The sequence below is a fragment of the Coregonus clupeaformis genome, chromosome 37 (assembly GCF_020615455.1).
Source record: "Coregonus clupeaformis isolate EN_2021a chromosome 37, ASM2061545v1, whole genome shotgun sequence".
NCBI classification, from domain to species: domain Eukaryota; kingdom Metazoa; phylum Chordata; class Actinopteri; order Salmoniformes; family Salmonidae; genus Coregonus; species Coregonus clupeaformis.
The window spans coordinates 8,582,580-8,643,527 of record NC_059228.1 but is presented as its reverse complement, the minus strand read 5'-3'; the positions used below and the strand labels follow the sequence as shown (position 1 = coordinate 8,643,527).

At 42.1% G+C, this 60,948-nt stretch overlaps 2 protein-coding genes and 1 long non-coding RNA gene across 4 annotated transcripts; 2 read left to right on the top strand and 1 right to left on the bottom strand.

Moving 5' to 3' along the window:
• Positions 1 to 420: 420 nt before the first annotated feature.
• Positions 421 to 42,962, top strand: LOC121553291 (kinase non-catalytic C-lobe domain-containing protein 1). The gene is made up of 30 exons (XM_045211464.1): positions 421 to 441; positions 534 to 732; positions 4,535 to 4,593; positions 8,810 to 8,956; positions 10,706 to 10,823; positions 10,929 to 11,710; positions 11,969 to 12,083; positions 12,345 to 12,416; positions 12,652 to 12,713; positions 12,875 to 13,033; positions 13,484 to 13,561; positions 13,698 to 13,785; positions 13,911 to 14,103; positions 14,291 to 15,105; positions 15,414 to 15,552; positions 20,746 to 21,017; positions 26,298 to 26,656; positions 28,882 to 28,975; positions 29,076 to 29,173; positions 30,720 to 30,919; positions 31,585 to 31,701; positions 35,028 to 35,175; positions 35,690 to 35,860; positions 37,848 to 38,063; positions 38,328 to 38,410; positions 38,639 to 38,792; positions 39,045 to 39,167; positions 39,630 to 39,689; positions 40,962 to 41,119; positions 42,428 to 42,962. The coding sequence occupies exons 1-30, from the start codon at positions 421 to 423 to the stop codon at positions 42,657 to 42,659; spliced, it is 5,532 nt and encodes a 1,843-aa protein (XP_045067399.1). The 3' UTR covers positions 42,660 to 42,962.
• Positions 42,963 to 42,965: 3 nt separating this feature from the next.
• LOC121553388 (homeobox protein vent1-like) lies at positions 42,966 to 49,568 on the top strand. 2 transcript variants are annotated; one of them, XM_041866457.2, is made up of 4 exons: positions 42,966 to 45,958; positions 46,481 to 46,789; positions 46,872 to 47,104; positions 47,391 to 49,568. In XM_041866457.2, the coding sequence occupies exons 2-4, from the start codon at positions 46,519 to 46,521 to the stop codon at positions 47,649 to 47,651; spliced, it is 765 nt and encodes a 254-aa protein (XP_041722391.2). In that variant the 5' UTR covers positions 42,966 to 45,958; positions 46,481 to 46,518; the 3' UTR covers positions 47,652 to 49,568. The 2 variants fall into 2 exon arrangements, with proteins under 2 accessions (XP_041722391.2, XP_045067459.1); XM_045211524.1 differs by lacking the exon at positions 42,966 to 45,958 and having other exon boundaries at positions 46,284 to 46,789.
• A 4,794-nt stretch (positions 49,569 to 54,362) lies between these two features.
• Positions 54,363 to 55,542, bottom strand: LOC121553575. Its single transcript, XR_005997546.2, has 2 exons — positions 55,220 to 55,542; positions 54,363 to 54,882 (listed from the first exon to the last, which is right to left on the bottom strand). It is a non-coding gene; the product is annotated as an uncharacterized LOC121553575 (long non-coding RNA).
• Between the last annotated feature and the right edge of the window lie 5,406 nt (positions 55,543 to 60,948).

The following is a 60,948-nucleotide window of genomic DNA, read 5'->3' as shown; positions in this document are numbered from 1 at the left end:
CAGATGTTTTACAGAGAAAAGAATAATGGAACGTTATTGAGGATGGGACGTCCTAGTGATGAGCTCATCGTTCCACTCAGAAAGACAACTTGACTCCAATTCTGAAAAACTATGACAACAACTGAATGCCCATGTCCCATGAGACTAGGCTATTGTGAAAAGACAGTGGTCTGTTACACTGTCCAGTCACATGCACATAATGGAAATGCAGAGTATTGGACACCACATCACAATGGAGTCTCTTTATCTCAGTGGCATCAAATACTTTATTTTGTGCTCATGTGCCAAGCCAACAAAAGATCCTGTCTTCTTCACACACTGAAAATGTCAAACATGCCATGAGATGTTTTCTATTTATGGATGCAATTAGGCTTCTTCATAACACGAAATGTGCCCACTTGGCTTTCCACTGTTTGCAGCATGACATACAAGGATGTGGGTGTAAGTGGGTGTATTGCTGCATGACACTTACTGTATTAATTTTGCGTGTGCATGCTTGTTACTGCTGTGTGTGTATGTGTGTGTGCCCACAGGAGAACGTGTCCCTGGCAGATATCCTGTCGTTGCGGGACATCTGTCTGACGGAGCAGGAGGTGTGGGCGGTGTGTGTGGAGTGTGTCCTGGCTCTGCAGAGTATCGCCCCATCGCCCCTGTTCCACACCTTGTGCATCACGCCCGACACCCTGGCCTTCAACGCCCATGGCAATGTGTGCTTTATGGAGCAGCTCAGTGGTGAGTCAACACAGTTCAACACAGCCCAACACAACCCTCCATAGCTCAACACAGCCCAACACAGCCCAACACAGTCCAACACAGCCCAACATGGCCCTCTCTACCTCACAGACGATGAAGTCTCCCTGTCTATTCAGGGTCACATTCATTAGGGCACACACAAACTTTTAAAATGATTTGCAACGGGAAACTAAAATCAGTGTGTCCTATTGGACAAGTCCAGGTAGTCCCTCCCTGTTTCAGTTAATGTTCTACCATTTGGTGCCTAATGAACACGACCCAGGTCTATCAGTTATTCAGTGGATTATCTGGTGTTTCGTCCCATACAGTACATCTGTTAGTCAGTGGTGTCTGCTATTGTAAAAGGCTGAAGCAGCACTCTCTCCACTGATCAATCTGTCTGATCTGATCCACCATGGTATCCTGAGGTCATAGATCAATATGTCCTTCCTATGGGAAGTCAAAGGATCATGAAGATCAGGGCCTGTATTCAGGTCCCCCCTTCTATTTATTATGATTTAAAAGTTCAAACTGATCCTAGATCAGTACTCATACTCTGAAATGCTTTATGAATAGGGGCCCAGACTCTCCTCCCCATGAAAAGTTTGTTTCCATATTCTCTTTTGGTCAGCAGTATACGTCTCAAACTAGAAAGTTACACCTGTTCCCAAAAGTATTGAAATGTAAAATAGCTGCATTTGCAAAAGAGGGCTGTCTCTTAATTAAAAAATGCTGAGCCTTTGTGTGATTACATCTGTGTGATGTGATTTTGCAGTCGTCTGCAGTGCCTGGTCTCATTTGGACGGAGAGGGTTGGTGAAACTGAGTCACATCTTTCATGTTCAGGATGTGCTCAGTCCCCTCCTGTACTCTCTGTTCACCCATGACTGCATGGCCAGGCACGACTCCAACACCATCATTAAGTTTGCCGACGACACAACAGTGGTAGGCCTGATCACCGACAACGATGAGGTCAGAGATCTGGCCGTGTGGTGCCAGGACAACAACCTCTCCCTCAACGTGACCAAGACAAAGGAGATGATTGTGGAGTACAGGAAAAAAAAGAGGACTGAGCATGCCCCCATTCTCATCGACGGGGCTGTAGTGGAACAGGTTGAGAGCTTCAAGTTCCTTGGTGTCCACATCACCAACGAACTATCATGGTCCAAACACACCAAGACAGTCGTGAAGAGGGCACGACAAAGCCTATTCCCCCTCAGGAGACTAAAAAGATTTGGCATGGGTCCTCAGATCCTCAAAAAATTCTACAGCTGCACCATCGAGAGCATCCTGACTGGTTGCATCACCGCCTGGTATGGCAACTGCTTGGCCTCCGACCGCAAGGCACTACAGAGGGTAGTGCGTACGGCCCAGTACATCACTGGGGCAAAGCTTCCTGCCATCCAGGACCTCTATACCAGGCGGTGTCAGAGGAAGGCCCTCAAAATTGTCAAAGACTCCAGCCACCCTAGTCATAGACTGTTCTCTCTGCTACCGCACGACAAGCGGTACCGGAGTGCCAAGTCTAGGTCCAAAAGACTTCTCAACAGCTTCTACCCCCAAGCCATAAGACTCCTGAACAGCTAATCATGGCTACCCAGACTATTTGCACTGCCCCCCCACCCCATCCTTTTACGCTGCTGCTACTCTGTTAAGTATTTATGCATAGTCACTTTAACTCTACCCACATGTACATATTACCTCAACTACCTCAACTAGCCGGTGCACCCGCACATTGACTCTGCAACGGTACCCCCCTGTATATATAGCCTCCCTACTGTCACTTTATTTTACTTCTGCTCTTTTTTTTCTCAACACTTTTTTTGTTGTTGTTTTATTTTTACTTTTTTTGTTTAAAATAAATGCACTGTTGGTTAAGGGCTGTAAGTAAGCATTTCACTGTAATGTCTGCACCTGTTGTATTCGGCGCATGTGACCAATAAAATTTGATTTGATTTGATACTCTGCCGCTTTCTCACTATGGCTTGTCCCTCAGACATTGTGATAAATCCTCTCCGCTAACAGACTAGCTTCTTCTCCTCTCAGCGAACCGCAATCATCTGTCTTTTACCAAACAGGGTTACGTCACCGCCTGTCACACTCAGCCCCGTTGTCCGTTCCACACAAACGTACACAGGCACGTAAACACACACACACGCGTAAGCATGGACGCACAGACATACATGCGCACCAGATGCTCACACACACACACGCACAAACCCATGCACACACATAACCATTCAGGGATAGCCTCGCATTTTCCCCATGGCAACATCAGTAATTGATAAGCATTGATGAGCTCAACAGTGTCCACATTGCCAAGGGGATTGTTGCCCTGGTAACAGATATTCTGGCAGTCAGCTGCCTATCAGTGCCTTTGACTCACCCTGGATTCACATTAGAATATATTGCTGATCACTAATTGGGTTGATTTGTTTTAGCCACAATGAAATACTAACCAGCACTTACATGCCAATACTACTTTTCTCCCCTGCATTGATTAGGTTTAATTGAGCTTAGGACCTTTTTCTTGAATACTGATGCATGTGTGAGATCATCACGTGTCCCCTCAGGAATTGAGCCTACAGAGTGACCTTAAGTGACCAGTTAATGACCAGCATGCAGCAGTGTATAAGTCATGGCGCAGTATCCATTCATTGGTAGAAAATAGCATTACACTTTTATGACACCTCGACCACATTGTAATAAATGTTCATATAAGCACTCTCCAGTCTCATCTGGGAGAATATGGGAGCCTTAATTTAGGTCGTTTTTCTCAATCATAGTGTTAGGGAGCACATTCCTTCACTCATTGAGTTCACTGCAGTCTCCTTCCTATGTGTTTGCCCCTCCTGTCATATCATAGAGCCAGCTTACCTTTGATCTGGCCGTAGCCTTTTACTGTTGAACCTCCTGAAATAGCCGAATATTCTGTATTCAGAATGAGCGAATTTGCAATTGCCCTTTTTCAATTAAACATTTTGTATAACCAAATAAACCCAAACCTCTTATTAACAACACTTTATACAGGTATTTCCCTGTTTACCGATGGATTTCTCATTTTGCAGTATTACAATCCACTTACAATACCTATCGTTCCTTTCTCTTACCACCTCCGTTTCTCAGTCTTTCGACCTCTCCTCTCTTCTCTCCCTCTGTGTTTTTGTCTCTACCCAATAGTACTCACTTCTCCTTGACCGTTCGTTCTGACCCTCTGGAGTGTCTGGCCTCCTCCTGTCTTGGAGCCCGTCAAAACTCCAGTAGTCAGAGACAGCCCCAAATCTAGACCTGACCTACTTAACTGTGGTTAGAGGAGGCTGAGGGCGGGCGGCTTTATCCCTGCTTCCACCCCAGCACAAACACTGGCCTACTTAAGACTGAAGATGCTCCGCATCGCAACACCAAGGCTCTGTTCAGGAGATAGCTGCAGTCTCATTTGTCTGGGATTGTCTCTGAGCTAATTAATGATATACAGTATGAGTGGGTAGTTTCATTGGCTTAGCACCCCATATTGTCAATTAGGACTGATACCAACACTACATGTAATCAAACATTTATTACACATTTTTATTAACAAGTTGGATTGTTGTGTGCTTATTCTGCTGGACTGAATGATGTATATGACTGGTTACAAGTGGTTTCATTGGCTTAGCACCTGGTCTTATAATTGGCCACATATTGTCAATTAAGATGGAATAATGTGATCAAATGTTGTGTGGAAAAATAGGCCTACCAACACCACATATAATAACACATTTATTATACATGTTAACTAGATGTACTTTTGTATGCTTGTCTTGCAGATGACCCTGAGGGCTCGTTTATACCTCCAGAGTTTGACAAGACTGGCAGTACATTTGAGGTAAGTGGATCCTTTCACTACAAATGGCTACTTCACAGTATGTATTGCCACTCACTGTAGCAGATGTTACAATACATTCTTGAAATGAAGGGTTGAGAACAAGAAAGAAAACAACAGTTTTGAGGTGCCTTTCGTTTTTCCAGGCCTTTTTCTAATATTTTCTTATATATTCAAGTAAGTGGAATTTGGCATTCAGAAAAAGACTTGCACTCTGAAATATGTCCGCTAGAAAGGAAGTGATAAGATTGCTTCTCAAGACATTCTCTTCCGTTTATTGTTTTTACTGGACTTAATAAAATACACAATACGGCAACAACCTTTCACTGTTGAAGTTCGTTTGAAGAACACTGTCCCTACACATTAGTCCACCATACTTAATTTACTAGAAATCAATATTACATAAACGCTATTTCAAAACAAACATGATGGAAATCAAAGGAATCTAAATTAGCTTTATGTATAGCAGCAAATACAGAGGATAACAATACGTCTCACTAAGTAAGTATTTCACTCTCTCTCATTACATCTCTCTTTCTGTCTGATTCACTTATTTTCCCTCCCTCCACCACTCTCTCGTCTTTTGTTCACTTATTCTCTATCAGATCTCCCTCTCTCTAATTTCTTCCTCTGCGTTGTGTAACCCCATGAATTGATTTCCTGTCTTGACCACATTTATCAGTTGCTCAATTTCAGGTTTAATGTGTGTGTCTATGTTTGTCTAATGTAACTAGTCTTCCAATGTACATAAGTGCTCCAAGTGGAGCGACTGGGGCCATAGAAATACAATTGATTCTAGTAATTCTATTTCTATGGCTGGGACCTGCTTGTGCACACAACGGGAACTCGACATGACCTTTCAGCAGCTGGTGGATTTAACATGTTCTGGCTCTTTACATGTTTATGTGTTATGTCTCACACATTGAGATCTGTATCTTCCACCTTTCCCATATCCACCACATAAGTATGGGTTGCATTCCTTTTAATTGTTTGCAATACGTATCTTGTCCGAGATTTGACCTAAAAAACACCTGGTTCCGATTCATTCAAGAGCCAACATGTCAACCATAATTGCAACGGAGAGCACAATTCCCCCAAGTAAAGCACAAGAGAAGACTGTCAAATATCTGCAAGTTACAATGATAGTTCACTGGGGTAAAAGTGTCTGACTTTTCAGCTATCAGTCTCTTGAGGCTTACAAAGAGACAGGCTCTCATGAAATTCCCACTTATGCGCTGTAATTTCATCTCCACTGACTCCTGGTATTGTAGCCAATGATCCAATGAGATCCAAGGCAAATATGGAGAGATCATTATGCGTTTGTTGGATGAGGCCCCAGAATGCATTGCCTGCCATGCATAATGGCTCGATTACAACGAACAGGCAGAACTTAACGCACTCGTGCATGTTACCGCTGGATTTCTTAAAACACTACTAACGGGAGATTACACGCACCTGCGGGCTAAACTTTGCTTGGTTGCAACAACAAAACCAATAAGGATAAACCAGCAGATCAGTTGATCTCTCGTTGTTACCGTGTCAAGCAATTATGATACCAGACAGCTGGTCTAGATTCTCTAATCCCGCTCCCAATTAAATATTGACCTATCAGGAGCATCGAAAACCATAAGGCTGATGAATGTAAAGAATATAGAAGTAGTAGGCCTGTATTTCATTCAAACGTTTCACTTTAAATGGCAAAATAATAAATGCCATTTGAATTAACTTTAGTTTAAGTTTAATTTATTTAAACCAAAGAAAACAAGTGATAAACAACAATAAAGATGAAAACAAATAATTTTCAAAAAACGGTGTGCATGTGTGGTTGGAAGCCCAAGGGCTTATATGAAAACCACACCACAAAAAAATTACCAACAATAATACATAAGTACAAAAATAAAGGTTTGTTAAAACAGATAACAAAACCTACTAATTATAAATGTATAAATGAATACTAATTACAAATGAATTGATCAGTAATCACGAAAAAAAATGAACAGTATTTGTTTTGTTTAAATGTGTGCGTTCATGTGAGTGTGTGAGAGTTAGGCTATATGGAGGAGATTACTGAGTAGTTTGGTTCATCAGGCTGACCCCCAGTCTTCGCTTGAAGTTATTGAGCGATGATGATGTTTTGGCAATGTGAAGATAAGAATTCCAGAGTATGGTACCTCTTTATCTGATAGAGAATTTACTATGTGAGGTGCGGCAGTGGGGAGGGTGAAGGTTATCACAGTGTCTTGTGCTATATAGATAGATTTCAGAATTAACCTGGAAGAATCCATTGAAATGTAAACTGTCTGGGAGGTATGAGTATTTGTAGATATAAGTGCATAATTGGCGTACATTAATGTCGTAAATAGACACGATATTGAGTTTCTTAAACAAAGGTGCAGATGGAGCCAGGTAATTAGAGGAGGTGGCTAGGATTGCAAATGTATTTTGTATGATGAGTCATTTGTGTAGGTAGGAGGCATATGTACTGGCCTAGACAATATTACAGTAAATGAGATATGGGTAAATTAAGCTATAGTATAGAGTTAGGAAGCAAGCCTGATGAACCAAACCACTTATCGGTCTTATGATACTAACAGATTTCATCACTTTGCTGCAGACAAATTGAATATGATCTGTCCAGGATAACTTTTCATCAATTAGAACTCCAAGGAATCTAATGGATGTGACTTGTTCCATTTCATTCCCACTAATTGAGATTCTGGCTCTTTTTTTTTTCTTTTTTTTTTTTTCTTATTGTTAATAGTGAATAGAATAAAGTTAGATTTTTTTACATTTAAAGATTATTTGTTTATCTGGAACCATTCAGAAAATTTGACCATGCCTGAGTTGACTTCATTAATTAGTGAATCCACATTTTTGTGGGATAAAATCTAATTGGTATCATCAGCAAAGAGAATGGGAAGTATGGTAGAAGATGCAGCAGCAAGGTCATTGATATAGATTAGGAATAACAAAGGACCAATTATCAAACCCTGTGGCACGCCACAGGATATCTTGGCCCTGGTAGAGGCAAAGCCGTTTGCATAAACAAATTGTTCTCTATCATAAACATAACTATATAACCAATTATATGTATAATCATGAATAATAATGCAATTTAGAAAGTAATATTTCAGCCATGTCAAACGATTTGGATAAATCTAAAAAGGTGCCTAGAGCGTATTCATTGTTGTCAAGTGCTGTAAAGATTTTATCCACCAGTTGCAAAAGAGCCATGTCTGTGGAGTCGTTTTTACGAAAAACGTATTGGTGCTCATATGGAAAACAGGGTTGATTTAAATGTTTCAACATTCTGTTATAAACCATTTTTGGGGGATTATAGGAAAACATGGTAGTTCAGATATTGGGCGATAATATGTAAAAGATCTTGGATCCATAGATTTATAGAGGGGGATAACTTTCAATTTTCAAGTCTTTAGGAACAATACCAGTTTGCATATATTTATCTATTTGACAATTACCACAGTAGATATGCCGTGGTAAATTAGGAAATACTTTAATACTGTAAGGAATGATTGTCAAATAGATAAATCGCCATTAGTCTGCCCATAAAGTAGGAATAAGTTGTTCCCTTGATAATACCAACCAGAAGGTGAAATAGTCTTGAAAAATGTTGGCTGTAATCAAGACTAAAAGATAACCTCAACATCCACGTTAGGGAGTGGTAATGTTGGTTGCAATTGAGATCAGCTGTGCGGGTTATTTTAGTGCGTATTGATTGTTTAACGAGAGATCAGCTGGCGATATTCTAGTGGCTTTCGATGGTTGCTATTGGCCTAATGGATCTGAAGGGGCTCATATTAGGGAGGAACATGGCCCTGGCCTTGGCCTGGCCTACTGCAGCTTTATTGACTTCATAAAGGCCTGATGAATTACTTCCTCAACCAAAAGCATGCCAACTAGGCCTAGTTTCCAGCAAGACCCCACAGAGATGCCCAAAGGACTTGTGCTGCATATACTAATAAATTGAGGTTGTCATGGGACAGTAGTGATTTATGGCTTCTTTTTTAGTACATGAGCTGCTGACATTAGATAAATGACACATATTTGAGGTTTTAATTCCCATATGGTTTAAGGTGAACATGTCCAGGCAGTGTAAACGTGTCTAAGCAGTCTTATTGTTTTTTATATGATAAACAATTGTAGTGTGGTGGATGTTATGGGTCAGTTTGAGGTCAATGACGCTCTGTATCTCCTCCAGGGACATGTGTACTCTCTGGGCTCCACCCTCTCTGCCGCATTGGACTTTGTCATTGAGCCAGAGCTGGAGGCAGAGCTGGGGGAGGAGATTCAGAGACTGCTGGAGCAGATGCAGGAGGAGGGGCCAGAGGACAGACCACTCCCCCAGGTAATATCACCATCATGGATGAACTTTAATGGAGTGCTGTCTTTACGCTCTTATTATACAAATTAAGTGGCTGCGATTCCGAATTCTCTGCAAGCCTCTTCCCAATAGCAAAAGTCCAAAGCTTCTGTGCATGTGCGGAATTCGCTACTTTACGCACAGTCTCTGATCTACTCGTTTGGCTGCCCAGAGAACAGGCTACCAACAGGCTACCAACAGGCTACTCTGGCGAATTTCAGTGATGAATGGAGAATGGTGCTCATTTAATAAAGTTAGATCAAAGCTCAATCAATGTCTGTAAGATCACAAAATGATAGTATTCTACATAACATAAGTATTCAAACCCATTGACTTATTCCACATGGTGTTGTGTTACAGCCTGAATTTAAAATGGATTACAATTATTATTTTTCTCACCCATCTACACACTATACCCCGTAATGACAAAGTGGAAAAATGTTTTCAGAAATGTTTGCAAATGTATTGAAAATGAAATACAGGTATCTCATTTACATAAGGATTCACACCCCTGAGTCAATACTTTGTAGAAGCACCTTTGGCAAAATGATACAAGAGACATGACATACTGATATGCAACTGTAATGGATGTGCACAGACAGTGAACATGAGCAGCTCCGTGTGGAGGAGCAATGACAGTGCAATGCAGATAGGTAGTGGTGGGAAGTTCGGCTATTTTTACTGACTCTGATCTTTTCGACTCGTTCAGTGAAAAGAACATATCTTTCGACTAATTTTGTTCATTTGAGTCAGTAATGCCCAGAGCACGCAGGACCCCCTACCGGTGAACGATGAACTGAAAACTCAAAAGATGATTCTACAAGCCTGCCGTTCACATCTCGTTCACCATAGTGGGCTTATTGGAGCTGTCATTTGTGACTGCTTTAAACAATGTACATTTGCTGATTGCTAGGCATACAAATACGATTATTTCTTGATACATTTGAAACAAGGTCTAGTTGTGGACGCAACCGGACTAGATTGTGAACGACTCTTGGCAGAATGCATTGCTTGACTGCTGTGAGGGTGATAAGCACAATATCATTTGTGAACTGCAGTCCCCCCAAACGATTCGTTCTCAAGTTCGAGTTTGTTGAGCAGAGGTGGTGTATGTTTTGGTTCTATAAAGCTGTGTCCATCATAACATTCAATAATCAATTAATTGAATTCATTCTTGCACTATGCGATCCATTATTAGTTCTAAACATGTATTTTTCTTCTCTATGTTGCCTGCTGCATGATCTATTGTCCTGCGCGCATATATGACAGACAGTTATTGGTCGGAGCAGAGCACGTCTCTAGATCCTCTGAGCAGGAGGAGAGTGAATCAATCCTGCAGTAGGACTTATTGGGGCCAGCAGGTCAAACGAACGACTAAAATCACTAGTCATGCATGAAACCAGAATTCTGCCCAGGGGATAAAACTCAAATATGAAGTTTACACCAGTTACAGGATGTATTTTCTTTTTTACAGGATGTATTTTCTTTTTTACAGGATGTATTTTCTTTTTTACAGGATGTATTTTCTTTTGTCCTCAACAATTAGTCATCAACAATGAAATGGCAAAAACGTATTAAACCCCCTAAAGTGCATAGTTTATATTTATATTAATATCATCTGAACGGTACATGTTAGAAACGTACCGTTTCGATATAAACCTAAACTTACCATTGCGTCATAAAGTATGTACTTTATGTCTATGTTAGCTGATATATTATGTATCTTCCCCTCAGGACATCCTCTCCCTTGCAGAGGAAAAGCTAGTAGATACCTCTTCCACAGCCCTGTGCCGGAAACTCTCTTCTATAGGAAGAAGAGTTCTGTCAATCGAATCCGTCGCAACATTTCAAGGTTAGCCTTTAGACATGAGATATGTCTGTGGATATCGATGTAAACATACATTTCTATTGTAGTCCACTGTGGCCATAACCATACTACCTGTGTATCCATCCACAGATGGGTGGGATGGCTCTTGGGAGGCTCGATGGCAGCAGCCCAAACCCAACTGGCAGCTCCACAAGAGCATCAGCTCTGAGGACAGTAGCTCCAAAGACCAGGGCATTGTCTCAGACACCACGGCAGAGAACCCAGACCTAAACGACCCCAACGGCCTTCACCGGCATCACATATGTGGAGCCTGGGACTCCACCCTTTGGGCTGACGGTATGGGGGATGTGGAAGAGAATGGATGTGTCAGAGAGGAGGACATGTTTGGTTCTCAGCTGGATAGCAGATCTCAGAACAGTTCTCCTGTACACCGGAGGGCTCAGGAGAGGGCTGGGAGGGTGAGGGGGGTTCTGAATCGTTCCTGCTCCATCCCAGACTCCAATAATCCCCCTGCACTCCCCCCCGCGCCGCACGGGGATATCAGTGTCAATGTATCGGACCTCACAGAGATAGGAGCTGAGGAATGCATGGGGCACGGGTCTGTTTGGAGCAAGAGAGGGGACAGAGAGAAGGCCCCTTATGAGTGCAATGACTCCGAGCAATGGGACTCAGTGAGAGACAGTGAGACATTAGAAGGGGAAAGAGATTCTCCCCTGCCCATATGTGGTGGTGAAACAGATTCAGACAGTCAAAGTGGAACACGAGATGATCCCTCTTTGTCCCGCCCAGCTCAAGACCCGGACGTGTCGGTCGACTCTGCTTGCAACATGACTTCAACCTCAAACCTTTACACTCCCAATAATCACATGACTAAAAGCATGCTGTGCCTCAATGAAGAATCTCAGGATGAGGTGAGTTCAAGGCTTAGTTTCATATACTGTACACTGTATGTAGATTTACATGCCTTTGTTTCAGGAAAGTTCTTGTTCACAACTCTTCGGAACGGTTTCCCAGACCCAGATTAAGCCTATTCCTGAACTAAAAAGCACTTTCGGTGGTGATTTTTCATTGAGCATGGTATTTTGTCCAGGACTGGCTTAATCTGGGACCGTTAAACTGGCCAAGAGGGAAATAAATGTTAACAGTGCTTTTTATTGATTGTGACCTAGTGGATCTCTCTGAGGGATCTACTCACACGAAGTGGGCAGAGACTGTCTGTGAATGAGCTATGGGCCCTGTGTCATACCTGCCTCTCCACACTGCAGACCTACATAGACTACCCAGGTTGGACTCCTCACTTCTTCAGTTAACCAACCACTGATTCTCTGTGTAAACCAATTACATTATTTACTAAGCAGTAAGCATCCAATCCCTCACCTTGTCTGGTCTCTGTAAACCACTTTGCTGTTGATGAAATTATAATGGGAAAACGTCACTATGGCAGTGCCAATAAATCATTTTAAACGTTGTTTAGTTTGACATACATGTTATGTAATGTATTAACCTCTTACTCTTCTTTCATATTCTTTATTTCCTTCCTGAAAGCATACCTATGCCTGGATACAATGTATGTGGGTTGTGAGGGAGAAGTTCTCTTCTTGAAACCTAAAAACACAGGTATGGCTCTTTTTGCTTATAGGGTACACGGTAGTCAGCAATTGTCTCTGGTTGGAATGATAAAGTTACTTCAGCACTTTCCATTTATTATTTGTCTCTCTTTATTTATTTACAACTGTTGTGACTTCAAATATTCAAAAGTTATCTTGAGAAAAGTGTCTTGAGTAAAGTGTCTGAAGGAACATTCATTGAAATGTTGTCACATTCAATAATTCAACGTGAATTTTCCTCGTAGGATCCTGCGATGCATTTTATCTGGCGCCTGAATTCCAGGATCATGGAATCGTAACTGAAAAGGTTTGCCTCAACTTCTGACATTCATCTTTTAAAATAAAACATTTTTCTCCATCAAGTAGATGCTTTTGATTACTGATTAAGTGGGTGTCGTCTGTCTGTCTGTCTGTCCATCTGTATGTCTATCTCTCTGTCCATCCGCCCGTCCTTCTGTCTGTTTTTAGGCCTGCGTTTATGGGGTGGCTGCCATCCTATGGGCCACGGCCAAGTTCAACCTGTCAGCCAATCAGAAGCTGGCTATGCCCAGGAAGTTGAAGATGCTGCTGCTGGAGATGGCCAAGAGGACGCCCATCGAGAGACCTTCCATTGTCGTAGCTAAAAAGGTAGTCAGAGTTTCAGCTCTCAACCACTTGATTGAAAGCACATTCATCTATTCTTCTTTTGATCAATGTGTTAGTAACATTAATTACATATGTAACATAATTTAGCATTTTTAATAGCCGGCAATCGTGACACAATATTATATTTTGTTCACCTTTTAATTTATAAAAGTGATTGTAATTAAACTAGTAACAATCCAATTATCTCAATTTGAAAGCAAAGTATCTGTAGGACTCCCAGGAAAGCAGTGGCAATTGTTACTAAGTGGACTATCCTGGTTAATTAAATTAAGGGAATGAATGAATGAGCAAAGTTTCTTTACTGTAAAGTGTGTTGCGATTTTATATACACTTTAAATTAAGTTTGATTTGATGAACAAATTCATTAATGAAGGATCTTAGGTGCTAAGGTATACGATTTTAATGTATTTTATTATGTTTCTGCTGTTACAGAGCTGTCGGGATTATCTATCACGCCAAGGAACGAATGCAGAGACAGTGTGGACGAAGCTGATCAACAGAGTCCACCCGGTATCACTCCACTGTACCACTGTAGCTACTGTTTGGCAGGGGTAGTGAGAAACATACTGCCCCTCAGAGTGAAAGGGAGGACACATTGCTATTCCATTATTGTCTGTCGAGGATAACTCCCTCCCTTACCTTTCAGCCACTCACAAAGGACATTGATGCAGAGGTTCAGAATGGATTGGACAGTAGAGTAAGCTCAAGTCAGGAATCAACACGTATCAAGAGTGGTAGGATTAATTCATCTTTTCAGACATTATGTTCATGCGATTTCGTTGACCTTGCATCTACATACAGATTTGTGATCATCAAATGGTATTGATGTTGTAACTGAGATTGTTGTAACTGTGTGTAGGGTTTGTGCCCATGGCCACTGAGAGCCGATTGGCTCCTGTACCTGGCCCTGTTCCCCATAGCTATCCAATTAGCAGAGCACCCCAGCTTCCAGAGGCCTTCACCTCCCCTGCCACACACTTCACCCCCATCGTCCTGACCAGGGAGGGGGACACTAAGGAAGAAACTCCCCTGCCTGCTTCAGACATTGAGGGGTAAGCAGCATGCCTCCTTTCTATGGAGATGAGAGCTACCAGTCAAGGAATTATTTCACACACTGTTGATGTCTTTGCAAGGTGGAGCTTACCATAGTTGCTTTATTGATTATTGCAAAGATGTCATTGAATTTTAGCGCTGATTTCAAGAATGCATTTTTAATTTTCACATAATTTTGGGTTCCAGGACTATAAGTGAAGTCACAAGAGGCAGTGAAATCCAGCCTGTGCAAGAGGCCAAGGACCGAGAAACCCTCTCACACCTTAAGGACCCACCCCTACCTCAGTCAGATAGAGACCTACAGGACGACGGACAGGACAGCCCTGTCAATCAAAGGAGCGTGGTCACACATAACTTTTCCTCCACTGCCTATAGTGGCAGGACATTGGTCAACTCTCCACCTCCCACCTCCCCCGAACTCACCAACCAGAGGACTCCCGTTTCAGACCACACACTCCCTCCTCCGACCACCCAATTGACTTCATCTTTCTCTTGCCAATCATCATCCTGCTCTCATCTGACTGGTGGTGGTGTTTTCAACAACTTCCTCTTGCGTCAGGACCCTCTAACAGGGCACTTAACCCTGGTGCCAGTGCAGATAACAGTCCCTGAGTCCATCCATGGTCTGGAGCTCAATCTGCCCCTGACCTCAAGCTCCAGCTACCTCCAGGGTCAGCCCACACATCCAGGGGGCCCTAGAGACCATCTGACCCCTGGCCAGGGAGTTGAACCTCTTTTGGATTGCCTTAATGGCAGCACCTGCAGCAGACCCTCAGACCCCACAGCGTCCATGCCTCATCCCCACAATGGAGAAGGAGGTCCAAGGACAGGAGACGGTGAGGGTGAACACCTATCAGAGTCCCATGGACGTCCTCAGGGAGACTCCCCTCCTCCCCCATCCCCTCTGATGAACCCTTCCCTACAGGAGGTTATTGGCCTGCTCAGGGCAGAGTTTGCCTTTGATGGCTATCTGGAGAATGGTGTAGAGGATCTAGCAATGGGTAAATAACATGGAGATTAATATTCATTCTCATGTAGCCTATGGCCCCAGATCGGTTTAGACTGTTTTGACAACCGCTACGGTTCTTGTCACACCAGTTGGTAAGACCGCACAAACAGATATGGCACCAGGCTAGTAGCCCGCTATCCCTGTTTTCCCCCCCAGTGAATTTGGTTAGGTTAATTGCTTTGTAGAGAGATACTAGAGTTGTGTCATTGAAGAGTATGATCACTGGTGTGAACTTGTATGACAAGCTTTCTTTCTAAAAACCTGTAATTGATGTACTGTCTCATGTTTATGTGTTTAAAGGGGAGTATGTCCTGTCTCTGAAGGACCTACAGTACCAGACATTCTGCAATGTTGTGAAAGAGAAGTTCTGTGACCTTTACTGGGATGAGGACTTATTGGGAGTGCTACATTGTGTGGTCAACTACAGCCAATTCTCTCTGTGAGTATGTCAATGATTGCCTGTTTCATTGTTGATCCAAACACAGGTCTTCTCTCAATAACAGAAGCCTAACAGAAGAGAAATTATACAAGTGAAAAAGGAGTCAAACTTTCATTTATATAGATGGAAAGCAAACACTGATCCTGTTATTTTGGACAACACTTTATCTCTAGTAACACTTTAAAGGGCGCTGAACTTCCTGATTTGGCCTCATTTTTTAAAATGTATTAACAAATGCAAGTGGCCATGACTGAAGCCAAAAGAGAGTTGTCTTGGGGGTGTGGTTTGATGTGGGTATTTTTTGGTGGTGTCTTTACCATTCAATCACAACAAACAAGGGCAGTAGTGAGTAGTGACAACGAGGTAAGCTAAGCTAACTTTGCTACTGAGAGAAGTTTTGAAGTTGAGGACTTCTCCCCTCCTGACTGACTCGCCAAGCCTGTGCTGACCTTGTGTTAAGCCAAGCTGACTGCAGCTAGCTTTTTCTCTGTCAAATCACAGTTATGCCAAGATAGCAAGAGCCAGTGTGTGGAATGTGTTTCATTAGACACTCGTTTTACAACACCTTGCTATGGAAGTAGCTTGCGACTTAGTTTCAAAGTTTAGTCACGTCATGTAAAGACATGGTACAGTGGAAACTATATCAACTGCGAGTTGAATGCCCGGTCTTCAGTCAGCTCAGCTGTCCTATAACACAACAATATTCTATAACTGGCTAGTTTTGTCTCTCCTTATGTCCGCTGTTAGATCTTTCCCGGGGGACAAATCCCAGAATTACTCATATCCCTACAGGTGTAGGCTACATGTGGATATTGCACAAACAAACATCGCCCAGCTTGAGTGTAGATACATTTATCAACTAAAAATGAATGCGTTTGTTTGACAAAACATTTTCTGCTGTAAATATCATATTGATGTTCTTATAAAGACATTATGCCGACACTTTACCTAGCAAATGAAAATACAGTGTGTGTAGAGTTCATCTTCAGCTGTATAACCAGAACTAGAATGGCATAGGTATTCTTGGCCAAATCTAAGGATATGTCTGTCTAATCACACACTGACATGCACAGCTCTCTGGGTGAGGTTCTGTCTTCAAGTCTCCAGTGGGTGATGAAGTCCCTTCCATCTATGTCATGTATTATAGGTTATGGACAGGTGGAGTCAGGTGGCAGGAGGGGTGGAGTGCATGACACTCCATCCTGGATATGAAAGAGTTTGCCTCAACCCATGGGTCCAGCAGGAAGAGTTCAATAACTACAGGCAGATGTGAGATTCAGAAGGATGGCACCGATGGCATTACTCACCCGGGCCCAGGAGTAGGCTAGTCCATTGACATAGTGGAAGGTGGCACCTCCTTACAACATAAAGACACATAAAAACACACAAATCACAGATTACATTATCAATGGTGGTTATGATAGGTGAATTCCAAGTGATTGTATTTGGAGCTTTGGCGAGATCAAATGTGACCAACCTGATTCAAGTGTCCTCCATTTCTCTGAAACGGGAGGGGCTCAGCCTTGTCTGTCATCATTATTTTTGCCCTAGAGAATACACAATGTTGTTGTTTTGGTTTTGGGTTAGCTGAAGCCCTCGAATGCTAGCTAGCTAGTTACCTAGCTTCCCTAACTCTGTAGCTAGCTAGCTTGGTAGCTATCTAATTTGCAAATCTGACTTGAAATTAGGTAACGTTCACTAGTTAGCTAGATAGGTAACATTAGCTAGCAGGGATCTTAGCTAGCCAGTTCGAGTTGGAACATTATTGAAAGGAAGCTGGCTACATCCTATCAAACCTGAAATGCCAATGAATAGGCTACAGTTAGCAAGATCTGGCATGATAACCAATCGAGATCCCTCCACCTTGCTGTTGCTAGCAAGGTAGCTAGCTAGCTTGTTCACGTTAGTAATGCAAATATTCCTCTGACATTACATCACATTACACGTTAGGGAGAGGCTTTGTATTTAGCTAGATACATCACAGTATCATAGCTAGCCTGGCTCGCTAGCATTAGGTAGTATAACCAACATTTACTCACCAGTCACCAACAACACCAGTCTCAGTTTTATTTTTTATTTTTGTTGTACTTTTACCTATTTTTCGTGATATCCAATTTGTACTAACTGTAAGTCGCTCTGGATAAGAGCGTCTGCTAAATGACTAAAATGTAAAATGTAAATGTAGTTACAGTCTTGTCCCATCGCTGCAACTCCCCTACGGACTCGGGCGAAGGTCGAGAGCCATGCTTCCTCCGAAACACAACCCTGCCAAGCTGCACTGCTTCTTGACACACTGCTCGCTTAACCCGGAAGCCAGCCGCACCAATGTGTCGGAGGAAACACCGTCCAACTGGCGACCAGAGTCAGCTTGCAGGTGCCCGGCCCACTACAAGGAGTCCGTAGAGCGTGATGGGACAAGGAAATACCGTCCGGCCAAACCCTCCACTAACCCGAAACAACGCTGGGCCAATTGTGCGCCGCCTCATGGATCTCCCGGTCACGGCCGGCTGTGACACAGCCTGGGATCGAACCCGGGGCTGTAGTAACTCCTCAAGCACTGTGATGCAGTGCCTTAGACTGCCAGTCTCAGGTCTGAAGGTTGACAGCATGCAGAAGTATTAGCTAGCATTGGATGTAATTAATATCCTAACCATCTGCACAAGATTGTTGAAGAACTTTATGGAAGCCCCAGTATTTCTTGAGCAATATGTGCATTGCACATCAAGCTATTGCCAAAGATAACGGCAGGGGAAGTAACCACACCATGTTGTCTGGAGAAGACTGTTTCTCTGTGCATAATCTCGATTACCCACAAGTCAAATTATCTCATGAAAGTTTGTAATTTCCTGTTTACTTCTGGGGGGAATGCCATTAACAATTGTGATTACCTTTGTGCAAAGGAAGGAAGTGAAGTCTTGGCCAAACCCCGCCCTTCCGCTAATTTCACCTGTGTTTATCATGACCAAAAAGCACATTTTTGTTTTCATGATTTTTTTTAACAATACAGCCAATTTTGACTTTGTGGCTGCGGAATCTAGTGGAAACCGTTTATTTTCCGCACACGGGCTTGAAAATCACAGCACCAGTTTAAGCACCACCTTCGCCCAATCCTGATTCATAAAATAATCAACCACAAAAACCCAAAACCATGAATTACTGCTGGTCGTAATCACATAATTCTACGTGAGCCTTGACAGATTCTCACTATTTCATCTGTCCACGAGAATTGGTCCACGAGAGATTACTCCGTGCATGACAATTCTCCCTAGGCGTTGCCACCATGTGTTAATGGGCACTCACCACCTTCCGGAGACACTTGAAACCCCACCTCTTTAAGGAATACCTGGGATAGGATAAAGTAATCCTTCTACCCCCCCTTACCCCACACCTCCATAAAAAACATTAAAAAAAAAAAACATTTATTTTTATAAAAAATTATAAATAAATATAAACAAAATATGAAAAAATAAAATACAAATACAAATATTGTAAAGTGTTTGTCCCACTGGCTATCATAAGGTGAATGCACCAATTTGTAAGTCGCTCTGGATAAGAGTGTCGAAAATGGAAATGTAAATGTAAAAAGGGGGCATGTATGTTGACATAATTGTAATCCAAACCCAACCTTTGTGTAAATCGTGACAAACATACTTAAAAAAACATTGTTTTAGATGAGACTGACTTTATAACCAAAATTATCCTATTTACACTTTGTATTCAATTTTGACACTAAAATAAAAGTTTTGGACTCATAACGATGCCACATAGGCCCTTTTCAAAAGGAGCAGTTGCTTTTTTGATTCAGTCGCTCTTTAAGTTACACCCTTGGTTAAACAAAAGATAATGCCTGTGTCATAAAACTGTCTTTAGCTGGAGGGGCTGTCAATACTATAAGAAGGATTTTGTTCTCCTTAAAAGTATTCTCTATCAACAAGCTTATCCAGTCAACCAGCTTAGTTTTACTCTCTGAGCAGTGGAGAAGCCCAAAATTGGCAGTGTTTGTGATTAGAATGTTAATTTCTCTCATGTGTGTCCTCAACAACATTAGGCACTTTAGATGCTACAACCCCTCCCCCCTTACACACACACACACACACACACACACATACATGCACGCACACTCCACTCATAATCAGCATTCACAGAAGATGCACTTCAGACACACACTTCCACTCCCTCCGGCTTTCTCCAGCAAGAAAGGTCCCTATGGTAACCGCTCATCTCAAGTTTTTTGTTTGTCTCGAGAATATTGGCTTGGCACCATTAATGAGCTACTTATGATTCTTCCTGCCTTTGAGAGAATCATAAGGATCCTTGAGGAGTGTACATGAAGGAAAAGGTGAAATAAGGACTTGCCCCTTTTTTGTTGCTGCGGACAAAGACAGATAGAGGGGCACATGAGTGTGGTGAGGAGATGTGCAGCTTGTCAGTTTACTTAGACACTGTTTCATCTCATGGTTGCGGTGCTGTTAACGGCTGGGGCAGTGTGTTGAGATAATTTTGTATCTTCTGTGGTGATGAGACAGACTGACATCACAGCCTTGGTCAGACAGACAAACAATCCTCTGAGTGGAGATTTTAGACTGTCAGCTGGAGTAGCCTTTCACTGCTAGGGTAGCTCATTGGAGAAGTCCTGGTGCTGGAACACTCGACTTTGGATACAAACAGAACTGCTTTGGATACAGACAGTTTTGGACAACTCAACCTCAGCAGTCAGGAAGCTGCTAAGGAGCTGCTAAGGATTGATTTGTTTTGATGGCTAATTATTGATTGGTTTGTTTTGATTAATTCATTTGTGTTGGCCTACTTAACAATTTTAATTGTGCCTGTGAGGACTGGGCTTGTCTCAATTGTCTGTCTAGATTTCTCAGAATATGATTATTTGTCTGAACTTTCAGTATCTGCTGTGTTTTCGTATTGACTGAGTTGTTATTCCCACTATTTTGTCTGCATTGTTTATGTTGTGTCTAATTACTGTCTGTGATGTTTTAATGACTTTTCAGTCTGAGCTCTTATAGTCTGCGTTCCGTTTGATTGAATTAGTGTGTTTTGCCTGTTTTTGTCTGTGTTTGTTATGTGTTTGTCTAGTGGTCTGTGTGTGGCTGAGATGGTTGTGACTAGCTATGACTGACTGGTGTGTTGTGATTACTCTCTCCCTCTCTCTCTCTCTGGCTGCTGATGTGCCACATGCAGAGGCTCTAATGAACAGTCTCCATCAAAGCCATGGCAAAGGTCAGCCACCTCACCCCTGAGTTCTGCCACCTGTAGAGCGGAGGAGAGGGAGGCACTGCAGTGTGGTCATGTCATCCTGAACGGCAACCTGCACCACAGTGGACCTGTAGCTTCAGACGCGTGGGAGAGATTTGAGAGAGACCAGAGGGCCCTGTCTGCACACAGAGAAACAGAGACTAGACCTGAACATAGAGATACCAAATCAGAGGAGGGTCAACATCATGGCTGCCCAGGTAGGAAAGGAAATAACTTCACAACTTTCATCACTGTTACCATTACTTCACAACTGTTATCACTGTTATCATTACTTCACAACTCGTCTCTGTTACCATTACTTCACAACAAGGGGGTGTGAGGATGAGGTGCTGTGGGATTATTTAAGATACACTTTGAAGAGGTAGGGTTTCAGATGTTTTCGGAAGATGGGCAGAGACTCTGCTGTCCTAGCTTCAGGGGGAAGCTGGTTCCACCATTGGGGTGCCAGGACAGAGAAGAGCTTGGACTGGGCTGAGCGGGAGCTGCCCTCCCATAGGGGTGGGGGGCCAAGAGACCAGAGGTGGCAGAACGGAGTGCTCGGGTTGGGGTGTAGGGTTTGAGCATAGCCTGAAGGTAGGGAGGGGCAGTTCCTCTTGCTGCTCCGTTGGCAAGTACCATGGTCTTGTAGTGGATGCGAGCTTCGACTGGAAGCCAGTGGAGTGTGCGGAGGAGTGGGGTGACATGGGAGAACTTGGGAAGGTTGAACACCAGGCGGGCTGCAGCGTTCTGGATAAGTTGCAGGGGTTTGATGGCACAAGCTGGGAGCCCAGCCAACAGCGAGTTGCAGTAGTCCAGACGTGAGATGACAAGTGCCTCGATTAGGACCTGCGGCACTTCCTGTGTGAGGTAGAGTTGTACTCTACGGATGTTGTAGAGCATGAACCTGCTGGAGAGAGTCACTGCTTTGATGTTTGCAGATAACGACAGGGTGTTGTCCAGGGTCACGCCAAAGTTCTTTGCACTCTGGGAGGGGGACACTGGAGTTGTCAACCGTGATGGAGAGGTCTTTGAGCGGGCAGGCCTTCCCCAGGAGGAAGAGCAGGTCTGTCTTGTCAAGGTTGAGCTTGAGGTGGTGGGCCTACATACAAGTTGAGATATCTGCCAGGCATGCAGAGATGCGTGTCGCCACCTGGGTGTCAGAAGTGGGGAAGGAGAAATGTAATTGAGTGTCATCCGTATAGCAATGATAGGAGAGACCATGTGAGGATATGACAGAGCCGAGTATCTTGGTATATAGAGATAAGAGGAGAGGGCCTAGAACTGAGCCCTGGTTGGACACCAGTCGTGAGAGTACATGGTGCAAACACAGATCCTCTCCACCTCACCTGGTAAGAGCGGCCTGCCAGGTAGGATGCAATCCAAGAGTGTGTAGAGCCTGAGACGCCCAGCCCTGAGAGGGAGGAAAGAAGGATCTGATGGTTCACAGTGTTGAAAGCAATGGATAGATCTAGGAGGATGAGAACAGAGGATAGAGATTTAGCTTTGGCATTGTGGAGAGCCTCCGTCACACAGAAAATAGCAGTCTCGGTTGTGTGACCCGACTTGAAGCCTGTCTGGTTAGGGAGGAGGGGATGGGGTCAAGTGAGCAGGTTGTCGGACGGCCGGACCTCACTAGTCGCACGATTTCATCTGGATCTGGAGAGAGAAGGGCAAAAGGTCAAGGCCTAGGGTTCTGTGTGAGTGGGACCAGTGGACTCAATAGGCTGAGTGAATGAGGAGCGGATGTCATCAACCTTCTTTTCAAAGTCAGTTGACAAAGTCGTCCGCAGAGAGGGAGGAGGGAGGGGGAGGGGTGGAGGATTAAGGAGGGATGAGAAGGTGGAAAAAGTATCCTAGGGTTAAAGGCAGAAGCTTGAAATGTACAGTGATAGAAAGTGGCTTTAGCAGCAGATACAGAGGAAGAGAAGGTAGAGAGGAGGGAGTGGAAGGATGATAGGTCCTCCGGAAGTTTATTTTTCCTCCATTTTCACTCAGCTGCCCCCAGCCCTGTTCTGTAAGCTCGCGATGAGTCACTCAGCCACGGAGCAGGAGGGGAGGGCCGAGTCGGCCGGGAGGAAAGGTGACTGTGCGAGTCATAGGATGCGGAAAGGAAGGAGAGTAGGGTTGAAGAGGCAGATTTAGGAGACAGGAGGGAGAAGGATTTAGCAGAAGGGACAGATGATAGGATAGAAGAGGAGGGAGTAATGGGAGCGAGAGAGAGAAGATTTAGATGGCGCATGACCATCTGGGTAGGGGCTGAGTGGTTAGGGTTGGAGGAAAGGGAGACAGAAAAGGAAACAAAGTAGTGATCAGAGACATGGAAGGGGTTCCAGTGAGATTAGTAGGGGAACAGCCTCTAGTAAAGATGAGGTCAAGCGTATTGCCTGCCTTGTGAGTGGGAGGGGACTGGGAATGGGTGAGGTCAAAAGAGGAAAGGAGGGGAAAGAGAGAGTTGGAAAGAAATTAATTGATGGCAGACGTCGGGAAGTTGAAGTCGCCAAGTATGAAGAGCGGTAAGCCATCAAGGTGTCAAGCTCATTGAGGAACTCTCTAAGGGCACCTGGTGGGCGATAGATGACAACAATGTTAAGCTTGAGTGGACAAGTGACCGTGATAACATGGAATTCAAATGAGGAGATGGACAGGTGAGAGAGGAGAAAATAAAACATCTCCACTTAGGAGAAATGAGTAGCCCTGTGCCACTAATGCGTCAACCAGATGCTCTCACACACCAAGTAGGCTACTAGAACAACAGGCAGCACTTAAAGGAGATGGCCCTAGATAGCAAAAAGACAGTACTAGACAACATCAGATAAAGACAAAAATTATACTTATCCCTCCTGGAGATATTAGGAGTCCTCTAGCTATAGAATGAAGGACCATTACTTCACAACTGTCATTACAGTTACCATTACTTCACAACTGTTATCACTGTTACCATTACTTCACAAATGTCATCCTTGTTACCATTACTTCACAGCTGTCATTACTGTTACCATTATTTCACAACTGTCATCACTGTTACCATTATCATGATAAATGTCTGTGAGACGACGTAGTTAGATGAAGTTGTATACTGAAGCGGGGATGTTGTGACAAATCCAGCTTTGAATGGCAGTTGGATCAAGTTGTTAGGGGAATGATTGGCGGTTGGATTAAGTTGTTAAGAGCACAGCTTATTCAAGATGGCCCAAATCACGCTGTGATGTTACAATGATCTCCTCAGCTGGAGAGGATTGTTGTGGAAACAGACACAGGCACAGTTACTTCCTTTCCATCTACAGACGCCAATACAGTGGCTTGCGAAAGTATTCACCCCCCTTGGCATTTTTCCTATTTTGTTGCCTTACAACCTGGAATTAAAATGGATTTTTTGGGGGTTTGTATCATTTGATTTACACAACATGCCTACCACTTTAAAGATGCAACATATTTTTTATTGTGAAACAAACAAGAAATAAAACAGAAAACTTGAGCGTGCATAACTATTCACCCCCCTCAAGTTGGATGGTTTCCGCTGGTGTAGAGCAATCTTTAAGTCATACCACAGATTCTCAATTGGATTGAGGTCTGGGCTTTGACTAGGCCATTCCAAGACATTTAAATGTTTCCCCTTAAACCACTTGAGTGTTGCTTTAGCAGTATGCTTAGGGTCATTGTCCTGCTGGAAGGTGAACCTCCGTCCCAGTCTCAAATCTCTGGAAGACTGAAACAGGTTTCCCTCAAGAATTTCCCTGTATTTAGCGCCATCCATCATTGCTTCAATTCTGACCAGTTTCCCAGTCCCTGCCGATGAAAAACATCCCCACAGCTTGATGCTGCCACCACCATACTTCACTGTGGGGATGTTGTTCTCGGGGTGATGAGAGGTGTTGGATTTGCGCCAGACATAGCGTTTTCCTTGATGGCCAAAAAGCTCAATTTTAGTCTCATCTGACCAGAGGACCTTCTTCCATATGTTTGGGGAGTCTCCCACATGCCTTTTGGCGAACACCAAATGTGTTTGCTTATTTTTTTCTTTAAGCAATGGCTGTTTTTCTGGCTACTCTCGTGTAAAGCCCAGCTCTGTGGAGTGTACGGCTTAAAGTGGTCCTATGGACAGATACTCCAATCTCCGCTGTGAAGCTTTGCAGCTCCTTCAGGGTTATCTTTGGTCTCTTTGTTGCCTCTCTGATTAATGCCCTCCTTGCCTGGTCCGTGGGTTTTGGTGGGCGGCCCTCTCTTGGCAGGTTTGTTGTGGTGCCATATTCGTTCTATTTTTTAATAAGTGATTTAATGGTGCTCCGTGGGATGTTCAACGTTTCTGATATTTTTTTATAACCCAACCCTGATCTGTACTTCTCCACAACTTTGTCCCTGACCTGTTTGGAGAGCTCCTTGGTCTTCATGGTGCCACTTGCTTGGTGGTGCCCCTTGCTTAGTGGTGCCCCTTGCTTAGTGGTGTTGCAGACTCTGGGGCCTTTCAGAACAGGTGTGTATACTGAGATCATGTGACACTTAAATAAAGTCCACTTGTGTGCAATCTAACTAATTATGTGACTTCTGAAGGTATTTGGTTGCACCAGATCTTATTTAGGGGCTTCGTAGCAAAGGGGGTGAATACATATGCACGCACCACTTTTAATTAAATTACAGGTTGTAATGCAACAAAATAGGAAAAACGCCAAGGGGGATGAATACTTTTGCAAGGCACTGTACATACACTTAGCATAATACACGCCCACACAGACACCTAAATACCCATTGGTAACAAACACTGCACTCTTGCACACAAACACACCTTCAGTTTCACACAAAATACTTTGTGTGAGATGATAAATCAGAGCAAAGATAGGTTGCTCACACTGGTAGGTGGAGGACGCCTGTGATGCAGAATCTAACAATATAACAAGGTTAATGTAATGAATACTCAGGGAGAAAAAGGTGTAGATTCATGCGCAGAGCGTGGCAGGTGTTTATTACGCCTTTGCGGAAGGCAGGAATTGTGGTCACAGGCAGGCAATGGTCATACACTGGTAGGAAAACAGGCAGGTGAAACAAAACTTGGACTGAAGGCTAAAACTGGTTCTCACAAACGAGCTAGGAAAAGGCTTAGTAGAGTCAAAACGAACAATACCTCACAAGGCACAAACAGAAAGAACAGAACTAAATAAGGAGCTGATGAGACCAGGTGAGTAACTAACACAGGTGAAATCAATGAACGAAAATGAAATACAGGACTATATTCAAGAACACAAAGAAACAGGGCTACGTTCAAGAACACAAGGTGAACTAAGAAAATAAATACAGAACCTTACAGTTGGCGTTTAACAGCATGCCAACAAACACATTTAAAAGAGCCTTTCACCAAAAGAAACCTTCAGCCTTGAGAGAATTCCACCCCTCAAAAGCTCTGCACACACAGATACATGCATGAACACACACACAAACACACATACAGACTGCCTGACCCATCCATTTTCTCTGTCTCTTCCTGCTCTGCCATTTTCCTGGTCCAGGATTGAGAGCTGCTGAGTGTTTGGTTAAGGGGGCTATGGAGAGTCCCGAGCATCCAGTGGGGGGCTGCGATGAAAGGCCCTCTGAAGATGACTCTCTATGGGGGATGGACGAGCCACTGAGGGTGAGCCACCGAGGCCAGATGAGCCCTGACTGCTGCGAGGACATGGAGGACACAGATTCTCTGGCGTCTGATCGTCTCCTCTCCCCCAGCTCCGGAGCAGAGGAGTCCAGCCACAGCCTCAGCCCAGCCTGGGCCCTGGCCTTCTATGGAGAGGACTGTTTTAGTCAGGATGTGGTGGAATATGGTAGGAACTTGGGACAGCACAGTGAGTCACCGTGCCTGGAGCTGAAAACACAGGTGGGTAACCTGGGTGGAAAAGCTATTGGGCTTAAATATAATAGACTAGCTGTGAGTCATGACAGACCGTACAGATACCATGGTCTCAATGTTTGGAATAGTGCTTTTTTGGATATGTGTAAATATTTGACTCTCATTTTAGCTCATTTTAGAAGACATTATGTGGTAACGATGTATACTGTCTGATACTGCAAAGATTCAACATGATTAGTTACTACTTTCTACCAAATGGTACATAATGAAAAAGGTACATTCATCTCAAATAAACAAGAAGTAGTTATTATATCATAATTATGTAATTATCTTTTGTCACGAACCGGCTCAAGTTCGTAACAAAAAGAGCAAAGAGAGAGAATACGGCAGACAGAGTGGGAGGGTCGTCACACTTGTAAGTCCATATAAATGCCAGAGAACAAGCAGACTAAAATAAAGCGAAATCATGTTTATTGTTTAAGGCAAGTAGTGTCATTGCCTAAGGCAGTTCTAATTCTACTGTTCACTTAATGCTCACTATATTAAAAGGACTCCTCTCTCTTTAAACAAGATTTTATCCAGGTAGTGTATGTTGCATTGCAGCCAATGATGAAGCTGTACTCGTTTCATTATGACATTACAGTAATGTCAATTACAAAGGAGTGGCATTTTTGATATAAAGCATGCAATTTCTATTAGTCTCATCCATTGAATGATCCCATCTCATTGGATTGAATGATGACCTATAGTAGAGAATGTACCACTGCCTTGCATTTTGATCATGCACAAAATAGTATTATAGACATAATTTATTATAAATTACACTTTCAGTCAAACTCCATAATATGTTTGGATAAGTGCATGCATTTCATGAAAAAGCTATGAAATTATTAGTTAAAATCAAGCAAAACAACATTAATAGCTGTAGCAAATCAGGGCATAATCATGATTTGATTATGCCCTGATTAACTCAGTCACCGTGTCGGTGTTAGATGTGCACCATCTCTCACTTCAAATGTCCTATTGATTTCTGTTACCATAGTGAGGGATACAAGGGGAGAGCCAGCCCTGTACATATATTGTAGACTCTAAAGGCCCGTTTCCATTGGCACTTTGAAGTCAACCCGGGTTGGGCTGGCCTTGGTGGACTAGCTCAAATTATGTTTCCACCACTGCCTCCAGAAATGAGAAATTATGTCATGTTGCTAGGTAGACAATATGTGACCATGCAGCTGGCTTCGCAAATGTTGCTAGCTACCTAGCTAGCAATATGTTAAATAATGTAATTCCCCTAACCTTGCTGTAACTAACGTTTTCCCATACTCATGCCAGTGGCAGACAGACTCAGAGACATGTATTTAGCTTGCTAACATTAGCTAGCTAGCGAAACAGTTAGCGTTGTCACTAGCATAACAGGCTAGCTAGCTAGCGTAATTCTTACCTTGCTTGCCATGGCTTTGGCTATTAGCTAGCTAGCTAACCAAGCAAACCAGACGACAGGGTTTGATATGATGTAGCTATCTAGCTAGCTTTCAATATGACCTGGCCTGCTAAAACTCCTGCTAGCTCACATTAGCTAGCTAGCTAGTTTCAACTCTGATTTGCTAGCTAACATTAGGTAGCTAACATTCGAGGGCTGACTGTTCTCATAAAAGTTTCTGTAGTGCAAAAATTAATGAAGGATCCAGCTATGGTTGTAATTCGTGTCATGTCTGACTACTGCAGTGCTGATTGTCCATGTGCTAGCTAACAGCAACAAGCCCAGACGAGCTAGCTAAACGTTGTGTCAGCATCCAGCAGTGATCAGCTGGTGGTTGGATAGTAACGGCATCACCAGCCCGAATTCTAATCGAGCTGGCACCAGTTGTGAAACTGGGCTGCGCTGGTCTGGGTTTCCCTCGACCCAGCTCGAATTTGAGAATTCCATTCGAACCAGCCCTAATTTGGCCCTAATTTTAAGTGCCAGTGGAAACGGGGCTTAAAAGGGTATTCATGTACTGTATATAAACCCTTGGGGAAAAGGGTTAATAATGGGTTCCTCGGCTGTCCCTACTATGACAACATTTTCACCTAACGAAAAACCAAACCTTTGGCAAAAAGGTTCTACCTGGGAACAAAAAAAGAGTTCTACCTGGAACCAAAAAGGGGTTTCCTACAGGGACAGCCAAAGAACCCTTGACGGTTCTAAAGTTTGCGATCTGAATGGCTTGGTGTCTACTTTATGTGTTATGCATTAAATGTTCTACTTGTAGGAGCTCCAACAGCAGTTTATGATTGAGACAAAGGATCTGAAAAAGACCAGAAATTTCTACCAAAAGCTGCTCCATCAAGAGAGAAAAAGTAAAGGTACCAATCAATCCCTTATGACTTTTACAATTCCAATTTCTACTATGGGGTTGATAAATAGAGAAATAACACACGTTTTCAATGTGTTTTTCTGCTGAAGGTTCAGATGCTAGATTGATGCTGTCCAAACTCAAAGTCCAGCTTGAGGAGTTGAGGTCCAAAGTGGAGTTTCTAGACTCTATGAAGAAATATCTTGAGGTGCGGACAGGTTGAATAGAAATAATCCCCAAATCCCCTAATACTAACACAAAGCTCCCTTGACTTTTTCCACATTTTGTTACGTTACAGCCTTATTCTAAAATGGATTAAATAAATAAAAATCCTCATCAATCTACACACAATACCATATAATGACAAAGCGAAAACAGGTTTTTAGAAATGTTTGCAAATTTATTAAAAATAAAAAACATGATTTGGAAAGGCACACACCTGTCTATATAAGGTCCCACAGTTGACAGTGCATGTCAGAGCAAAAACCAAGCCATGAGGTCAAAGGAATTGTCCGTAGAGCTCCGAGACAGGATTGTGTCGAGGCACAGATCTGGGGAAGGGAACCAACAAATTTGAGCTGAGCTGGCCACGCGGCCAAACTGAGCAATCGGGGGAGAAGGGCCTTGGTCAGGGATGTGACCAAGAACCCGATGGTCACTCTGACAGAGCTCCAGAATTCCCCTGTGGCGATGGGAGAACCTTCCAGAAGGACAACCATCTCTGCAGCAGTCTACCAATCAGGCCTTTATGGTAGAGTGGCCAGACGGAAGCCACTCCTCAGTAAAAGGCAAATGACAGCCCGCTTATGCCAAAAGGAACCTAAAGGACTCTCAGACCATGAGAAACAAGATTCTCTGGTCTGATGAAACCAAGATTTAACTCTTTGGCATGAATGCCAAGGTTCACGTCTGGAGGAAACCTGGCACCATCCCTACGGTGAAGCATGGTGGTGGCAGCATCATGCTGTGGGGATGTTTTTCAGCGGCAGGGACTGGGAGACTAGTCAGGATCGAGAGAAAGATGAACGGAGCAAAGTACAGAGAGATCCTTAATAAAAACCTGCTCCAGAGTGCTCATGACCTCAGACTGGGGGCGAAGGTTTACCTTCCCACAGGACAACGACCCTAAGCGCACAGCCAAGACAACGCAGGAGTGGCTTCGGGACAAGTCTCTGAATATCCTTGAGTGGCCCAGCCAGAGCCTGGACTTGAACCCGATCTAACATTTCTGGAGAGAACTGACAATAGCTGTGCAGCGATGCTCCCCATCCAACCTGACAGATCTTGAGATGATCTGCTGAGAAGAATGGGAGAAACTCCCAAAATACAGGTGTGCCAAGCTTGTAGCGGCATACCCAAGAAGACTTGAGGCTGTAATCACTGCCAAAGGTGCTTCAACAAAGTACTGAGTAAAGGGTCTGAATACTTATGTAAATGTGATATTTTAGTTTTTAATTGTAATAAATATGCAGAAACTTCTAAAAACCAGTTTTTGCTTTGTCGTTATGGGGTATTGTGTGCAGATTGATGAGGAAAAAAACAATTTAATCAATTTTAGAATAAGGCTGTAATGTAACAAAATGGGGTCTGAATACTTTCCGAATGCACTGTACATCTCCCATATCTCTAATTGTTTGTTGGTTTTGATTGGTTGTTGGCTCATATCACTGATTGGTTACTGTTTCTGATGGGTTGCTGGTTCATATACATTATTTGGTTGTTGGCTCATATCTCTGCCTGGTTGTTTTGGTCAGGTTCTGAGTGTGGATCAGTGGGGTGTGGATGTGTCCCTCCTTCCCTCCCTGGCAGCCTCTGGTCCAGGGAGCCCTCTGGATCTCCAGCCCTCAGAGGAGCCTGCCGTGCTGGGATTGGTGTCTTTGTCTGGGGCAGGGAGAGGGAAGAGCAGCCTGCAGGCCGCCACACCCCTGGGTCTCATGTGTTACCTCTATGCCAGGTAACACTAATTAACTATATATCAAGGTTACAGTAAAAGGTTTAGGTTACAGTAATACATGAACTATTAAACCCATGAGTGTGATTAACAGTGTATTAGCAAGTATGGTTTAAATCAGGGCTGTCCTATTCCCATCCTTGATGGCCGAAACACTTCTGTTTTTTGTTTCTACCTGGTAGTTAATTGCACTCACCTGGTGTCCCAAGTCTGAATCAGTCCCTGATTAATAGGAGAGGATGAAAACCAGAAGTGTTTTGGCCCTCCAGGACCGGAATTGTAGCCTCGTAAAGCCGCCTGATCCTGCAAGCTTACATAAAACGCTGCACGGATATCGTTTTATGTAAGCTTGTGGGATCAGGTGGCTTTGTGTGGCTACCGGAATTGGGCAGCCCTGGTTTAAATGGTGGCCCTCTAGTGGTCAATGTGTTAAACTGAGCACCAAAGTTTACTGTCCATCATCATGCTTTTGATTGCTGAGAAAATGTAACATTAATTTATACCTACATAGGGCACAATAAGACATTTCTGTTTAATTATATCTGTGTCCAAACGTGTTTCACTGTGATTTGTCCTAATTCTTATAGACATGTTGTGTAGTGAGATCACTTAGATATTGCATTCAACAAATACCAAACTAAACTCTTTTCTATCTCCTCCTCTGACAGAAATGCTCCATTGGAGGGTTACATCCAACAGTTCCTGTACACGTACCGCTATTTCTGCACCCCTCAAGAACTCCTTCAGTTCCTGATGGACAAATTCACCAATGCAGCAGCAGCAGGGTATGTATGCTCCTGTGGCAGAAATAGAAACAGACAGACATAAAACAAAATTGATTTTCATGCTCTTTGGATGGTGGCCTGACACCCTGTGTTGCTTGTATAGAAATATAATTAGAATGTCCTTTCTAGTCGTTCTATTTATGTGGTTATTTGATTCTGTGGAATTAGAATGTCTGGTCTAGTAATTATATTTCTATGGTCAAATGCTAATTGAGACAATATAATTGGCATTTGAAGAAAATAATAAGAAAATGTATGGCCACTTGTAGAATAAAAAAGAAGCCAAATTGGCAGTACTACTATAACTGTCTTCCATAAAGAGCCGCCGGGAAAACGTGGCGAGACAGCATTTGCCCCAGTACTTTTCAATCTGGTGTGGCGCCACCACACCACTTTCAAAGCAGCAGCACCGACCGGGCCAGTAACTTCTCAGCACATTTCTGCATCCTAGTTCAAAATGTACCTGCTCTGTCGCAGTCCGAAAACTATTGAAGACTACACGCAGAAAAGTTGTGCTATTTGTATTTGAGCAATATGATTGGCCGTTCATTCAAGCACCAATACGCTTTTGAACCTGTGGTGCCACCTCTGCTTCCATAACATTAGCATGAGGTCAAGTAAGAAAACTGTAAACATGGGCCTGTTTAAACAAGGATCACATTTTTGCACAACTAAAATTATATTGGCATGGAAGCTGCCTTTGAAAATGAACTAGAGTCTATCATACTTTTCATATTAATTTTACTTCAAGATAATTTAACAAAATGGTTTCACATTGATAACATAATTCAAAACCAGTAACCTGCGACTGGGAAAAGTCCAAAATTATTCCACCATGTTTGATATTTTATGAATGTGTTACTTTCTTGAGTGTATGAATCCAAAATGGAAGTCCTTTGTTGCAATAATAGACTGATATTATCAAAGTTTGATTGAATAGGGCCATGCAATTAAATTTACCATTCAGCTGGATCCAGCATTTCCTTGGACTATAGCACCAGTTGTCCATGGTTTCCTGCTATACTCTGTTTGATCATTACATCATCATTCAAATAAAATTGTATTTGTATAGGACGTTTTACAAAAGTAAATTCATAACACATCAATTTACCTGAAACCCACAGAAAGAATTATACAGAGTTCTCGCTTTGCTTTCCTAACGGTGTTGTACATATCCTGCCTTTTTGTTCCCGTCTCCTGAGAGAAGATCTCTCTGCCTTCATTTGATTTCTTCTTTATGTTTTTTGTCCTGTTTTCTTTCTTTGTGGGCAAACAGTATATGCCTGTTCAGTGTCCCCTTGCGAGTTAAGCTTTTCCCACATTCACCACAGCTAAATGGTTTTTCTTCTTTGTGAGTCCTTATGTGCAAGTTTGGGTCCTCTTGCGATTTGAAGCTTTTCCAACAGTCACCACAGCGAAATGTTTTCTCCCCTGTGAGTCATTATATGTTTTGTTAGGTTTTCCGTGTACTTTTTTCTCTGAGTGAATCCTCGAGTGTGTCTTCAGCCTACCAATCCCAAGGAAGCATTTGCCACAGTCAAGTCAGCTGTGAGGTTTTTTAGACGTGGTGCGGGGTTTAGTGCTGGGTTTTCTCAATGGTGTTTTGGTATCCAATGGTAGGTTGGGATCCAATGGTGTTTTGGGATCCAATGGTGGGTTGGGATCCAATGGTGGGTTGGGATCCAATGGTGGGTTGGGATCCAATGGTAGGTTGGGATCCAATGGTGTTTTGGTATCCAATGGTGGGTTGGGATCCAATGGTGGGTTGGGATCCAATGGTAGGCTGATGTCAAGTCCTACTCGGTCGCTACTTACGGCTGAGCTGTGACTGGAGGCATTGTTTTTGATTATCTGAAGGGTCACCGGGAATGTCGAGACCCAGTAGGTGTGTCACAGTGCGAAAAAGATTTGAGATCCAATGGCTTAGAGTCACTCTCTGTCATCCTGATCACATTCCCTTTTCACACAGGGAGGAGTGAAATCGAGTCTTTGGTGTAAAAAATCCCTTGAAGCTGCTCTTCCTGCTGACTGGTCCTGAGTTCCTCCTGTTTCTCCTTAATCTGTGTGGGCTCTTGGTCCTCCTGCACCAGACTGGGTCTCCATTCCTGCTCACAGTGCTGCTGCTCGTAACCTCCTCCTCAGAGACCGCAAGAGAGAACCGGAGGGAGTCTATTCTACATAGTTTTATCTCCGGTGTGATCTGCAGCAGTCTCCGTAACTGGTCACTCTCCTCTTTAGATCTACTGCTGGTACTCCGCTACCACTTTCTCTACTACCTCCAAAATCTATACGGCAACTGCCGTTAATAAACACTCATTCAAAAACACACTCAGAGACTGGAGTTTAGCCATTTTGAGTGGACCATTGAGTTGGGTACTCAGTTCAATGGATCTTTAGTTCACACAAGGAATGTTGAAAATAAAGACAAACCTGCCTCCAATTCTAGTTCCGTGTTGTCCTCTTCTTTTATGTTTTCATCGGTTGTAAAGCCCAGAATGAGCAACAGCAACGCCAGCTGGATGGGTGTCTGGTCTGGAGTAGATAAGAACAAAAATGTGTACCCCTTGGAATGGATTGAGAAATGTTGCTCTAGAGCGGGGGTGTCGTTCCATGGAGGGCCTAGTGTCTGCTGGTTTTTGTTTTTTCCTTTCAATTAAGATCTAGACAACCAGGTTAGGGGAGATCTTTACTAATTAGTCACCTCAATTAAACAATCAAATACAAGGGAAGAGCAAAAACCCGCAGACAATCGTCCCTCCGTGGAATGAGTTTCACACGTGCTCTAGAGGAAGTTGGGTTCTGGGCTGGGCTGGGCTGGGCTGGGCTAGATAGATAGATAGATAGATAGATAGATAGATAGATAGATAGCTGTAGGGAGTTGTAGGGAGTTGTAGGCTCATGTCTAGCACACAGAGGGAGGGAGAGAGGCTACAGACGCGTTTATTTTTCACTACAGTAGAGTTGGTCTCAAAACATGCAATCTTGTCACAACAAATCCAAGCCCAGGCCCGAATCAATTCTCAGAATATCAGGCCCGACCCGGGCAGAAAATCAAAACTCTACTTTCAAGGGAATTCTGAAAAGTAGCTGACCAGAATTAATTTTACTATTTTGTAATACTGACTGCTTTTTTAATTGAAATAAAATAAAATAAACACTATGTCCGAGAGAGTAAAAGTATTCCAAAGCTTAAAATACATTAGGCTTGAATATAGCTCATTTTCACCTTAAAAACATTGAAGAAAATCTGTGTAACTACAATGTCCGGTCTATATATTCTATTTATGTGGTTATCTGTGTGATCTTCACATTCCTTTTTCTACCAGAGGTGGTCCAGATGTGTCAGGGGACCGTGCTAAGGTGTACCACCGGAGTCTGGACGTGCTGCAAACCTGGCTGACTGACTACAGACTGGTGGACTTCAGCCCCAAGTCCAGCCTGCTGATGACACTGGAAAACTTCCTTACCACTGAAGTAATTAAAGAGCTGATCAATCATCAATTAATCACAAAAAAGCAATCAAATGATAAAACCAATCACTCAAGAAATTAATCATTGGATTAATGTCTCAACTGAGACGTCAGGAAGACTAGCAGTTAAGAGCTTTGGGCCAGTAACCGAAAGGTCGCTGGATCAAATTCCCGAGTCGACTAGTTGAAAAATCAATCACTCAAGCAAGTAAATTAATCATCAGATTATTGTCTCAACTAGGGCGGTAGGTAGCTTAGCGGTTAAGAGCGTTGAGCCAGAAACCGAAAGGTTGCTGGTTCGCATCCCCGAGCCAACTAGGTGAAAGATATGTCTGTGCCATTGAGCAAGGCACTTAACCCTAGTTGCTCTGGATAAGAGCATCTGCTAAATGACTAAAATGTAAATGTCAACTAATTAGCTAAATCTGTAGCAGTGTTGTTGCTGTTGTCTATTTTTCAGTGTTTAGACATACAATACTCTTAAGGAAGGTTTTTGTAATGATCTGGTTCTTATTTAGGTGTCTCCAGTAGACAGTAGAGGAGAGAGGCTTTTGACTACTCTTCAGAGCTCTCCCAGGAAGAGGTGGAGCCAAGGCTGTGGGAGCCCAATCAGCATGCAGCAGGATGATGATGCACTGTCTGTCCATACCTTATGCAGAAAATCATCTATTGAGTACTCTGGAAGGAAGGTCCATATAAGGATTATTATGAGTGTACTATTATGTTGTTTTTCTTGCCAGAAACCAAAAAGCATCTGATTGGTCCAAAGTACGGGAAGTTTGTCTGGCTCAAAAAGAATCAATTTACACTGATATGTATTTAAACTGATAGGGACCATCAGAGCTGCGTTGTATTCATTACGTGAATTAATATGTTACATTAGCACCAAACTGAGAAAAAAAAACAGACTGAATCAAAGAGGGACTACCTGGACTTGTCCAATAAGAACCACAGTTTGTGCCCTAATGAATATGGCCATGGTATATACAGTGCCTTCAGAAAGTATTCATACCCCTTAACCTATTCCACATTTTGTTGTGTTACAGCCTGAATTCAAAATGGATTAAATATATTTTTTTCTCTCACCCATCTAGACAAAATACCCCATAATGACCAAGTGAAAACATGTTTTTAGAGATTTTTGCAAATGTATTGAAAATGAAATACAGAAATATCTAATTTACATAAGTATGCACACCCCTGAGTCAATACATGTTAGAATCACCTTTGGCAGCGATTACAGCTGTGAGTCTTTCTGGGTAAGTCTCTTAGAGCTTTGCACACCTAGATTGTACAATATTTGCACATTGTTCTTTTTAAAATTCTTCAAGCTCTGTGTAGTTGGTTGTTGATCATTGCTAGACAGCCATTTTCAAGTCTTGCCCTAGATTTTCAAGCCGATATAAGTCAAAACTGTAACTAGGCCAATCAGGAACATTCAGTGTCATCTTGGTAAGCAACTCCAGTGTATATTTGGCCTTGTGTTTTAGATTATAGTCCTGCTGAAAGGTGAATTTGTCTCCCAGTGTCTGTTGGAAAGCAGACTGAACCAGGTTTTCCTCTAGGATTTTGCCTGTGCTTAGCTCTATTCTGTTTCATTTTATCCCCCCCAAAAAACTCCCTAGTCCTTGCCGATGACAAGCGTACCCGTAAAATGATGCAGCCACCACCATGCTTGAAAATATGAAGAGTGGTACATTTTTTTGCAGTTTTACTTTAGTGCCTTATTGCAAAATACATGTTTTGGAATATTTTTATTTTGTACAGGTTTCCTTCTTTTCACTCTGTCATTTAGGTTAGTATTGTGGTGTTTTCTCCTATCACAGCCATTAATCTCTGTAACTGTTTTAAAGTCACCATTTGCCTACTGTTAAAATCCCTGAGCGGTTTCCTTTCTCTCCGGCAACTGAGTTAGGAAGGATGCCTTTGTCTTTGTAGTGACTGGGTGTATTGATACACCATCCAAAGTGTAATTAATAACTTCTCCATGCTCAAAGGGCTATTCAATGTCGCTTTGTATTTTTTTACCCAATTGGTGCCCTTCTTTGCGAGGCGTTGGAAAACGTCCCTGGTCTTTGTGGTTGAAGCTGTGTTTGAAATTCACTGCTCGACTGAGGGACCTTACAGATAATTGTATGTGTATGTCCCCTGTAGCTCAGTTGGTAGAGCATGGCGCTTGCAACGCCAGGGTTGTGGGTTCGTTTCCCACGGGGGGCCAGTATGAAAATGTATGCACTCACTAACTGTAAGTTGCTCTGGATAAGAGCATCTGCTAAATGACTAAAAATGTAAAAATGTACAGAGATGAGGTAGTCATTCAAAAGTCATGTTCAACACTATTATTGCACATACAACTTATTATGTGACTTGTTAAACAAATATTTACTCCTGAACTTAATTAGGCTTGCCATAATAAAGGGGTTGAATACTTATTGACTCAAGACATTTCAGCTTTTCATTTTTAATTAATTTGTTAAAAGAAATTCTAAAAACATAATTCCAATTTGACATTATGGGGTATTGTGTGTAGGCCAGTGACACAATCTAAATGTAATCCATTTTCAATTCAGGCTGTAACACAACAAAATGGGGAAAAAGTCAAGGGGTGTGAATACTTTCTGAAGGCACTGTATGCATTCATAGACAGAACCTTTCTAAGTTGATGTGTCTCTGTAGAGCTTTCAGTGGAGGATATCCAGGGTGGTGGAGCCCCAGTCGACCGAGCCTAAAGACAAGGCCTACTCCATAGCAGCAGTCCTGCCCCGACCCTACTACACCTCCCTTATGGATGACATCTCCAGTGCCTGCCTCAGAAGCGAGGAGAGACACCCCTTTAGTCAGAGTGAACACAGCGCCCAACACACGGCACAGCAACTCACTCTACTGCAGCAGGTAAACGCACTGACATGCCCACCAAATCATCCTGCAGCAAGATCAACACAGACATGCCATTTCTGCCTCTCTCATGCATTCACACTCACCCGCTAAACCACAAACACATTGTCATTTATAAACACTAGGGGGAGACAAATCACTGCTTTGTGAATTTAAAACAGATTCACAGACCTACAGTATATATTTACATTTACATTTGTGTCATTTAGCAGATAAATGTGTAAAATTATCTTTTGGTCTGATTTTTTTCTCAAAATTCAGGAAATGTTTCAAGGCTGTCACCCAATTCATTTCCTCAACTCTAAAGCTCAAGGAGTCAGGGACAAAGTGGTTAGTGTCACCAAGTGAGTAAATATTCCCTTTGGTCTAAATATTTCAGTGGCTTTCTAGACAGATTTGTTTAAAGTATCAAATGAGTATACCAGAATGCATAATCTGAAACCATTATCACTTGCTAGATAATGAGACGTTAGTGCCAGTCAGCTATTGGATCCCTGACAATATCTGTGACATAAAATAAACCATTAATCTACAGCCCAGTCTCTAGTCTGACTGCCTGTCTTCTCCCACAGACATGCATCACACTCTGTACCTCCAGCAGAGGGCAGCAGTCTATTTGTTAATGAAGGGACTCCACATGACAGCCACCTCCAACAGCTACTGAGATATGCTGACAGCGTCTCCAATTGGGTCTCTGCTGAAATCGTCATCTGTGATTCGATAAAGGTGAGATCTACTAGTAATAAGGCTACAACTCTGTTGGACATTACGGTTTGATCTCTATATCGATGTGCATCATTCATTCAACACACACACACTAATATTCATTTATTTTAATTCAGAAGGTCAGTCATTGTCCATTTGAATCTAATTACATGAGAGCCATCAGATGCACTTATATGATGTATCCTATGATTTCTATAATGATTTGTGTGAATGAATGACCATCGAATCTCTCCTCTTCTTTTCTTGCTGCAGACCCAAGCGACTTTGCTGGCCAAGTTTCTCCTAATTGCCAAACACTGCTATGAATCGAGAGACTTTGCCACGGCCATGCAGGTCCTTGGAGGCCTGGAGAATGTGATTGTCAGGCAATTACCCGTAAGTCTGCATACCTGCATCTGAAATGGGTCTCTATTCACTACAAACTGTAGTGCAAAACTGTAGTAGTACTGTAGTACTTTTGGCCAGAGACATTTCGGAATCACCCCGTGAAAGAAATCATTCTACACAAACAGGTGGAATGTTTGAAAAGTAACGTACCTCTTAGGCCCTTAAGGGAAATGTCTCTTTAATCTGCTGTATGGGAACCAGAACATCAGAATGTATGTGTTTAAATAAGCTATAGGAGGAAGTAACAGGAACATGAAGTGCAACAAAAACGCCCAATTTAATTGTGTAAGTGTAACAACTGAAATTGATGTATTCTTGTTGTTTCTCCATGTTCTAATAATACTCTACCTGTTCTAGTCAATGTTGAACTTTACGGGACTAAAGCTTCTGTAAGTGTGAGACAGATTTATTGGTTCTTGCTAAATGAAACACCTCTTCTCTTGCCGATAGGCTTGGAAACATCTGTCTACCAAGGTGTGTCAGGTCCTAGAGGATCTGCGAGCCGTGCAGGTGAGGCGTGTGTGTGTGTGTGTGTGTGTGTGTGCGCGCGTGTCCTCTGCTCTACCAGAGATGTGTGGGGCTTCAGGCAAATAAACCGAAAGAAAAACACCTTCAAGCAGCACACCTGTGTGTGAAATTCTGTGACACACTCACAGCTGGCCAGCATTTTGTTAAATGACTTTTTTAGTGATTTATTTAAACCAGTATTATATAGAAACTAATCTCGTGCTACCAGACATCACACCGTATTCACATTTGAGAATGGCTGAAGGCTATATCGAAGGCTATATACACTGGTGTAATGTACTTAAGTAAAAATACTTTAAAGTACTACTTAAGTAGTTTTTTGGGGTTTCTTTACTTTACTATTTCTATTTTTAACAACTTTTACTTTTACTTCACTACATTCCTAAAGTGGTCCTCTGTAGCTCAATTGGTAGAGCAGGGCCCTTGTAACGCCAGGGTAGTGGGTTCGATCCCCGAGACCACCCATACATAAAAATGTATGCACGCATGACTGTAAGTCGCTTTGGATAAAAGCGTCTGTTAAATGGCATAATATTATTATTTATTATAAAGAAAATAATTTACTTTTTACTCCATACATTTTCCCTGACACCCAAAAGTACTCTTTAAATTTTGACAGGAAAATGGTCCAATTCACGCACTTATCAAGAGAACATCCCTGGTCATCCCTACTGCCTCTGATCTGGCGGACTCTCTAAACACAAATGCTTTGTTTGTAAATGAATGTCTGAGTGTTGGAGTTTGCTCCTGGCTATCTATAAATTAAAATAAATTAAAATAAATTGGGCCGTTTGGTTTGCATAATATAAGGGTTTGAAATCATTAATACTTTTACTTTTGATACTTAAGTATTTTTAAGCAATTCCATTGACTTTTGATACTTAAGTATATTTAAAACCAAATACCTTTAGACTTTTACTCAAGTAGGATTTTACTGGGTGACTTTCACTTTTACATGAGTCATTTTCTATTAAGGTATCTTTACTTTTACTCAAGTATGATATTTTAGTACTTTTTCCAACACTGGCTATATAGAACCAAACTTGATGGAAGATATTCTCAAATAACATACAGTACACATGCCAACCTTTTCAAAGAGGAGGGATTTTGCCAAACTTTATCGTTTATTTTTTCATTCAATCAATGTTATAAATCAAGGGAAGAGTCAGACATCTGTTTGTGAATGCTCTTTCTCTCTCTCTCGCTCTCTCTCTTTCCCTCTCTCCCCTCCCCCTCCCCCTCCCTCTTTGTCAGGTCTTTCTGAAGAGTGATAACCTGTGTCTGATGGGAGGAGAACATGTGAGGAGGAGACCCACCCTCCCTGCTGCCCACATCCTGGCCATGCACATCCAGCAGCTGGAGATCGGAGCCTTCACTCTGACCAGTGGCGCCTACAAGTGGCCAAAACTCAGGTGAATTAACGTAATGCAATTTCTCGGGGCCGGTTTCCTGGACACAGATTAAGTCTTGGACTAAAAAGGGTGTTTTAATGAGAATCTGAATGGAGTATTTGAAAGTGGGTTTAAATCCAGGACTAGGATTATTTTGGGTCCGGGAAACCGGCACCTGGGCCTGTATTCACAAACTGTCTCAGAGTTGGAGTGGTGGTCTAGGATCAGTTTAGCCTTTTAGATCATAATGAATAAGCAGGTAGCTTAGTGGGTAAGAGCGTTGTGCCAGTAACCGAAAGGTCGCTGGTTCTAATCCCCGAGCCGACTAGGTGAAAAATCTGTCGATGTGCCCTTAAGCAAGGCACTTAACCCTAATTGCTCCTGTAAGTCGCTCTGGATAAGAGCGTCTGCTAAATGTATAATACATTTTAAAAAATAAAAAAGATGATATGGACAGGGAAAACCTGATCCTAGATCAGCACTTCTTCTCTGAGATGCTTTGTGAATACACGCCCAGGACTAGGTTTAATCTGGGTCTAGAAAATCTTGTAGCCTACACTAGGCCTATACACTCAAAATACTGGCCTATAGCATTCATTTGCACGTATGTACAATTGAGATTAATTCTGGTCACCTTTGCACTGACAGAGATATCAACCTGACACTCATTGTTAAACGGCATAAACTTGAGATTAACTTTCTTCCGCGATGTAACGAAGTGGGCCAAGTTGCCACCAAACAAGTTTCCCTGTGTCCTTCTACCCACTGAAATATGGCGGCCAGATGCCGGGTTCACAGAATGTCACGGTGGACGATAATGACACAGCTGCTTATTCTGTGGCAGTCGTGTAGGATTTGGGTTCCTCTACTAAAGCTAGCACACAGCCAGATGGTGTATCGGGGATGCGGTGTGATTTTAGGAGATGTGGCATGCCAGGTGCTCCGAGACGCATCGATGTTGACAGATGCTGGGGTCATAAGGGTCACGGTGAGAGGCAGCGTCACAGCTGGTTATGATAGACCCTAGGTTCCCCGACTACTCTGGAAATCAGGTCACTTACTGTACTGTATATGGTGCAAGTGTTCAGTAAAATGGTGGAAAACCAAGAGTATGTTTCTGCCGAAGATGAACAGTAACAAACTCATTTTTCTATTTTTCACTCTCTCTGTCTTGTTCTTCATCTCCATGGTGGCCCCAACTTCCACCTCTGCATTTGTCCTTATTTCCTGTACTTTCTTGTCGCCCATCTTTACCACTCTATCTGCTTCTTTCCCCCCCTCTCTCTCTATCTTTATCACTCTCCTGCTCTCTCCTTCCTCACTCTCCAGGACCATAGCGAAGGTGGTGAGTCAGGTGCATGCGTTCCAGGAGACGGTGTACTCCTTCACTCCTGACCTGGGGCTGCAGGCCTACATAAGACTACGCATAGCCCACCTCAGCGTCTGTGACATCCCCCTGCTGGCTGCAGACAACGAGGCCAACTTCTACCACACCCCCACTGACCGACACACCCGCAGGCTCCAGGACACACTGAAGAGGGTGAAGGCCACCTTCCAGTGACCCACAGCCTTGCTGATCTAGGATCAATTTGGCCTATTAGATCATAATGAATATGATTATATGGACAGAGAGCACCTATTCCTAGCCCTGTTCAGACAACTACTCAACAGACCCCAAACTGTTCCTTTTTCTCTCTTTATTGGTAATAACTTTGTATAAGAAACATTGAGGACAGTCCAGCTTAATCCCCCACATTGCATCCCATAGCCTGACAACCCACAGCACACATCTAATAATATGCCATTTAGCAGACGCTTTTATCCAAAGCGACTTACAGTCATGCGTGCATACATTTTTTGTGTATGGGTGGTCCCGGGGATCGAACCCACTACCTTGACGTTACAAGCGCCGTGCTCTACCAGCTGAGCTACAGAGGACTAACTCCTTGATTCTCTCCAAAGTGGACTACAATGTCATCTGAAACAGTATGGGACTTTTTTTTTTTATATTGGGATGAGAAGAGTAGAAACAGTATGGGACTTTTAAAAATCCTTCTGGTGGAGGCATATGGATGTTCCCATTTCTCTTACGCAATGTTGATTGCTAGTCTCCAAGACAACATAATAATGATAATGTGCAACAATGTTTCATAATGAGTTGACATAATGTCTTTAATTCACTGAGTGTACTCATGTATTATAGCTAAATTAGATTTCAAAAGAGATATTTTGATACAACCACAGATAGCTAATGACTATTTTCATCCCATTGGAGCACCATTTAAATGCATTGCCAATGGCTACTTGACATGAGAATTACAGCATTTCAAGATACAAAAAAATTATCAAAATCATGATGTAGTATGCTGTTACGACTAAATGATTACAAATACCTGTATAATTGCTATAGTTTCATATACTAAGTGTTTTTAAAACAAACTTTGTTAATGTTGCAATATAACTACAGTATATAGGCTACAAATTGTTGCATAGTCATACTTGCAAAAGTGAAATTAGATTTTTTCTAAACATGTGATTTGCAAACAAATTGAAATGATGTGTCTGAACAACATAAGTACAATAAATGTTTGAATAGATTGAGTTTGCTATGCTACATACTTCTCCCTGGTTGATTAATGATAAAACGTCATTAACTTCTCTTTTTTTTCAGTCAGAAAATATATCAACATACATGTATGTGGAAAACACAAAAACTAAACATTGGCATAATCATACTACCATATTTAGTACATTGACATCTTATTAAGTTGGTGTATAAAATGGTGTATTTAATATGAGAATGAAGTGCTGTAGTTACAATTATTGTATGCCTCCTAGCACTATTTCAAGGATCTAAAAACGCAAACTAAGCTACATTGTAATCTTTGATGTTTCAGAGCCTGATGTCAACGTGCTAAATATGTTAGTTTATGCCAATGCCTGTTTTTTGGTATTTTCCCACATATGTTCATATATTTTTTGACTGAAAGAAAAGTTCATGATTTTTATATAATTAATCAACCAAGGGACGAGAATGTAGCCCACCATGCTTAAAATTAGTAGCAAACTTTATCTGTGAAAATATGTATTGTATCTTACTTATGTTGTTGTATGGATTTATAGGAATACAACAAATAAAATAAAATAACCTGATCACTGAGGATCGGAGAGGAGAGCATGCCACAGTGGCAGACTCATTGTGTGCGTGTGTTGGTGTCTTAAAGTTGGGGGTCCAATTTGTATCCGACTACTAAGGACCTTGCCACAGAGGCGAGGAAATATGCTCTGTATGGAGGCGACTTCCCCCGGCGGCGTCCCGTGAGGACCGGACAGCTTCCATTGTTATCTGACTGAATCAGGGCACATCTTCAAAGCGCACGAGATAAAGGGTCGTAATTGGGAGGCTGAGAAGGCCTTCACAGCAATAGTCAGATCATCGATAAAGGAGACATTCAATATATCCTTATCTGCATTGTCATACCTAAGCGATCATTTTAGGGTTATTGTCCCGTAGCTGCTGGGGGTATTCCATCTGAAGAGACTGAAACGTGAAGGGCTTCGCATACAGAGAGAAGGAACACCTGGCAACATTGGCCTGGTTGGATCATTTGGGGTTGACCAAATTTCTTCAACGTCCCATTTCTAGATTTTTTGGACATTCTTTTTGGAGAACATCTCGCTTGAATGTAATTTTGTTTAGGCCTATTTGAGGATACTATACGCAGTTGTAAGCTATGCAAAACCACATGTTGCCATTGTAGGCGTTTTTCAGACTTCTTTACAGCTTGCTCTCCACTATTTACATTTCAACTGGTGGACAATCAAACCTAATTGTGTTGCTACTGTAATACCTTTGATCTGTAATGTTTAAACCGACTGCGCCAACTGCTGTCTGTTGGGCCAGTGGCGCCAGTGCTCACCAGGGTATCGAAGAGGTGTTAATACTAAACCATTAGAGCAGTATTTTACTTGCCTTTGCTTTACATTTGATTTTAGTGTCGGGGAAGGGGCTGAGATTTAGAAAGCAATGATGTAAATGATCAGACTGCAGGCTGAGAAATGTTGGTGGTAATATTGCATATGGTGTAAAGTCATTAAACAAATTATATCAGTGGTCAACTATAAAGTATTATAAAATAGCATTCCATTCCAATAAAATCATAGAGTGATTGCCTGAAATGTAAGCGTATGATCCTGGGCCGGCTGAAAACGTGTGGCGAACACGCATTTTCCCCAACACTTTTCAATCAGGTGGGAGCAGACACCCGCCTCTTTTGGTTTAGTTGAATAAAAAATATTGATGCAAAAGCATTGAAAGGAAGGGCAAAGTGCTGTTTTTTAGACCGATTTGCCTCACGATTTGTCAACTCGTCCACACATCCTCTGTCCAAATTTGGATTATGTTCAAACTTGTACCTAGACTTGTTCAATCAAAAATGATTAACTGGAGTTAATCAATAATCACAATAGACTGTGAGTTATTAGGCCTACAGTTGCATTGGGCAGGCCTACATAATGCAAACATACACAAAGCAGTTATATTGTCCAATCATGTTTCTGTCACTGTGTCTGTTAGTCTAGCTTTAAAATATAATTAATATGAACATGTACAAGGTTGCTGCAGTTTGGCCCAGGAGTTTTGCCAATATATATATATTTTTTTAACCATGTGACTTGATTAGAAAAACTGGTCCCATCATAGCCCATATATATCATTTTTTATAACTGATTAATCACGTCATACTGTATAATGTCTGGAGTTTTACCTGGTTAGGTTACCAGATCAGGATAAACTACAGGCCCCAGGAACGAAGATCGCCCCAGCACTCTTGGACCTGTTGTGCCACTTTTCGGATCAAGGTACAGATATAGACACAATTGTCTCCTCACTGACTTGTGTTGCTGCATGATGTTATAAGTTTAGTCATATTGAGGTTTCCTTTTTATTAGGTCAAGGCCTATGGCAAAACCTGTTATCTTGATTACATAGTGTTTTTAATTGGTCTGCTGTTTTCAGTGTGATCTATTCGTCCTTATTTTTTATGAAATAAACATATTGTAGGCCTTTATGTGTCAACATATCATATCCTTAGAACTATGATGCAGAGGAGGACTCTCCCCCTCTGTATGTGATGTTTCGGTATGGTTTCAGCTGAGGCAGACAAATGCATGAGCTCAACTGGTTCTCACAGACTTGGTGGCGCCAGGCTTTCACAAAATCACAGGATGTGTAAAGGCTTCAACAACGACCCATTAGGCCCCAATCACTGGGAATCGATCAGGCGTTAACACGGCTTTGCAGATGCAAATTTTGGAGAGGGTCGGACCTATATAGGGAGGGCCTCAACAGGTATTGTCACAACATTCTCTGACCCTCCTCAGATAGTTTGCTGACCAACACAGAGCTCCTAGAAGCAAACATGGTCAAGATCTTCTCTGTAGACTGGCTGGCACAGAGCCATCACAACACCAACCCGAAAAAAGGACCTGTGGATACTATGCCAACCTACTTCAGACCTCATGTTCCTTGCATGGTCCAGCCTCGACCGCCAACATCTTATAACAAGATATATCTCCAACCAAAACCAAAGACCACAAGGATTGAACTCACGGATTCCACTGAAGAACCAAAAAATCTAGAATCCAGGTTGAGCTCACCTCAGCATCCGATAACCTGCTCTTCCCCAAGTCGTAAGTACAATTTACTATACGATACAATTACTTAATATTACGTGTATAATGATGAAGTGTATTAACTGATATGTTATCACAGTTTCAGAAAACAGCGGGTACACCTCGGGGTATGACAGTGAGGCTGCCTCCTCGGAATGTCCCTCGGTGGAAGAGGCGAGCGAGGGAGAGAGAGACGGAGGCCAACGACGTGTGCGTACTAGGTTTACACCGGAGCAGATAGAAAAGCTGGAAAAGATTTTCAACAAGCACAAATATCCAGATGCTGGAGAAAGAGTCAAAACTGCACTGAAGTTGAACCTCTCTGAAACTCAGGTAAGAAAGTAAACTAAATGTAAACTAACAACTGGACACAGACATCAATTATAACGTTTTACATTTTTTACATTTTTGTCATTTGGCTGACGCTCTTATCCAGAGCAACTTTCAGTTAGTGAGTGCATACATTTTTCATAAGGTCTATTCCACGTTGGTTCAAACAACGTGGACTCAACCAGTTTGTGCCCAATGAGAATGCACATTTTTGTCATTAGGCCCATTGTATTTGATTCGATTACATAAGTGTTCATTTGGTTCTGATCGTTTTCATGTTATGTTTCAGGTGAGAACTTGGTTTCAGAACAGGAGGATGAAACTGAAAAGGGAGCTCCAAGACTTGCGCGCTGAGTACCTTGCTCCCGCTCAGTCTCAGATGATGTTCCAGCCCATGCAACCATTTCAGTACCACGGCTTCGGTGGACAGCACCTCTCATACCCCGCTGCAAACTACGTGATGTACCCGCCCATGGTGCAACAGATCCCCATGAAACAGATGGTTTCTCATCATCAGCACCCGATGATGTCCAACGCACATTTATACTAAGGACAATATGCTACACACTGAACATTCCACTCTAACACTTAAAAAATCAAGTGCAATCTAGTTGTTGTTTTTTCTTGGATGTGAAAAATGTTTATATTTCGTATAAAGATGTACAGAGATTAAAGTATATTTATCATTCAATAAAGTATATCTTATATCACAACCTTACTTTTCTACTTGGTCATTTTCATATGCAATGTCAACATTTCCAAGTTTGATAGCAACAATAGTTTGACAGTATAGGCAGATTAACTAAATTCTGATAAATGTAGGATGATCGCATTATTTTGATTACTGGATTAGTGGTACCATGAATAGATCATATTGATCTATCATTCAAGAATAGAGGCTCCAGGGTCATGATACGCAGTGTGGTTGGGGATCAGTTGATTGGCTCTTGGGCCAGAGTTGTCATTCTGGCAGCTTCCCTGATGTTTGTACTCGTATGTTTTGTATTTATTAAGGATCCCCATTAACTCCGTCTTGTCAGGTATAGCCTCCTAGTTGCCCATCTGAGATTTAAATTATTTAGGCATGTCAATTATTAAAGAGTATGACTTCATTATAGGCCTTTATGACATTAGAGTAGATGGTGTTGAACAGAACTGTAGGCAAAAAATCTGCCAAGGCAGCAGCTACTCTCCCTGATGTTGACCCATGCCTACTAGATAACAGATCTTAGGCCTACAAAACTAATTATATATTGGCCTTTGCATATAGCTTGAATGAATCAATGAAATACTGACAGAACAACTCAATTTTAGGCTGTATCATCCACGTCACTTCCCTCTCTTCTTGTCCACCACAGCAGTGGCCCACATACTGTGCTTTCATATGCGCGTCAACTAATTCTGTTTGTCTCTAATGCGGCACTTCAAAGGTTAGCTAACGGGGAGATCATGGTCAACAATTAGTCCTAATTCCGCCTGTCATTGATGAGTTTAAACTTACCACATGAGCCCTAGGGACTGGCTCCAGAGAGTCTGGGGTTTTGTGTGCTAAAGAGCCCGATCTCAGGTTTGAAGTTCAGCCTGAGGTAACACTGGGATTACGTGATACGATTTCTGAGACCCTATGTCTTGAAGTAGGTAATAGATAGGACACCTTTGTCTATATAAATACATGTGAAAACCAGTCATTGAAGCGTGATCATTTAAAGGAGGTAGGCTATAGATCACAAAACCACCCATACAGACAAATACTGACAGATACGATATAGGGGGCAAATACTGTAGGCTATATTATGCAATTAAATCAAATCAAAGTGTGTTGGTCGCGTACACAGATTTGCAGATGTTATCACAGGTGCAGCGAAATGCTTGGGTTTCTAGTTCCAACAGTGCAGTAATTATGAAAATGTACAGTGATGTTGTTGTGCTGAATGAAATTTACGAACTGCATTGAGACCTGCTATGGAACATGGTTGATTGAGAATCACGATTCGGCAGGGGCCTAAAGCAAATGCCTTTTCAAATTCACAAGTAAACAGAGATCAAATGTGGTTCTCTCATTTTCCGTTTAGGCATGCTGACAGCAATCACACCCACTTTGTCAGAAAGACAATTGGTCCTCATCAGCAATCAGCTTCATGTTGGCGAGCAGACAGCTGGGCGCTTCTGTCTACATCTGGAACAATGGTCTCACAAATGATAGTTACAGTAGCCTGGCCCCATAGAATATCAGCGCAATAAAGAATTTAACGTATAGAAAAAGGCCGTATGCCAGCATACATTTTTGGGGTAATATTTGCATTGCAGGGGCATATAGGGCCTATACATTTCCATATTAGATTAATGTAGGCTATCAATAAATCATGCCAATGCTTTTGACAGATAAATACAAATATTGTATTTACTTTTCCAAATGAAATAATGTAAAATAATCAAAGCAGTGGCCTACAGTTTTGTTCAACCCCATCTAATATAATCTTATAATGGCCTATAATAAAGTCATACTCTTGAATAATTGACAAGCCTAAATAATTTCATTCTGAGATGGGCAACCATGAGGCTATACCTGACAAGACGGAGTTTCATAGCCTACTCAGACATGGTGGCGCCGGGACACATCAACTAGGCTACTGAACTTGTGAAAAACCACAATTGCAACATCTATTAATTTCCATTACACCGACCATCAAGTTTTTATCGTTCCGTTGAGAGTCCTTTGCATATGCAAATACAGGGGTGTCTCCTATATAGAGCGAGGACCCGAGGCTAGAGGCCTACAACAGACCACCAGATCGCACCAACAAGAGGGCACACCATGGCGAACTTCTCAGTAGAATGGCTATCTCAAAGTTTTTACAACACTTCAACGGACCGAGTGGACATCGAAGAAGACACAACATATGACAGGACAAGGTCTCATATGCCTTGTGTAGTTGTTCCTCGGGCTCCATCAATGTATAATCAGGTTTCAGTTGAGCCGAAAGTACCTACTGAAGTGATACTTCATGTCGACATGAAAGAGCTTGCTACTAAAGACGACTACACTCCATCATCTCCAAACGGTAAGTGTATAATTTCCCCCTCAAAACAATCAATTTGAGCATTTCATGTTGGAGTGTGTTACATATAAACCTACTTGTGATTTCTGGATGATTGACTGACAATATTTTGTTTGTTTAACTTTCCAGATAGCTGTGGCTACACGACGGGCTCTGAGAGCGAGGTGGGGGACGATAGCGAGGGCGAGTCTGCACTACACCGCAGGATGAGAACCAAGTTCACCTCTGATCAGATCTGCAGACTAGAACGAACCTTCAACAAACACAGATACCTCGGTACAACTCAGAGGAGAAAGATTGCTGAGAAAATGAAGCTCTCTGAAACTCAGGTAGGGGCACAAGCCATAGCCTAAGCTATGATATGTCTTCACGACTTGGATTTATGATTTGATCAAGAACAACATTACAACGTTAGCATTCAATAATGTATCATATTTTATGATTTCCTTTCAGGTGAAAACATGGTTTCAAAACAGAAGGATGAAGCTGAAGCGCGAGGTCCAAGACCTGCGGCCAGAATTCTTTGCTCCTCCAGCATCTCTGCTGCCACCGCTGGTCTACGCCGCCGCTCCGTTATTTCAGCACCAAGCGCATGGTGGACAGCTCCCCACCTTCGCCCAGAGCACACATGCTCTCTGCCCGCATCACATTCAGAGAGTCCCCATGCAACAGATGATTCATCGAAAACCAATCCACCCCATGATGTTGGCGCCCTGTTACTACTGATTGGACAGCAATCCTAAAGACTGATACTTATAGTATAACTTCTGTTTTAATAGTGAACTTCTGTTTAATTATTTGACTTGCAACTGGTTGATTCCAATTGGGGAATTTGTATCTAGAATCTAGATCTGTCTCCATCCTTGTCCTTTTTGAGGGGATTATAGACATTGTAATTAATTGCAAAGTACTAAGTTATATGTACATACAGATAAATATATGTAAACATTCGGAAATGACGTTTTTCACAAATAAAATGTATAATTGTTACTAGCTTCTTGCTTTTTGCTTGTTCTCTCCATTATGCATGGTCTATTCCATATTAGTTTTGGTTCAGTCCTTGGAATAATTGTCTTTTAACCAAGCAGATACTCTACAATCAGAGGCTTATTTCATGCACATATGCGTTCACTGATCTTCCTTAATTAAACCAAAAACAATGCAAATTCTAGGCCAACTAAAAATAAAACCATGACATCATAAGTAGGTCTATAGCTATGAGACTAGTTATTGACACGATACGTTTGCATGGGTCGTGTATGAACGAACACAATGGATTGGTGTTTAAACGCCTGTCATAATCTCCATGTGAATAAGGTCTCGCAACAAGCGGTATAATTTCAGCAAACTTTATGTATGGCAATGACTTGTCGCTGATTCCTCTTTGGTGCTGATTTTAGTATCGCCCATTGCATCTATAGGTTTCGCAAATAGTCCATGTGAAGAATGAAAGGGGATGGCAAGTGTTAGTGGTGCGTTTCTTCAACCAACCCTTCACATTATGAAATCATATTATTTTGGTAACAAATTATTGTAGGTATTTTATTAAAAACGCAAACAAAAGCATTACATCAATTCACTGCTCAAGAAAATATCAATTTGTTTCATGATCTAATACCGACTTGAAGGGTGGTCTTCCGATAACGTTATATTTATGTCAGTAGGCAGTATAGGCCACTCCAATCTGTCTGGAGCAACATGTAGCGGCATACAGATAGATACGTCTGTATGCTGGCTGCTGTAGACAAATGTTTCCGATGGCGTCCGGTGGTATGGTGTGGCTCCGAGCCTTGACTGCACTCTGCTAGCAGGAAATTTGCATCTTCAAAGAGGTTGAAAGAGACATCAAAGAAGAGGTAACTACAAGATCATTGAGCTCTATTGTCTCTCAATCGGAGGATTCGCACTTACTCGAGAGGCGCGAGGGACGGCGCCCTCAAGTCTGCAAGAGGTGTATATTGCCTCACGTTAAAGTCATTAGTTGATACCAGCTAAATAGGTTGGCTGATTGAGTCATTCCGAATTTCCGTCATAAACAATTCTGGAGTAATTTAATGGTCCATCCCATTTACCAAACTAGTCTATTTATGTCACCTCTTGTCGGATGAGATGCTCTATCTCAACCAGTTCTGAGTGAAGTTGGTTCTAAAAACCAGAACATCTGACACAACACTCAGGGCTTGCAGTGCATCTGAGGTCAAACATGCACAGATATGATCGAGGAGTAGTATGAAATGTGTATGCACTCACTACAGTATGGAAATGTATGCACTCACTACTGTAAGTCGCTCTGGATAAGAGCGTCTGCTAAATGACTAAAATGTAAATGTCGAAAAATGTAGGCAGTCCTGCAAAATCACAGCTCTGGTATTGAGTCCCTGACTGTGCACTCTGTTAAACAAAGACATTTAGAGTTTCACGTTTTCCAAACAATAGGCCTAAATTATAATTTTAGCATAATCTACTGTTTATGCTAAAGCTAAGGGATACTGACACCTATTGCTGCTGGTATTGGGCCATCGAACACAAGACTGGTATTGGGTCTGCAAAAAAAAAAGACTAATGAATCGTTTTGCTTCTTGCATTGAGTTTGGTAAGGCACATATAACAACCAACGGTTAAATATGTTGCTGCCTTTCCCGCTTGTCTGTAGTCTGAGAGGCACTGTTTTTGCATGACCAAAATGGTGATCTGCATATGAGTGTGGTGTTGGGGGCCTATTGGAACTCAGGGGAAACTGTCTGGCTACTGGAAGTAACTTTGATTGACATTCATTCTCAGCCATGAAGTATGATGGTATTGTCTAGGCTAAATGGAAAGGATAGTGTAGGCCTAATTTATGTTAAAATAAAAGTGACTGTATTTTTAATACAACAATAAATACCTGTTCAATTCATCATTCCAAACAGTCGATTTCTGAGTGGATAAACTATTGTAAATATCTAAAGCCAGCTAAATCTGAATCAGTCCGTCTGCGTTTGTTTGATCTGAGGGTGGGTATTGGATAGGAAGGGATTGTATTTGGGTTGAACTTGATTGTCTCTGGGTATTGAGGAGAGCTGGAAGAAAAATATTTCATTTAACTTATTTTGTAAGTGCTACTCATCCATTTACTGTATACATGAGTTGTATCAGTCACAATATCTGATTGATTGTTTACTACAATTGTGTCAAGCACACAGTTTGTTATAATGAAATAAATCACAGTATGAAGTAAATCACAGATACTACAAACTGAGCAACAGAAATATATCATTTATACAATGTTTTCTGTCATTGGTTGACAAAACATTATTCTGGTAATACCCACCAGGAGGCACAACATTCATGTTTATTACAGTATTTCAAAATGAACTGCAGTTTACTCTACTTTATGGTTAATTTTAATAATTCACCATTGTGGCAAACTAGCATGTGTAGTAAGGTAAGAATGTGCTAACTGCCCTGCTAAGAGCTGACTGCTCTGTGGCTGAATGGCTGCAGACAGAGTGGAGCCGACAGGACTGAGTAGGGTGGGAATAATAGACCCAATGGCTGTTTTCTGCATAATGAGCACACATGTCATTCTCCCATCGCTCACTCTTCCATTTTATCCTAGGCTCCAGATGCTCTGATACAGGAGACATTCTTCAAGAAGTGCAAGCATCTATTGCAACTGAATTCTCAGAATTAAAGGCAAGATTCTTAGAACCGTGCATAGTTCTTAGAAACTAACATAGTTTTAAGAACATTGCATCATTTTGGAAAATCACGGAAATTCCTGTTTTGTGGATAATGTGTATGATAAGATCAGAAACACACTATTTAAAACCTTTCTCTTTACCATAACCACTTTATATGCTTCTTTAAATCTCATAGTATTGAGAAAAAACTACTGTTTAATTATTAAAGTGTAACCTTTCCATAGCTAAGCTAATGGGGGACTTTACTGGGATCTAAACAATCTTTTGCAATGCTCTTGACCTTAAAAAGATTGCCATTCCTCGAAATCTTATTAATGTGTGAATGTTCCGTTAAAATCGTCATAAAGTCATGTCTGCATGGTGGAAATACAAGGTGGTTTGGTGGTATTTTAACTAAGTCAAAGAATAACTAAAATGTACATCTATTTAAGATTTGATTATCTGATTCCACACGAGCTATTCATGGTTATTCAATTTAAGGGATACATTTGTCCTATAATAGAAAATAAGACACAAACATTTGAAGATCAATAATTGGTTATTCAGCACACCCAAAAATGTTTTACAGACTTTGTTACTGAACAACAACAGACAATTCCATCCACTAGGTGGACAACAAACATTGCAAAACATTAATCAATATAGAAAGTCTGTAATACAACAACAACTTTGACATCTACGAAATGTACTACAGTATTATCATCATAATATCAAATAAAGGAGGTGACGATAGAATATTTCAGGACATTGTAAAACCCAGTTCCTCATTACGAGGTATGGTATAGTCTCTCCACTGAGTTCAGGGTATCTTGTTGTGGTCTTGTTTTCTGGAGTCCTCTGGTTCAGGTCCAAGATGGGGGAACAGGGAGAACTTAGGGCTGTGCTGGTTGACCAGGGGTAGTCCAGTCGGTGAAATACCTCTGCAGCCCCATTTTCCCATGCCCTATGCCTCTTTAAAGTTAAATCTCAAAGAGGTATATGCATAGGAAAAAGAAACAGCGAGTACAGATACCCCTCTCGATTTGGCCGCTGTGTGGACCTAGAAGGGAGAGACACAGACAACCTCACAGAATTAACTCTTTGGATATGAAACCTTATTAAAATAACACAAAAAAACAAGTGATTCATATTTGATCATGTATAGCCAACATTGCACAAGTAACTTATACTTTAGAATACGTTGAAAATGATTTTCAGGACTTCAATCATTGAATAAGACAATAACTGCAATTGACAAATTCTTACTTAATAATAATTTGCTAAACAGCAAATGTGAAAAACCTAAAATAGACTTTATACTCCGCATGAGCCTGTAGGATAAAGTTTTAGTTCTATATCATTATCAGGTGAAAATCATCCAAAAGAAGCTGACTTACCCTGTACAGCTCCAGAGCTCTCTCCCCAAAGCAAGCACCTTCTCATGGGCATTTATCCCTCCCCAGAGACCTTGAAGATGTTTGAGAAAGACAGAGTAGCTGTTTTCTGTGCTCCGTCAGCACTTAGCCCACCTCCTTGGTTTCAGGCCATAGCATAACATGCACCTGCAGGGGCCAGAGCAACCCCCTAAAAAATAGGCACATTACATAAAGTAACCAGCAACAAGCATGACAAAGCCTCAGTGTCTCAGCTGAGGCTGATTGGCTGTCATTGCTCGCCATTGTAGCGGAGGGTAAACTTGCTACATAATCTGCTATCTTCCTCAAAGACATCAACAGCACAGCGAGGAAGGAGGGAGAGAGTTGGGACACCTCGTTCCTACCAGCTGAAACATTTCTTATCAGTTCAGGGTCTCTTTCTCTCCCCCTCCCAGGAGAGGCCCCATGCTTTAGCACTCCTCAAGGTCTTCAGACAAGGACTCTCAGGATGTGCTGAGGTGAGACATGCACACACACGAGTGTGTGTGCACACACCAATGTAGTATACCCATACACACGCACAAAGGTACACACGTGCATTGCACACGCACTGATGCGCTCTCTCTCTCTCTTACACACACACACACACACACACACACACACACACACACACACACACACACACACACACACACACACACACACACACACACACACACACACACACACACACACACACACACAGACACAGACACAGACACACACACTGTAGCAGTGGGAGCGTTCTGGTATGTCAAGGCCAGAGGCCAGTACAAACCCTCTCACCAGACAGAATTGAAACTGTGTGAAACTGCAGTCCTCTTCTGATTTTGCACTAAGTGCGGGGTTCATGTATTATAGAAGTTGGTAACGGACGTCCTGTCCTACATTACCAAATCGTTACATGACCATATCCTTGCCTAACCAGGCCAGGAAAATCAGTCCAAGTTTATCTTCTGAATAGCAGTGTGGGGAACTATTTAGAATGAACTCTGTCAGACTAAGAACATGGTTCAAACAGTGATGGGCATACCCTCAGTCAATATATTTCAGCCTATTCTAGTGATGTATAGATTTATTAGATTTCACCATGGATATTTGTTTGTATCATGACAAGCTGGGAAAATATCCCGTATAGAACAATAAATCTACATTTTATTTGAATACCTTTGTCAGATGTGAATGTGTCAGTCTAGTCATGCCCTTCATAGGACCCTTGATGAGGCACACATACCCTGTTGTGAAAACCACTGCTCTGAACTCAATCTCCACCATCCATGATGTTAAACCTTTGACAGCTTTCCACAATCATCACTGGGGGGCAGCAGTTCCAAGCCCTGGATGGTAGCAATGCTCTCATGCGTTACATGTGGCCTTTGGCCTTCTTTCCTTTCCTGTCCTCTCTTGCCCCTTCTCTCACTCTCTCACCCCCATCCCCCCCCCCGTCTTTCTGTTTCTCTCTTTCTGTGTCTCTCTTTCTGTCTCTCTCTTTCTGTGTCTCTCTTTCTGTCTCTCTCTTTCTGTGTCTCTCTTTCTGTCTCTCTCTTTCTGTGTCTCTCTTTCTGTCTCTCTCTTTCTGTGTCTCTCTTTCTGTCTCTCTCTTTCTGTCTCTCTCTTTCTGTCTCTCTTTCTGTCTCTCTCTTTCTGTGTCTCTCTTTCTGTGTCTCTCTTTCTCTCTCAATTCACATTTTAATTCAATTTAAGGGCTTTGTTGGCATGGGAAACGTATGTTAACATTACCAAAGCAAGTGAAGTAGATAGTAAACAAAAGTGAAATAAACAATAAATATTAACAGTAAACATTACACTCAGAAGTTCCAAAAGAATAAAGACATTTCAAATGTCATATTATGTATATATACAGTGTTGTAACAATGTGCAAATAGTTAAAGTACAAATGGGAAAATAAATAAACATAAATATGGGTTGTATTTACAATGGTGTTTGTTCTTCACTGGTTGCCCTTTTCTTGTGGCAACAGGTCACAAATATTGCAGCTGTGATGGCACACTGTGGTTTTTCACCCAGTAGAAAAGGGAGTTTATCAAAATTGGGTTTGTTTTCAAATTCTTTGTGGATCTCTGTAATCTGAGGGAAATATGTGTCTCTAATATGGTCATACATTTGGCAGGAGGTTAGGAAGTGCAGCTCAGTTTCCACCTCATTTTGTGGGCAGTGTGCACATAGCCTGTCTTCTCTTGAGAGCCAGATCTGCCTACGGCAGCCTTTCTCAATAGCAAGGCTATGCTCACTGAGTCTGTACATAGTCAAAGCTTTCCTTAAGTTTGGGTCAGTCACAGTGGTCAGGTATTCTGCCACTGTGCACTCTCTGTTTAGAGCCAAATAGCATTCTAGTTTGCTCAGTTTTTTTGTTAATTCTTTCCAATGTGTCAAGTAATTCTCTTTTTGTTTTCTCATGATTTGGTTGGGTCTAATTGTGTTGTTGTTGTTTCTCTCTCTCTCTCTCTCTCTCTCTCTCTCTCTCTCTCTCTCTCTCTCTCTCTCTCTCTCTCTCTCTCTCTCTCTCTCTCTCTCTCTCTCTCTCTCTCTCTCTCTAAATGCCTGCTAAACAGAATAGTTGCCTTTCCTGTTGTTGCTTACAGTTCACCTTGATTGACATCCCTGACTAATTTTACTCCCAATCCTCAAGAGACCCATTTGAGGTGTTAGTTGTGCTCAAATAAACAATGACTACAAAAGTGTTAATCTGCCTAATACACGTAATTTGACTGGACCACATACAATATATCTGCAATTTCTTCAACTCATGTTGATTTTGGGCTTTACAAAGCATTTGGTTTATGGCTGACACTTTCACATGCATTGACTATGTACAGTTGAAGTCGGAAGTTTACGTACACCTTAGCCAAATACATTTAAACTCAGTTTTTCACAATTCCTGACATTTAATCCTAGCAAAAAGTCCCTGTCTTAGGTCAGTTAGGATCACCACTTTATTTTAAGAATATGAAATGTCAGAATAATAGTAGAGATAATTATTTATTTCAGCTTTTATTTCTTTCATCACATTCCCAGTGGGTCAGACGTTTACATACACTCAATTAGTATTTGGTATCATTGCCTTTCAATTGTTTAACTTGGGTCAAACGTTTCGGGTAGCCTTCCACAACCTTCCCACAATAAGTTGGGTGAATTTTGGCCCATTCCTGCTGACAGAGCTGTTGTAACTGAGTCAGGTTTGTAGGCCTCCTTGCTCGCACACGCTTTTTCAGTTCTGCCCACAAATCTTCTATAGGATTGAGGTCAGGGCTTTGTGATGGCCACTCCAATACCTTGACTTTGTTGTCCTTAAGCCATTTTGCCACAACTTTGGAAGTATGCTTGGGGTCATTGTCCATTTGGAAGACCCATTTGCAACCAAGCTTTAACTTCCTGACTGATGTCTTAAGATTTTGCTTCAATATCTTCACATCATTTTCCTTCCTCACGATGCCATCTATTTTGTGAATTGCACCAGTCCCTCCTGCAGCAAAGCACCCCCACAGCATGATTCTTCCACACCCGTGCTTCACGGTTGGGATGGTGTTCTTTGGCTTGCAAGCCACCCCCTTTTTCCTCCAAACATGGTCATTTTGGCCATACAGTTCTATTTTTGTTTCATCAGACCAGAGGACATTTCTCCAAAAAGTAAGATCTTTGTCCCCATGTGCAGTTGCAAACCGTAGTCTGGCTTTTTTTATGGCGGTTTTGGAGCAGTGGCTTCTTCCTTGCTGAGCGGCCTTTCAGGTTATGTCGATATAGGACTCATTTTACTGTGGATATAGATACCTTTTTACTTCTTTCCTCCAGCATCTTCACAAGGTCCTTTTCTGATGTTCTGGGATTGATTTGCACTTTTCGCACCAAAGTACGTTCATCTCTAGGAGACAGAACGCGTCTCCTTCCTAAGCGGTATGACGGCTGCGTGGTCCCATGGTGTTTATACTTGCGTACTATTGTTTGCACAGATGAACGTGGTACCTTCAGGTGTTTTGAAATTGCTCCCAAGGATGAACCAGACTTGTGGAGGTCTACCAATTTTTTTTCTGAGGTCTTGGCTGATTTCTTTCGATTTCCCCATGATGTCAAGCAAAGAGGCACTGAGTTTGAAGGTAGGCCTTGAAATACATCCACAGGTACACCTCCAATTGACTCAAAATATGTCAATTAGCCTATCAGAAGCTTCTGAAGCCATGACATCATTTTCTGGAATTTTCCAAGCTGTTTAAAGGCACAGTCAACTTAGTGTATGTAGACTTCTGACCCACTGGAATTGTGATACAGTGAATTATAAGTGAAATCATCTGTCTGTAAACAATTGTTGGAAAAATTGCTTGTGTCATGCACAAAGTAGATGTCCTAACCGACTTGCCAAAACTATAGTTTGTTAACAAGAAATGTGTGGAGTGGTTGAAAAACAAGTTTTAATGACTCCAACCTAAGTGTATGTAAACTTCCGACTTCAACTGTATATTTTCTTGGTTGCATTGTGTTTTTACAGCACAGACCACTTACAATTCCAATGCTGAACTATTTATCTTTCATTCCTGCAGCAACGCTGAGAGGGAAACGTTGAGATAGGAGAGAGACTAGGTGGCCTGAGTCAAACCTGGTAAAACGTTGTTCTTCTTGCTGTTTGAAGTCTTGTAGAGAGAGCGAGAGAGAGAGAGAGACTAAGCTTCAGTGATCAGAGAGAGAGAGCCTAATCTTCAGTGATCAAGCTGAAACTCATGACCTCATCAGTTTAAATAATTTAAGTACAGTAAATGAGGAATGAGGGGTAGTAATGTGTTATAGTACAGAGTTTTAATAGCTCGGCCTTTCGAGTGAACCGTGCTTAAACTCATTATACAGTCTGATGAATGTGTCACTTTCTTAATATAGTAATCCTGTAGCTGCTTTCTTGTTTGTAAATACCTGTTTCATGGCCCTTCTCATTGTAGTTCACTGAATTTGTCACTAGCAGAAGCTTTTATGCAAAGATACTTCTAGGAAATGTGTATATGATCGCTGTGGGAATAATATAACATTTTAAAATACAAATATTTTATTGTCACATACACGGGGATAGGTGCAGTGAAATGTGTTGTTTTACAGGGTCAGCCATAGTAGTACGGCACCCCTGGAGCAAATTAGGATTAAGCTCAAGGGCACATCGACAGATTTTTCACCTTGTCGGCATGTTGTATTTGAACCAGCAACCTTTCGGATAATGGCCCAACGGTCTAACAACTATGCTACCTGACGCCAACCTTTGTGTTGCTGTTACCAACTGAGACACACCAGCTCACTTCATGTTGAAGTGGCAATATCTAACCCCCGGCTGTCTCACAGTCAGAAGTGTTCATGATATCAGCAACACTATATGATACTGTATACTCCCCCTGCTAACATTGCTGACAAGACTTTCTCTCTTCCTGGCTGAGCTAACATTACTCCTTCTTGCCCACAATACTGTTCCTCTTTTTCCTTCTCCTTTTCCTCCTTCTGTCCTCTCTTTCCTTAGTTATCAGACATCGTTACCCAAGTCTGTAAGACACATTACATCTAATATTCATTCAACTAAATGCCTGAGGGCAAAATCATTGCAGGCCCTCATTTAGGTCATGGTCAAGTTTGGTCTCTGGCTCGTTCACTTGACTTTGGTCTTCACCACCATTACCAGACTAAACCAAATCCCTGTTTGTAAGCTACATGTCCAACAGTGTTCA

Coding starts and splice junctions, on each gene's coding strand:
- LOC121553291 (XM_045211464.1), top strand. CDS start 421: ATGACATACAAGGATGTGGGT. Junction 30,920..31,584: donor ATGTGTTACCTCTATGCCAG/GTAACACTAATT, acceptor CTCCTCTGACAG/AAATGCTCCATTGGAGGGTT. Junction 39,168..39,629: donor TGATTGTCAGGCAATTACCC/GTAAGTCTGCAT, acceptor TCTTGCCGATAG/GCTTGGAAACATCTGTCTAC.
- LOC121553388 (XM_041866457.2), top strand. CDS start 46,519: ATGGTCAAGATCTTCTCTGTAGACTGGCTGGCACAGAGCCATCACAAC. Junction 46,790..46,871: donor AACCTGCTCTTCCCCAAGTC/GTAAGTACAATT, acceptor ATGTTATCACAG/TTTCAGAAAACAGCGGGTAC. Junction 47,105..47,390: donor TGAACCTCTCTGAAACTCAG/GTAAGAAAGTAA, acceptor GTTATGTTTCAG/GTGAGAACTTGGTTTCAGAA.